At 35.5% G+C, this 72089-nt stretch overlaps 1 protein-coding gene and 1 non-coding gene across 2 annotated transcripts; both read left to right on the top strand.

Annotated features, from left to right (window-relative positions):
- Window positions 1-26223: 26223 nt before the first annotated feature.
- Window positions 26224-60082, top strand: LOC138698231 (uncharacterized). The gene is made up of 2 exons (XM_069824033.1): window positions 26224-26266; window positions 53455-60082. The coding sequence occupies exon 2, from the start codon at window positions 53746-53748 to the stop codon at window positions 58006-58008; it is 4263 nt and encodes a 1420-aa protein (XP_069680134.1). The 5' UTR covers window positions 26224-26266; window positions 53455-53745; the 3' UTR covers window positions 58009-60082.
- TRNAY-GUA (transfer RNA tyrosine (anticodon GUA)) lies at window positions 37571-37642 on the top strand. The gene has a single exon. It is a non-coding gene; the product is annotated as a tRNA-Tyr (tRNA).
- Window positions 60083-72089: the final 12007 nt, after the last annotated feature.

Here is a 72089-nt window from a genome sequence, read left to right as displayed (position 1 = left end):
AGAATGGAGAAAGTTACACAACACAGAACTGCACGCATTGTATTATTTACCTGACATAATTAGGAACATTAAATCCAGACGTTTGAGATGGGCAGGGCATGTAGCACGTATTGGGCGAATCCAGAAATGCATATAGAGTGTTAGTTGGGAGGCCGGAGGGAAAAAGACCTTTGTGGAGGCCGAGACGTAGATGGGAAGATGATATTAAAATGGATTTGAGGGAGGTGGGATATGATGGTAGAGACTGGATTAATCATGCTCAGGATAGGGCTTATGTGAGGGCGGCAATGAACCTTCGGGTTCCTTAAAAGCCAGTAAGTAAGTATAGGGCCTACGTATAGGAATTTATAGACAAGAAAAAGTGCAAACGTGGCATTATGAGTCTTTCCATGGTAAAGAAAATAGGAAAGATTAGAGAATGCTGGGTTTGCATGAAAGACCTGCCCATGGGCAGAACATGTATGTATGTATGTATGTATGTATGTATGTATGTATGTATGCATGCATGCATGCATGCATGCACAGTCCGCATTTCACGACAAGATCCGAGCAAGGAATGCGAGGTTTCCCCCCCACTCTTATAACCTATCCCCCATGCTGAACCGGCCGGCCATTGACTGAGTCTTGTTTGTCCCAGCCGGCCAATGACACCACTCCCATCCACCTGCTCCTTCAAGAACACTGAGTTACTGGTTTACCCTCTGGTCTTACCCCGCAAGGACCATACTCCCCTCGCAGGGATCCTCTCGTGAAAATTGAACAGTATGTATGTATGTATGTAATTATGTATGTATGTAATTTTATTGTAATGTTTAATAATGAAGGAGAAAGATTGACAATAAAGCATAGCTATAAATTCCCATCCTGTGACTGGTGGTAATTATTGAAAGAAAACCCCGCTTCATTTTTATCTGCCAATGTTATCAGTTAGAAAACTTGAATAATACAGTATTAAAAATTGCATACAGTAAGCAAAACCAGTTAGTGGAAATGAGAATCTGGCGACGTCTGTTGTTTCTTAGTGTACTTGGAGTGCGGTTTAATTCACAAAGCACCGGTAGATATCGGATTCTTAAAGTAAAAGCGTCATGTACAAATAATTTAATACCAGCAGGAAATTGTGTATAAAAGAATAACAGATTCTGAGTAGGGACTATAACGTGCTGGCTGAAGCGGCTCGACAAAGGAAAGCTTCCGCTGCGCGGCCGCCAGTCAAAGGGTGTCGAATGTTAACTTTTATAGAGCAATATAATCCTAAGAGAACTGAGTTGTGTTGCCATTTCTTTTAACACAATAACGAGTACCGCTACCGCTACAAAAACAAAATAAATCGATTTAGTTTTCATTATTTGTTATTCCCGTGACTTTTTTTCCCATAGTATAGAACAGTGTTTTACCAGTGTACCGACAGAGGGTAATTTTGCCGAGTGCTATACTACTCCAGACAAATGGCAGCCTGTCCAAGGTTGTCAGATTGGTCGAAAAGTCGTGGATTGAGCTACTCCAGAGCCATGTTTGCGACTAATAAAAGTTATACTCTAGGCAATTTGCGGATTTTTGGTTTGCTAGAAATTTTTGCGAGTGTAATTGGGACCGATGGTAACTCGTTATCATTTTTAAACATATTATCTGTATCACTCGTTTTAATTTGAGTTCATATTTGGCATGGCATTGGCTTTCGATTAATAAATAAATGATTTCCTGTAATAAATAACTTTCACGGTAATTGCAATCCCCGTGAATCACCTCCGATGTTAAAACCATTCTGCTACGCCTCCACTTGTATTCGAAAGAGCTTCCCCATCCCCAGTCGCACTGACCTTGAAACGAACGGTCCCGGGTTAAAGCTCTGGTTGGTGATTTTTTTCGTGGTTTTCCCTCAACCCAAATCGCACTCCTAGTAAAATAGTGTCGTAACTCGAATATTGTGATTTGTAAAGATACACTAAACCCTAGTAAAAATACCGCTGTAAAATATTTTAATAAATAGGTACCAAAACTTTGATAATTTAATATTTCGTTATTATAATTTCATACCTTCAAAGAGTAAAACAATATTGGAAAAAATTTACGGAAGTAATATGTGATTTTCTTCATACGAAAGTATTTTACGCGGGGAGTGCGAAATGCTGGGTAACTTTCGGCGCTGACCCTGGAATTTCGCTGGCTTTATCATCCTCATATTAAGGCCTATTCACAATGAAAATTAAACATAACCGTAACATGAACACAGAAGTTTGCGACCAGATTGTCAATTGGGATCATTCGCGCTAGATAACCATTGCAGTTGATAAAGCGTCGTAAAATAAACCAATATCCCAAGTTTCAGGCCTTAGGTTTAAGTCATTGGCACCTTGGCAAAGTGAATTTTGGCATCCCCTCCCTTACCCTACCTTCACCCGTTGATATTTAAAGTAGCAACGTGTTATCTCCCCAAACAAGAACCTTTGTTATAATGGCAATAATAATAATAATAATAATAATAATAATAATAATAATAAATTATTACTGTTATTATTATTACTATTATTATTATTATTATTATTATTATTATTTTATATTTTGTATGCAGCAGAAAGCCATAACATTTCTCTTGTTAACTGATATCATTATGCTAGGGAAGTGATAAAAATTGTGGAATAAGCAAAAATTTTCAGTTGATTATGCGAGAAACAAATGACGATCGCAAGTCATATTTTACAGTAGGCCTGCGGTAAAGAATCTGCATTTTTAAATATTGGCAAAAAAAGAAACAAATGTTAAGGAAGTGATAAAAACAAAAAAAATACTAGGGAAGTGATAAAATTGTAGCGACAAACAGTCATGATTGGTTGAAACACTTCCTTTTGTAATGTTTTATTGGCCAAAAGTAGTATGAGGTAGTAAAAGTGTAATATGAATATGAAATATTAGAATATTTACTAAAAAGTAACCATTTTGTGTAATTTTCCTTATTCCGAAGTGCGTTTAATAATAGTTTCATTGCAATTCTACATTATTACGAAAATATTTGTAACATGTCGCAGAATTGCAAATCATACTTGTCAAATGTCCTTATTTGATATATAGAGATTATTCCCACATGAAGAAATGATACAGCGATAAGGAAAATAAATATGAAATAAAAATGTCACAGGAAACTGAATTACTGAGTGGAAATAGCTCCCAAGCTGTCCTCTTCGTTACAAATCCACAAAATCTCTCCAGAATCGAACCCTAGACCCTTTTTGTTAGCAGCCTTCAGCTGTAAGCTAGGCTTAAGCGATACTGCAGCTGTATACGTTATTCGCGTTTCTTTTCGCATATTAATAAAGAGCCAGGGATGTACGCAAGTGTGGTTTACCGGGTTTGAATCCCCTCCCCTTTAACTAAAAAAATGACATACAGTATTTCAATATATTGGATTGTTTCCATGAATTTCCCTGTTATGTAAAGTGTCTTACATATTATATACAAATAATTATCGTTGATTTATATATAACTTATGTAACTTTTATATATACATACAACAGGTTGAACCGTAAGTAATGTCGTTAATTTCAGGGGGTTATTCTTTGAGGTATTTCAAACAAAAAAAGCTAAATACAATTACTTTGCTTGTTTGTTTGCTTCTTTTCAAGACAAAAATTGTTTTGTATGAAATATTTCATAGCGTGTTTTGGGAAAGCCATTGATTTAATTTCCAATAAGCTTAGTCAGTTAATATCTGAGGAGAAAAATTCGCTCTTGCGCCGGGGAACGAACCCGGGTCCTTGGTTCTATGTACCAAGCGCTCTAACCACTGAGCTACGCCGAATTCAATCCACAATACCGGACCGAATCCCTCTCCTTCGTTGTTTCACTTTGTGGCCTGACTCCAAGTTAGGCATACATGTTGACGCATATATCCAATGTCAACTGCCATTATACTAGGAGCGCACTCAGCTGAGTGACTTGTTTGGCCGGGATTCCGTAGTTACGTGGACAGTAATCTGTACAAATATATGCACTGCAGCTATGAGAATTCTCCTCAAATATTAATTGTCAATATCACAGATATTATTCTGTAGGACAAATTAATAAATCGATAATATGTTTAGTCAGTTTAAGAGAGCGGTGAATTGTGATAATAAATGATTGAAAGAATTTTAGTTTTGTCCTTCAACCTTTCAGTTCTCGCGTGGGGGACACCTGTCAACGAGTTGCTTCTTTTCATTGTTCTACTTTCTAGAAAGGTTTTATAACCGTGAGCCTTTAGATACTTTCAAAACCAGGCTCACATAATAACATTCTATAGTTCGAGTCCTGAATTGTTCGTATAACTTGTGTAGCTAAGGTTTTATTCTTTTGGGTGACTGCCACGTTAGGGTTCATACAATTTTCGGTAAGTATATATTATCACTTTTGTAAGTTATGTAGTATTATGTCGCATTATTCCGATTGTAACCTTAGTTGCATTGAAAGAATCAATTGCTCTCCTGAAGAATCACCTATATTCGAAATCAAACTAAGTTCAGTAGCATTCTTTCCTTTTTTGCAACACTTACCTTTCTAAAAATAGGTAAATTTCCACTAATCTCAAAAAAAAATTATTTGCAACTATGTACTTGTAAGAATTTCATTGTTAAAACAAAATTAATGGTTTTTCATGAACTTGTAAAAATTTCTATGGTTAAGTACTCTTTGTCCCTTGTGGCAGATCACGAATGGTGAGAAGATAATGTATAAATTTATATTTTAGGGATAATTTGTTCTATTGAATTTCGAATCGACTTCTCCACAATTAGGCCTACTCAATTTTTTCTAGCGATTCCTGATTGTAATAATCTGCCTTGGACACATTCCTTGTTTAAGTGTACGGAAACCAACATTTATTTTAGTTGTTAAGATATTGGCATCCTTGATATCAATGCTAGAAGCGGTTTCTGGGTAACACTTTTTTATATGTGTCAAAGGAATTGACAGAAGCAAACAGGCGAATAGATACGTTAAAAAAATATTGACTTTTATTAATGTAACGTAAGTAAATGACTGAAAGACGAACATGAAATTGTTTTGCAGACAGTTTAATGTCCGCGGAATATTGGTACAGTTACCAAACCATTATTATTATTGTTAATGTTCTGTAGTGATATTGGTCTTGTTGTGATTTGATTATGCCTACATCATTTGAGAAATCATGTTTTTCTTTTCCGAAACCGATAATACTTATTTCTTCTCGGAGAGAAAATTATGCAATGATCTCTTTTGTGAACTTTGGAAACTCAGATATCTTTACTTTTTATTTTCATTTCATTTATAGTATTTCATGGATTTTATACCGGCATTGTACCTTTAAGTTTGAAGTAATAGAAATATTATACGATACATACTAAGTACATTAATTCAATTCACAAGCATAAACAATTTATTATTTGAGCAGTAGGTATGGGCTTGGGAAAAATTAGTTAATTTTGTTCTGAACCTCTTCTGTTGGTATTCGAAGATTTAATTCGACAGTGCATTAAAGAAGAGACAGCAGAGAATGGATTGCTGCTCGTGTTTTAAACACTTACAACAACTATAACGACACACTTCTCATTCTTTTACTGTAGACGAAGCTAAGTAATATTAGAAAAAAACTGTGTGCTGTATATCTTGGTTTGTGTCTCATTTCTTACATTCCTTTTCCACACAGATGTTATCCCACATTGTAAAACAACTTGACGTAAATACCGTAGTAAAAACTGTGGCCCTTGGAGCCTACTTTAATTTAAAGAAGGAAAGAATTTTGGGCTCTGGGAGCATAGTCGTAAGTATTTCGATATCCATAAAGTAAGTACGTATGTTTCTTTTTTTGGGTGTAATTATTATTTACACATTAAGAGGACACTTATGTGAGTTTTAAATATTTTACAATTTTCGTCCAAAAATGTAGATCTATTAATTTTAAACTACATAAACATGCCTACAATACTATCATCTGTACAAAATTTGGTGCCATTAGGGTTAATGATTTTGAAATGATAGTTTTGAAATGTATTTTATATTGACGGCACTAAAAAGGCTCCTTGCGTCACAATTTTCACAATTTTTAGTTCATATTAGCTTAAAAGCTTGAAAATAGTCATGGGAACATAAATTAATTAGCTTTTTGAGCTCGGTCTAAATAGAGTCACAATAAATTTTTAAGTGGATTTTCTTAATTTTTCACCATTATTTCACCATAGTGTCCCCTTCTTGTACAATTTTTTAATTTGAAAGTTAACGTCGGGAAAGAAATTACAAGTAGTACTTCATTTAAACAATTATTGCTTTCAATTTATAGTTAACTGTACGAGAACTGAAATTCAGGTTAACTGCACGAAAAGAAGTCAGCAGGAATACAAGTATTGCTGAACCATGAAATTGATATATGTAAAAGATTAATATTTTCTCCATCTAAAAGTTTTTACATTTTTTAAGAATATTTAGATCTTTTAACATATCATAGTGTTGTAATGCATTGCTAGTATGAAGCACTACCTGACACAACAGATGAGAGCACACGAATGGGACGTTTGGGAGTTTAAACCGCCACGCCGACCAAAATTTGGGAAGAAATCAGCGAGTTAGAAAGCGAAATAGTGAAGTATTATACAAAATCAGGGAGAGTGTGTGAGTGTGTCTAGTGCCTACCCACTTCACTTGCGTGATTCGAATTCCGCATATTGCGGATAGATGGCAGGACTGTGATCCATTTCCAATTTGTACACCACTTCGGCGGTACACGCTGTACATGATGTACAGTGAAACCTCTCCTTACAGACATCCCCAAGATACGGACACTCCTCATATACGGACAGATTTTTATGCCCCAACTGAAATAATATATAAATAATGATAAATTAAACTCTCGTTTACGGACACTCTCAGACACGGACACGGACAGCTGTTTCACAGTCCTAAAGCTTGTTTTACCTCCTGACTGCGGAAAGAACTTGGATTTCAAGACCTAATGTGTTACAATAATGGAAAATTTAGTTTTGAGAACTCTACAGAAATTCCTTAACATGAAACATAACATAAGGGTCTCGTAGGTTACCACTAGCCCAGCCGACTACCTCTCGTTAGCTGGAAGCGAATTGATAAACAAAGTCATAAAATTTAACCTGTCTGATAGGTCAAAGGTTTCCGCGATCGTGAAATTGTATTCGACACATGATGGGGTTAGTAGGATTATTCTCTTCACTTCAATCAGTTGTTCTGTTTCGAGAGACATGGCACCTGAACGTAAAGGTTAAGTTGGAAACTGTAAATTACAGTAGCCTACTGCATAACTGTATACCTAGAATAAAAGTTGTACGGCACAGTACTGTATTTTTCTTTTCGGTCTTATCTATGTAGTTCAAAGTTGCAAAGAATTTAGTGTAGTACTGTAGACTTAGAATTAAACAACAGTAATACATTTCATTTAAAGCGTGAAGGGCTACATAATGCATATTATAAATTTACTGTTAGGTTGGGGAACCTCCCTCTCAATAAAGGACACCTCCCAGATGCGGACAGATTGTTCCGTCCCTTCGATGTCCGTAAATAAGAGGTTTCACTGTATATCTGTGAAGAATTATGTCGCGTACTAGGGTGAGTGGCTGTATAGGTATTCGTGTAAGTGTGGTGTAGGGAATGGGTGAGGATAATGAAAATTACATTATGGTTTATTTAACGACACTTGCAACTGCAGCGTCGCCGGTGTGTCGGAATTTTGTCCCGCAGGAGATCTTTTACATGCCAGTAAATCTACTGACATGAGCCTGTCAGCCACCAGCGTGGCTCAGTCAGTTAAGTCCCTAGTCTGAAGTTGCGCTCGGGCGCGGGTTCGATTCCCGCTTGGATTTTTTGCCTAGTTGGGTTTTTTCCGAGATTTTCCCCAACTGTACGGTGAATGCCAGGTAATATATGTCGAATCCTCGACCTCATCTCTCCCAATATCATCTCGCTATCACCAATCTCGGCGACTTAAATGTCATCGACCTGTGTAGGGATCGAACCTCAACCTCGAACACAGAAGGCCAGCGCTTACCGACTGCGCTACCGAGGCCGACGAGGATGATGATGGTGAGGAAGGAAGAAGGGGAAACCCGGTGCCGGCACGTAGCCTACTTCTGTTCAATAGCACCAAGGGGCCGCCAGGCTTAACGTCCCCATCCGACGGACGAATCACTATCGACAGTGACATATCTTTTCTCTTCATATGCAATGCGGAAAGATTTGGGATTTAACCCAGGCATATTGGTGCACAATTTAGTGATTAGAAGTTGTGCACCGCCACCTCTCCTAGTTTCGAAAATATCTGACCCCGCCGGAAATCGAGCTCAGGTCGGCTAGTCGCTGTCAGAGAGCTAACTCGGCGGACCTACAATACCAGGGATATACGGACCATTTTCTCATGCTCTCGTCAGAGTTATGGTACGTCATTCTCACAGATACAGTAAAAAAACGTTTTTCTCACCTCCAAGCCCTCTTCCCCATTTTAAAAGTTCTGCTCACGGCCATGGATGAGTGGGTAATGTGTAGTCTTAATAAGAGAAACATAATATTCACATAATATTTATAGCGCACTGTAGAGGCGTTATGTAGGAAACAAAATTGACAAAATCGGTCATATTCTGTGCAGTTTGGAACCTGATGTCGCTAAGTATAACTTGCCCACAAGAGGCTCAAATCTAAAATTATTTAATACAATAATTGTAAATGTTTGTTGTGAGAACAATAATCACGTATGCCAGACCAATGAAATAGTTTGCAGTCACTCAGAATCCAAGCCGTTTTAAAAGCCATGTTTGTATCTTGCTGTAGTAATGACTAATAGCAAACTGTAACATTAGCTGTTGAAGGAACTACAATTTGTTGTATGTAGCCTAACAGTGAGCACTTCTATTTCGCAGGGTAGGATCCCCAACACAAACTACTACGTGTACCTGCTAAACAGAGGACAAACTCCAGTGGCCAAAAACGTAGGTGGGACTAATGTCGATATTATTTATATTTTATTATTATTATTATTATTATTATTATTTATTGTTCTCTTTCACTGCAAACCTAGCATTCTCTAATCCTTTCTATTTTCTGCCTTTCTCTGTCTCCTATTATTGTTATTATTATTATTATTATTATTATTATTATTATTATTATTATTTATTGTTCCCTTTCACTGCAAACCTAGCATTCTCTAATCCTTCCTATTTTCATGCCTTTCTCTGTATCCTATTATTATTATTATTATTATTATTATTATTATTATTATTATTATTATTATTATTATTATTTATTGTTCCCTTTCACTGCAAACCTAGCATTCTCTAATCCTTCCTATTTTCTGCCTGTCTCTGTCTCCTATTATTATTATTATTATTATTATTATTATTATTATTATTATTATTATTATTATTATTATTATTATTATTTATTGTTCTCTTTCACTGCAAAACCTAGCATTCTCTAATCCTTCCTATTTTCTGCCTTTCTTTGTCTCCTGTTATTATTATTATTATTATTATTATTATTATTATTATTATTATTATTATTATTATTCTCTTTCACTGCAAACCTAGAATTCTCTAATCCTTCCTATTTTCTGCCTTTCTCTCTCCTATTATTGTTATTATTATTATTATTATTAATATTATTATTATTATTATTATTATTATTATTATTATTATTATTATTCTCTTTCACTGCAAACCTAGAATTCTCTAATCCTTCCTATTTTCTGCCTTTCTCTGTCTCCTATTATTATTATTATTATTATTATTATTATTATTATCATTATTATTATTATTATTATTTTGTTCTTGTTGTAGCTGTCTACTATACAAGATGATTCACGAGGATTTACCGTCCCTTACGGAGCTTATTTCCGTAGACATTCTGAGCAAAGAATGTCATATAAAGATTTGTCCTAATCTCAATATTTTCAGAGTTACACTAATTTGAAGTTGTTTGTAAAATATTATTCTTGAGTTTTAAGGATAAAAGAATATTAGAGATAAAGAATGAACTATTCAGGAGTATCATTTCTTTAATTAGCTAATATTTGAAGCTAAAAATATGTTGTGAATTCCATAGTTGCTTCGTACAGATTTCTTTTTCGATTTTTAACTACAGAATTACATTTTCTTACGTATTTATCACAACGATTGTTATAAATCACGCCGCTCTTGTAAATTCTTCAAGACTGTACATTTGGATGCATAATTGAACTGCAAAGAATCGAGTTCCTAAAGTGGTATGATTTGTGACAATTTTTGTGATAATTTCGTAAGAATTATGTCATTTTTAGTTAAAAATTGAAAAACAAAATTTGTACAAAACAACTGACAACACATTTTTATCTTCAGAACACTAGGGAATGATACTTCTGAATAGTTCATTCTCTATTCGTAATATTCTTTTACCCTTAAAACTGAAGGGAAAAGGTAGTTTACAAACAATTTCAAATTAGTATAACTTATAAAATATTGAGATTAGGACAAATGTTTATATGACATTTTTTGCTTAGAAAGTCTTCGGAAATAGGTTCCTAAGTGACGGTAAATCCTCGTGAACCACCCTGTATACTCGCATATCAAACATGGTCATTATATTTTTATTGACTGTACCAGTACAATTAAGCAGGCCTGATTCTAATTCATGTGAAGAATAAAACATTTTAAAAGTTATCTTCCTTATAAAGCAACTCGTCGATTATCTTTCAGTTGATTTTCGCAATCTCTACTAAGGCACCGTTATGAATCAGTAGATGTTTTGGAAAAATAACGCCTATTTCATTTATTAGGCCTATTCGGAGATCCGAACAATAGTAAAAGTAGTATGATTGACGTCATGACGTACTTCATGCAGTAGTGGACGTTTTCGCGATTTCTCGGCTTCTGAAGATTCCGAATAGCTCATTACAGAAACAAAAGTTTTAAAATGTATGGGAAAAGAAAACAAAGAACTTCAATTGAAGCACAAGAGTATTAAATTAGTAAAAATGAAACTTTTAAACTGAAAACATCTCTTACAATTCAACGAAATTCGACTGCGTGGAAATACACATTAGAGGCCCTTATATCAATTATCTGTGAACAGACACTTTGGAGATACATCTCGCATCATTTCTTGGGTTATCTAGAAACCACAATAGGCCTTTCAGGAACTTATACCAAATACTGTGCTGTTCGGTATGGGATATGTAGAGGAAAGTGCTCAAAACCGGACCCCAATTTTGTTTTTGATTAAAAAGAAATATAAAACAGTAAAAAAATGTGTTTTAAAAGCATGTAATATTTACTTTATAATGTTATGAACCATTTACATTTTAATTTTAGAATATATAATTAAAACTTAGTATGAAAACAATTATTTTCAATAACCTTACACTTTGGCGATTTGAAAAATCGGACCGCTTGTAAAAATAATCAAGATAACACTAAACAGACTTAGAAAAAGGTATTAAGTAAGAGAAAACATAATCTACTTTCAAAGTAGAAGTATAAGTATAATATTACAATTACAGGTTTTAGTTTTTAAAAAATGATATAGGATGTATGAAAAAAAAAAAACAAAACGTACAAAAGAATTAAATCGTTTAGCGACAAAAATCGCAGATGTGCATGTCCTTTTCAGTCCCAGCACATAACGCACATGACCCAAAGTTCCCCTTTAGAATCCTCCGAAAATGTTCTGTCACAAAACACACACACCAAGCATCATCTTTGGATGGGGAAACTTCCGAGAAAAGATCCAATTCAGATATTCCAGAGGTCAAGTTGTTTTCATCTTCAGTGCTTGATTCTTTCACATTTTTTTTCACAAAATTTAGACGCTTTTTCACGAGCCCTTTCCCTTTTCTTGAAGGCTGTACTTCTGAACCACGTCCCTGGCCGCAATTCCTTTTGCAGCCTTGAGCACAATTCCGTGCTTGTTGTTCAGCTTCCTTGGCTTCTTTAGCTTTTTTAGCTTCCACGAATTGGGCTTTATATGACGTAGATGTGATTACCATAGAACTGCAGGTCTTTCGCCCGTATTCGAGAACCTCTCTTTTTAATTTTGGAATGGGAGTGATGTCAAACGGGATGTGGAACCCTGAGGATTCTCAAGTGTAGCTGATTACAGAGGAACACCCTGACCTGCCGAATATGTCGATAGTTGATTTGGGTCAAACTCTACAATAACTTGTGGTTCGTTCACATCACATTCTTCTTTGTTCTCTGGAAAGCTCTGATTTTCTGCTGTTTGTTGCTTTAACACAGATTCATAGAAAGAGAAATCTCGTTTTTTGTTTGCCTCTTCAATGTATTCGGCATCTGAAAACAGCTTCTTGTGCAAGAGTTGCTTTAAATCCCTTGATTGCTAGTTGAGCTGTCTGGCATCTAATATAGGCTTTGCCAAACGGGTCCATTGCATCAAAAGCACTGACAGCACGTTCATTGCGCCTTAACCACCGCCTGATTTCCTTGCTGTAGTGAACTTTGAGGGGACCCACGAAAGTTTTGTTCAAAGGGCGTAGTTTGTGTGAAGAGTGGGGTGGCAGCGACACAATGGTAACATGATTTGTTTTTGCCAAGTTGATCAGATCAATATTCTGTGTGTGACTAAAGTGGCCATCCAAGAGCAACAGCACAGGTTTTTTCTTTGTAGGTTTGGCAAACTCGATAAAATGTCGAAACCACTGAGTGAAGTAGTTCATTTGGATCCACCCTGAATGGTACGCTGTAAAGATTGTTCCTTCCTTCCCCATTATCCTCTTGAAATTTGGAACAAAATTCCAAGTGAATAAGAGTGTGTACAAATACAGGTAGACTTTAAACATGAAAAAATAAGGGGTCCGGTTTACGCGACTATAGCCAACATTTTGGTAACTCCATAGATTTTTAACCAAACATCTAAATTAAGCGGTTTAATGACAAGCAATAACCTTAAACCTTACCATTTAAGAATATATATACGTCGAATGGCTTACCTGCCAATATCTAGGAGAAATAACGAAAAATGTAGTACAATGTAAAAACTTTTTCCACTGTCAAAACAAACACGTAATTGCAGACTGATAAGCAACAAGTGAAGCGGGCGACGTGTGTGCTCCGCTACAGAGTGGTAGAATCCTAAACTACTATTTACACTTAGTTCTGCTAGAGTTAAGGAGAATGCAGAGTCAGGAGACCGGGGGTCCGCTTTAGGGGGAGGAGTCCGGTTTAGGGCACTTTCCTCTACTAGTTTCCACGAAAAATATAAAAATTGTCATTCATCGAACGTGGCACTTATATCACTTACCATGATAACCCCGTTTAAAATGTGTCTGCTCTCAATTATAAGTTCGTTATGATGCTGAATAGAAACACGGTGCCTTCATTTAGCTGAGTCAAAATGCTTACATAACCAAAAATATTATATTTTACGTCATTTTGAATACATGCTTATGATGTCCGATTATTTTATGAAGAACTAGCTGAAAGTACCCGGCGTTGCCCGGGTTGTCCTTTCTGCTTCTTTCTTTAAATTAAACTGGTTGTTAGACTTTTCGGAAATCTCAGAAACTCAATTATAGACAACCAAAACGAATTGTCTTTACTAAGATTTCTTCGTCCATAAAGTTGAAACCTTTACATAGATCATTTACATGAATTAATGAACTTCTCAGCGAAATGCCTCTAAGGATTAACTCAATTTAAAACAACTGTAGGTCAGGCAAAGAAAGAAAACATTTCATCACGTGCCATACGTTCAAATGTTTTTAAATTTGTATGTGTGTGTGTGTATGTATATGTGTGTGTTTATCTATTTTGTTTGTTTGTTTGTTCATTTATTTTGGCGTAGTTAAGGCCGTCAGATCTTCTCTTTCACATCACCAGAAATACAAATAAAGTAATAGAAAAATTAAACCATAAATAAAATAAAACCAAATGAAAATATATACAGGCTACAGCCAGACAAACTCTAAATGAGTTAGCATAGCTTAGATTTTCATTCTCCATTCTCCATGAAATACCCTGGCCTCTCCTACAGCTCTCGTCGAATCTTTCTTGTCATTGCCTTGCAGTTCAGAAAAACAAAAACACACCCCCAGGTCCACTTAACGTTACCTCAGTGTCCTACAGATCTTATATTTTATCTCTGCCGGTCAGTGACTGTTCAATTTCAAATGGCTTATCTTAGTCGTGGGAGTCAACGTGTTAAAAATCATTAACATTTTGCCGTCTCCTTTCCTCCTCACCGCAAATGTGACGTTGCACAGAAGCAGAGATAAGATCTGTACATTGATCTGTGCTGTGCTGACATACATTTCACGTAACTTCATGTAGGCTATATGTATGCTTTCACTTAAATTTCAGAGACAGCTAACGATGAACAGGGAATTCCCTTGTTTCCAGTCTGAATCCGTTGGGTGTCATGGTGAGCCAAAATTTCTCTTGTATCGGTCGTATCAAAGAATCAGTATATACCTGTATAATTTAATTTATATTGTAAGATTTTTTTTACCTCTTGATCGCTGTACTTCCGCTTATATAATGCCCAGTTTTTTTTTTTTTAATTATGACTTGAGAAATTGTATCTCACAAATTCAGAACATATTAATTATATTATTTTTATACACATAATAAAGCCTACAGATACAATATAAAATCCCAATAAGTAATTTTTTAACATAAAGACTAATATTCTGAGAGACATATGCCAGTATTTTAGATTGCTCTTTCCACAACGCATAAAGTACTAGATTGGTAACGTGGTTATACTGATAGAATTTCGCAGTAATAAATTTTCGGACATGAATAACAATACGTATATCTTAGAATTAATATAACTTAGTGTTGTTTCAGTGGGCTTACGTACAGTCACATACTACATTAGCAACATGACGAAAGTATCATTGAAGTGCTTTTTGATATGTGTAAAATATTTCTTTTTTCACTCCTTTGCATAAAATATAGTTGAGAATGTGAAAATCGCGCAATTTTTAAAGTCAATGTCTGCAATTTTGAACGACTGTCCTTGAGCTTCATTTTAATAAATGGCCATTAAAAATGCTAGTCGCATTGAAATTACAGTTGCTTAAAATCGAAAGACATACATGGGATAAAAACATTTTCTCCTTTCGTTTTGACAGTTAATGTTGTCATTTCTATTACATCCTTCATGAGTTATTTCTCACCATTTGCCGTTCCATTACATAATTTTGATGGGTCAATATTTTTCGCAATAGTACTATTGATGATTCAATATTAAGTATTCAATTATGTAATAGCAATTCTTGTGGTTTCAAAAAATTTAGTTGCATAAACACAGCCTGCTCACTATGTACAACTGCATCGAGAAATTCATAATACAGGCCTGGACTGCGTAAATATACTTACTGTATTAATAAATTGTCTTCTAGAATTTAGTCTTCACGTTGTATCAACAATGTAATTTAATTTCGTCTTATAATTTCCAAGGCCTCGTGAAAGTCGTTGTTGAATACAACAAACAATAATAAAGAACAATTGACTGTAGAAGATTGCATTTTAGTATTACACAGGAATGTTTGATCGTATATGTATTTATTTTTTTAATTAATTTAATTTCCATTTGCACAATTTTAATGTAGCCTATGTTTTCTCCTGGTTATGAAGGTTAAATGTGCAAACTTTGGCACATATCGGTCAAAGCGTGTAGATTTTTATATAGGACATGCACACATACATACATACATACATACATACAGTGATGGAAAAGTATTCGGAAAAGTAATGATTAGTTCTTTAATTACTTGTAGGTGAAAATGTATGAAGAGAAAAGCGAATGCTTGTGAAAATGAATAATTGTATTGTCAGATGCTATAAATGTATACAGAAAATAATCAATACATCAACTCTTCAATAAAATTAAAAAAAAAAAAAAAAAAAAAACATTGTACGATTCGGCTACAAGAAGCTTGGACAAAAGTATTCGAAAATAGACACAAAATACAAACAAAACAACCTTTAGTACTTAATTGCCTACCCTCTCCTGCGAATAACTGCTTTCAATCGTGCAGGCATGGAAGAAACTAATTTTTCAGTGACAATCTGCCCTATTTGATGCCATTCCTCTAGACGTTTTTGTTTGAGATAATTCTTTTTGGATATTCGATGTTTCCGGACTCGTTTCTCCAGTTCAGACCATAAGAGTTCGATTGGATTCAAGTCAGGGGATCGGGGCGGAGTGTGCAAATTATACAATACACAAACGAACAATTTCTGCGGTATGTTTTGGGTCATTATCTTGTTGAAAATAATAATCTCCTGAATGACCAAGTTTATCTGCACTCTTCTTAAAATTGTCCTAAAATATCTGCTTATATTTGAACTTTTCCATGGTTAAATTGTCAATAGATACTAGTTCTTCTACACCGTTGGCCGACATGCACTGCAACTTCCATGCTTAACTGCTGATAAAATATTCTTCTGGTCCAATTCTGTGTTCGGTTTTCTCCAGACTAAAAGTCTCCCATCAGAATGAAATATATTAAATTTACTTTCTTCTGGAAATCTAACCTTGTTCCAGAACCCTAAATCTTTGTCGACAAATTCATTTGCGAACAGAAATCTTTTCTTTTTATTTACCTTGCTTATACACAGATTTCTCTTTGGCGCCCTGGCATTGTACCCGGCCCGTTGAAGAGTTCTGGTTACCGTTTTAGGATGAACAATTGTACTAAAATCGACCTGTAAATTAGCTGCTATTTCAGATGCACTTACCTTTTGTTTTTCTTTACTGTCTTAATAACCTCTCTTTCTTCCATGTTGGTTAGCTTTCGTGGACGACCTATACGCTCTCTATTTATTGTTTTCCGTTTTTCTAACATTTCTTATAATACTGCAGAACAGCTTCTGTTGACAGCCTTAGCAATTTCGACATTCGTCTTTTGTTGTTTGTGTAAATTTATAATAATTTCTTCTTTTTTCAATGGTTGTCCTATTATACTAGCACGTGTTACAGCTTTGCGTATCAGGAGAATACTGTGACTCATTCGACTATCGACTGCATCAAAACGATGCGGTTTGAAGCACTAGTGAGGGTATACACAGATGCTTACTGTGTAGTTTGTCTCCACGACTGCAATATTCGAAAACTTCTGTCCTAGCATACTATGCTTCAAACGGTTGCCAATCTCTTTATATGCAGTTTGACATCGATTCCTATGTGTAAACACTAACAATAAGAAATTATGTTATGATACAAAGAACAATTAATACAATTATAACATTTATTTCGTCAGAATGTTGAATTTAATATCGATTAAGGGTTCATACGAATACTTCTGTCCATCACTGTACATACCCACATTCACTTTTATATGTTAGAAGAAGATTTTATTTTCTTGTGTGTATAACACTTTGGGGGGGGGGGTGCCCGTATAAGAGGTAACAGCTACCGGTCTGTTACTGACGGACTTTGGACAAATAGAAGGGGAATCAATGCCTTCGCATCCTCTCAGCTTGTATGGAATGTCGTTTAGTAACACTGCACACATCAACCCTGTAATAAAGTTCGTCCCATACTCGAAGTATATATTTGTCAATTTCAGCAAATATATTAATGGTACCAGCCCGGAATTCGGGCAGATCAGTCGGAAATAGCAGCACAAACACCGAATCCTTCACATACCCCCAACACAAAAACGTCACAAGGGGTAAAGTCGGGAGAGCGTGGAGGCCATGATAGCAGATCGTGATCATCATTCCCGATAGATCAATCCATATGTTTCGCAGTCTAGTGTTGAAGAAGTCACGAACGCGAACCTAAACTTGATCCCTATGTGCTCAATTGCTTCTTCACGCACAGGAGAACGTTAATTTCCCTCTACCCATGCCTAAAGTATCTATACTCCTTTTTGTCAAGAAATTTCTCTTCACCCTATTCAAACATGTTATTTTATTGGAATAATATTAAAAAGGCTTATTCGTTCAAAGCAAGAACTGAAATTTAATATTTTCATTTGAACGTTTTTAGTTATGTATGTCTTTCATACGATAGTTAAAGAAAAATGAACTACAAACAAAAATATAATTAATAACGTAAGTAAAAGAAGTTGTCATATGCTTGTCAGTAATTCCCTCCTTTGTAATAATATTGATTTAAATCCAGATATATATATATATATATATATATATAATAAAATAAACACTAGATGTGAAATTCAACACAGAGAGAGTTAGTTGCTAACTGAAAAAACAGATTCTTCACGCTGTTCTTGTAGTTCTGCCTAGCACATTGAATAGTTAAAATCCTACTAAATTACATTACACACAATGCTTAAGAATGTACTGGAAATGTTTCTTAAAAAGCAAGTTAGGCTTTATAAAGGTTAGTAAGATATTCAGATTTTTAACAAATGTGCACCTAAATTTATTGTAGGCGTATCTTATAAATCCAACAACGCATTCTACTGAAATACACATTTGAACCAAAATTACTATTTCTTCATCTAGCAATAGCTGCGACATACCACCACAGTCTACTATATACAGTCGCGAAGCTCAATATGTAGTAAAAATGCAAACATGGGTAGTTGCCCACCACTAGGATCGCTACTACCGCCTCATCATCGCAGATCTCTCTCCTAGCAGACGTCAAATATGTTACACTTTCGTTGTCGTGTTCTTTTGGAAAAATTAACAACTTCTTTCCATTATTGAAATATTAAATGCATAAAGTTAATTTATTATTTTAATGAAGTATATTAAATTCCACCATAAACTCGAAGATACCTGCAAGAAATAAGTAATATAATTTTTGTTTGTGCAAAACGAACTGAAACTTACTATAATAGCTTCACTCATTCAAGATTATAGCGATAATTAACTTTGAAACCAATAAATATTAATTTGCATTTCCCTTTACAACAATAATAATGGAGATATGAATTAATGGAGTAACTTACGCGTACCGGTACTTGTAGTGTAGGCTTGTAGTTAACAAAGTGGGATGAGGTTAAGCAATAATAATCACACCAGAATTGGAAATAAAACGTGATCAATAACTATTATTGTAACAGACTTTTTCTACGCCTCTAGTAGAGCAACAAATAAAAATGACAACAAAATTAACAGCTATAATTAAAAACACATCCTTTGAAAAAAAAAAAAATAGGCCTAAGCAATAATAATCCCAAAGACGTTTTATAGAATAATCCCACCTGAATTGAAAATAAAACGTGATCAATAAATTTCATTAAAACAAACTTATTTTTTCTATGTCTTTAGTAAAATAACACATAAAAATAATAACAAAATTAATAGCTACAATTAAAAATATATCCTCTGAAAAAAAAAAAATTAGACCTAACCTTTATTTCTCTGGAAATTTAGCAGTGACAGAACTTTAACCGGTATCTAATGTCCTTTCGGTTAGACTGAAACATTTCATTGTGAAATTTAAGGATATAATGTATTCTAACAGTCACAAAGAACTTCAAAATTAAGAGTTTTGTTTCTGCACAGCATTCTTGTGGAAACCCAGAAACCTTTCTGAATCTTTCGGAAATCGGACAAAGGATAACTCTGGCCTCTTTCTCTTACTGTTGCTACAATTTATAGCACTACCAACGTCTCCTCCTTGTCCCATATTATTATTCCAATTATTATATTTTAGCTATTAACATTTTCATTACAACCAATAACGAACATTTCACAAGCATCAATGTGAAATACGCAACGAGCTAGCACTCGATAGAAATACGACACAGTCCAAAGTCGACCATGGACAGTCTATTGTTTCTAGTTGCTAACCGCTTGGAGCGCTTTATCACGAGATTTGCAAAAAAACACCTCAAGCTTCGCGACCGTATATAGTAGACTGTGATACCACCACAAGACAGCTCCCCACCACCAGAGCCGGGCATAACACCAGACGCCGGCTACCCGCCACCAGACGCCATCTACACGCCACCAGACGCAGGATACACGCCACCAGAAGCCGGCTACACGCCACCAGACGCCGGCTACACGCCACCAGACGCCGGCTACACGCCACCAGACGCCGGATACACGCCACCAGACGCCGGCTACACGCCACCAGAACCCGGCTACACGCCACCAGAACCCGGCTACACGCCACCAGACGCCGGCTACCCGCCACCAGAAGCCGGCTACACGCCACCATACGCCGGCTATCCGCCACCACAAGCCGGCTACCCGCCACCAGACGCCGGCTATCCGCCACCACAAGCCGGCTACCCGCCACCACAAGCCGGCTACCCGCCACCAGACGCCGGCTATCCGCCACCAGACGCCGGCTATCCGCCACAACATGCCGGCTATCCGCTACCACAAGCAGGCTACCCGCCACCACAAGCCGGCTATCCGCCACTAGACGCCGGCGATCCGCCACCACAAGCCGGCTACCCGCCACCAGACGCCGGCTATCCGCCACCACAAGTCGGCTACCCGCCACTAGACGCCGGCTATCCGCCACCACAAGCCGGCTACCCGCCACCACAAGCCGGCTACCCGCCACCAGACGCCGGCTATCCGCCACCACAATCCGGCTATCCACCACCAGACGCCGACTACACGCCACCAGAAGCCGGCTATATGCCACCAGACGCCGGCTACACGGCACCAGACGCCGGCTACACGCCATCAGAAGTCGGCTACACGCCACCAGACTCCGGCTACACGCCACCAGACGCCGGCTACGCGCCACCAGACGCCGGCTACACGCCACCAGACGCCAGCTACCCGCCACCAGAAGCCGGCTACACGCCACCATAAGCCGGCTATCCGCCACCACAAGCCGGCTACCCGCCACCAGTCGCCGGCTATCCGCCACCACATGCAGGCTACCCGCCACCAGACGCCGTCTATCCGCCACCACAAGCCGGCTACCCGCCACCAGACGCCGGCTATCCGCCACCACAAGCCGGCTATCCGCCAAGACAAGCCGGCTACCCGCCACCAGACGCCGGCTATCCGCCACCACAACCCGGCTATCCACCACCAGACGCCGGCTATCCGCCACCACAAGCCGGCTACCAGCCACCAGACGCCGGCTATCCGCCACCACATGCAGGCTACCCGCCACCAGACGCCGGCTATCCGCCACCACAAACCGGCTACCTGCCACCAGATGCCGGCTATCCGCCACCACAAACCGGCTACCCGCCACCAGATGCCGGCTATCCGCCTCCACAAGCCGGCTACCCGCCACCACAAGCCGGCTGATTGTAATCTAATATTTACGTATCTTATTTTATTAAATTGAATTTAATAAATTCGTGACCTTAGTTTCGTTTATAATGCAGTATTATAGATTGATCATCAGTATGTCATGCAGGATGTCCGAGTCCGGATCCTGGCTATATCTGAGGTTTGTCCATTGAAATCTATGACAAGGTAGACAAAGGTTTTAATCGTTAAGTGAACATAATCAGAAACAAACAGAGAAACAGGTTAAAATTAAAAACATTGCATTCTATTTTGATAATAAGATTTGGTCTTAGTAATGAAGGAAAATGTTGCCATAATTATGATTTGCCGAAGGATGTAATGGGGAAAATTAAAAGCATGAAAACCTACAGTTTCCAAGAAGCTCCACACTCTAAGGAGGACATATCGGATTCTGTGGCTGTTACGGACGAGACTGACTTCGAGGAAGACGATTTGTAAAAGTGACTATGCAACGGTTTATTACATTTGCTAACAATAATTACGATAGGACTATTTACCTAATTTCTGGTGCTTTTCTGGTGTTTTTTGAACAAGGATTAAGCGGTTCCTCATTTTTCGGGCTGGCAACACTGCGTTCGGTATATTTCTCCTTCGTTCCACCTCTCCTGCGTCTCTAGGCCTAACTTATGCTTTAACTGCATAAGAATGTCAGGCACATATGTTGCCAAGTTATGCGTAGTAATGAGCAGACTTAGAAACTTGATACCCGAAGGAGTAGATTCCCGCTGGTTCAGGTTAACTACGTCCAGAACATTAGTTTGCCTAGTGGCAGGGTTACCTTGGCGCTAGTTGGGCAGCCCTGCTGGTAAGATTTTCCGCATCACTCGTCAGTCAAATGGGCAAACCATCACATGTATACTATGTGATGCTGAGATATGAGGGGATAAACGTCCATTCATAAAAATCATTGCAACAGCAAAAGACAGGCGCCGCTCTCACATAAGCCCGCCATTGGTCCCTGTCCTGTGCAAGATTAATCCAGTCTCTATCATCATATCCCACCTCCCTCAAATCTATTTTAATATTATCCTCCCATCTACGTCTCGGCCTCCCCAACGGTCTTTTTCCCTCCGGCCTCCCAACTAACACTCTATAAGCATTTCTGGATTCGCCCATACGTTCCACATGCCCTGCCCATCTCAAACGACTGGATTTAATGTTCCTAAATATGTCAGGTGAAGAATACAAAGCGTGCAGTTCTGGGTTGTGTAACTTTCTCCATTCTCCTGTCACTTCATCTCTCTTAGCTCCAATTATTTTCCTAAGAACACAACAGAAGATTATTCTCACAAAAAGTAAAACGAATCTAGATACTAGATAGGCCTGCTTTTTTGTTTCAAAATATATTTTTCACCCAAAAAGTAAAAGCCAATGCTCATTATTTTTGGCCTATTTACAGAGTTTTGAATAGTTAAATTACACTTCTTAAAATTAATAAATACATTTTATTAAAGCGAAATAAGTTTAGGTAGAAATAACTACATAATATAGGCCTAATTTATTGAAAGAATTGAAATATAAATATTCGCAATTGAAAATGAGTTAATATATTATGTAATATATTTCGGCTCTGATGTTCGAACTTCTCTTCGTTTAGAAATGTTTTAGGTTCTTTTCGTCTCCATGTATTACCGTCTCTAATGTCAGATTACAGCGTAGTTTTCTCTATTCATTTTAACATACCTATTTACTTATTCTTTTATTACGGAGGAGGGTCCCAAGGCTTGCACTGCAGCATGGGGCTTATTGTTTTTATCTCGTTTGGATAAGGATTATTGTTGTTTAAAGTGCGTACGACCGCATTCCTGTATTACCCGACCAAGGCCAGTGGAGTCCTGCAGCCCGGAGCCGCGGCTCCACTCGCCTTGGTCGAGTAATATCACAGTCTACTATATACAGTCGCGAAGCTTGAGGTGATTTTTTGCAAATCTCGTGGTAAAGCGCTCCAAGCGGTTAGCAACTAGAAACAATAGACTGTCCACGGTCGACTTTGGACTGTGTCGTATTTCCATCGAGTGCTAGCTCGTTGCGTATTTCACATTGATGCTTGTGAAATGTTCGTTATTGGTTGTAATGAAAATGTTAATAGCTAAAATACAATGATTGGAATAATAATATTTTACTAGAGACGTAGAAAAATTAAGTTTGCTTTAATGAAATTTATTGATCACGTTTTATTTTCAATTCTGGTGGGATTATTATTGCTTAGGCCTACTTTTTTTTCAAATGATATGTTTTTAATTATAGCTGTTCATTTTTTTGTTATTTTTATATGTTACTTCACTAGAGACGTAGAAAAAGTCTGTTACAATAGAATTTATTGATCACGTTTTATTTCCAATTCTGGTGTGATTATTATTGCTTAACCTCATCCCACTTTGTTAACTACGTAAGCATACACTACAAGTACCGGTACACGTAAGTTACTCCATTAATTCATATTTCCATTACTATCGTTGTAAAGGGAAATGCAAATTAATATTTAATGGTTTCATAGTTAATTATCGCTATAATCTTGAATGAGTGAAGCGATTATAGTAAATTTCAGTTCGTTTTGCACAAACAAAAATAATATTAACCTATTTCTTGCAGGTATCTTCGAGTTTATGGTGGAATTTAATACACTTCATTACTTACTTACTTACAAATGGCTTTTAAGGAACCCGAAGGTTCATTGCCGCCCTCACATAAGCCCGCCATTGGTCCCTATCCTGTGCAAGATTAATCCAGTCTCTATCATCATACCCCACCTCCTTCAAATCCATTTTAACATTATCCTCCCATCTACGTCTCGGCCTCCCTAAAGGTCTTTTTCCCTCAGGTCTCCCAACTAACACTCTATATGTATTTCTGGATTCACCCATACGTGCTACATGCCCTGCCCATCTCAAACGTTTGGATTTTAAGTTGCTAATTATGTCAGGTGAAGAATACAATGCGTGCAGTTCTGTGTTGTGTAAGTTTCTCCATTCTCCTGTAACTTCATCCCTCTTAGCCTCAAATATTTTCCTAAGCACCTTATTCTCAAACACCCTTAACCTATGTTCCTCTCTCAGAGTGAGAGTCCAAGTTTCACAACCATACAGAACAACCGGTAATATAACTGTTTTATAAATTCTAACTTTCAGATTTTTGGACAGCAGACTGGATGATAAGAGCTTCTCAACCGAATAATAACACGCATTTCCCATATTTATTCTGCGTTTAATTTCCTCCCGAGTGTCATTTATATTCGTTACTGTTGCTCCAAGATACCTGAAACTTTCTACCTCCTCGAAGGATAAATCTCCAATTTTTATATTTCCATTTCGTACAATATTCTGGTCACGGGATATAATCATATACTTTGTCTTTTCGGGATTTACTTCCAAACCGATCGCTTTACTTGCTTCAAGTAAAAAATCCGTGTTTTCCCTAATCGTTTGTGTATTTTCTCCTAACATATTCAAGTCATCCGCATAGACAAGAAGCTGATGTAACCCGTTCAATTCCAAACCCTCTCTGTTATCCTGAACTTTCCTAATGGCATATTCTAGAGCGAAGTTAAAAAGTAAAGGTGATAGTGCATCTCCCTGCTTTAGCCCGCAGTGAATTGGAAAAGCATCAGATAGAAACTGACCTATACGGACTCTGCTGTATGTTTCACTGAGACACATTTTAATTAATCGAACTAGTTTGTTGGGAATACCAAATTCAATAAGGACATCATATAATACTTCTCTCTTAACCGAGTCGTATGCCTTTTTTAAATCTATGAATAACTGATGTACTGTACCCTTATACTCCCATTTTTTCTCCATTATCTGTCGAATACAAAAAATCTGATCAATAGTCGATCTATTACGCCGAAAACCGCACTGATGATCCCCAATAATTTCATCTACGTACAGAGTTAATCTTCTCAAAAAAATATTGGACAAAATTTTGTACGACGTCAACAAAAGTGATATTCCTCAAAAGTTACCACAGTTGGTTTTGTCCCCATTTTTAAAAATAGGTACAATTCTGGACTCCTTCCATTGTTCTGGCACAATTTCCTTTTCCCAAATACCAAGTACAAGTTTATAATATACTTCATTAAAATAATAAATTAACTTTATGCATTTAATATTTCAGTAATGGAAGGAAGGTGTTAATTTTTCCAAAAGAACACAACGAAAGTGTAACATATTTTGTCATCTACTAGGAGAGAGATCTGCGATGATGAGGCGATAGTAGCGATCCTAGTGATGGGCAACTACCCATTTTTGCATTTTTACTACATATTGAGCTTCGCGACTGTATATAGTATGGGTAGACTGCGGTAATATCGTGATTCACTGCTTGGTGCCATCTACCGCTTCAGCTACGCATCACCATGTTCTTACAAGGTCTGCTACGAAAGCTCATTCGTACTCCTGGAACTTCTTCAATTTTCTCAGATCGAGGCTTTCTGTATGCAAATAACGATACTATATCTTACTGCATCCTCTGTTGACCTGAAACTATTGAAAGATGATAGATGAATTTGAAATTAATGAAGACGAAAGGAGTTCGAGGTTTAACGCCGAACTTTACTCAGCAATTCTGTTTTATTTGGTTAAGGGGAAAACCTCGGAAAAAAACGCAACCAAGTAATTTCTCCAACCAGAATTTGAACCGGGCCCTCTCATTCCATAATCAGACATGCTAACAATTGCTTCAATGAGGTCATTTATTGATTTATTTATTTATTTATTTATTTATTTATTTATTTATTTATTTATTTAATTTATTTATTACTTAATTAACTTTATTAATATACTTTTTACTATATTTATTTGTGTAACAAATATAAAAACAAGTTCTTTATATTTTTAAGAATGTAAAAAATTCAAATCCGATGTAAATTTTAGCGATCTAAGAAAATGTAGTAAAATAACCTACTAAAATAAATCTAAGCAAATGTATTACATTTCTGAAAGTACTTGTTGGAGTACGAATAGAATGGTTAACTTTGAAAAAAAGAACAGTTTCTTTCTGAACTCACTAAACGAGTAGGAACCAGCGTATAGGTTGTCAGAATTAAGTCTACGGAGTAGACGTTGGCAGATAGGAGTCGCTCTGAGTTCAGCGTAAGTAAATTTATTTAAACATTCGGACTTCTAATGAAAATTAGAAGTATGTTATTCGTAACAATTAAGATATATATGTTTTTAATGAAACTTTGTTCGTAACACAATGGCGTATATTTAATAATTCATATCAAATGTCTTAACAAATTATGTTAAGCCGTATACTTCTACAATTGTAATAGAATCTTCCTGTTAGTTCCGTTGAATATCTGCAGTTTATTGTGATATTGAATCTTTCAGTTCTTTGGTAGTCGTAGAATCAGTCCATAAAATATCTTTCTTTGAGACACCTCAATTACGTACAAACCTCTGCGTGATTACTATCAGATGAATGCATTAGTTGGAAAAATGTTCGTTAATGATACGGTGGTCAAAATTTTCGGTTAAGAGTTTTTCTAGACTTAAATATGGTTATTGCTTCAAAACTGGTATAAAATACCAGCAACATTATTTAGTGACTCGCTGTTTCAACATCAATAATAATCGTCATATTCTACATGGCTTTGGTCTGATGATTCGTTCCGGCATCACAATTGGGAGGTTGGCTGTAGTGACTGAGGAGGTAAGATTGTGATAAAGCAGCTCTGTGTTTTCATACTCATATTTAATACAATTCTCATATATATATTCATAGCATCATATTTAAAGATACTTAAAATACTCCCCAATCATTTGATATATAAATCATAAATTCATAACATCCATTTCCCACGCAATTTTGCAATTATATACTTCGCATTTCATACGCAACATAAATCGCCATATTGTAAACAGTTAACCTCAAATATCACTCAACACTTTGGTCACTACTCCCGACCTTTTCTTTTAACTTGAGTAATTCTTAACTCATAATTGACTAAATTTAAGGCTTTTTGTTATTTGTAAAGTTGAAATATTTAATTGATACACAAGTAGGCTTAATTGTAACACCTAATATAGAACGTGTTTACATAGTTTAAGAAGGACTAGGCTAAATCATTAATAGCACATTTCAATATAAATACTATTGTTGGTTAAGAAACTGCGTGTGTTAAATAATATAAATAGTGAAGTTGCATCAAGACTGAAATATAAGTACAGTGAAGTGACGTATCGTGTAGATTAACATCGACAAGTGTGGTACCGATATAGTGAAATGATAAAGTGTAGTGTTGGCCCATTGAAATATTGTAGTGTGGTGATACTTCAAAGTATAAATAATTTAAAACATAAATAGTGAAGTTTCTTCTAGACTGAAATATAAGTGCAGTGACGTGTCGTGTAGTTTAACGGCAATTGTGGTATAGTGAAGTGATAGTGTAGTGTTGGCCTATTGTTTGTATGACTTTTCGTTGAATTGTATATACTTTGTATATATTTTAATAGAGTAATTTTTATTATTTCTGCGTTTTCATAAGTATTTTACATTTTAGCTTAATTGCTTATATTATATTTTTAATTTAATCGCTGTGATTTTGGATTAAGCCTAGGTAATATATTTTGGTAATTTGATAGAAGACGGGCACTTGGTTGACTATAGTACCTAAGTATTAGCAACTTCTTTATTTCAGAGTTAAATGTTAGTGATCTTCTAGTGACTTTTACATATTAGTTCTAGGTTTTTTATACTAGGTGTCGTGATTTTTTTTAAAATTTGATTGGTTATAGTTGTCATTTGTTCTAGAATTTTCGTTAATTTTGAATGGATAATGACGTTATCAGTTATTCTTGGTTGTTTGACGTGAGTGGTGTTATGTTGTGTCTGATGGCTAAAGCTATTGAAAGTTTGTCATTTTATGATTGTTGTGATTTTCTTTCGATTTGATTGGTTATAGTTGTCATTTATTCTAGAATTTTCGTTAATTTTGAATGGATAATGACGTTGTCCTGTTGTTCTTGGTTGTTTGACGTGAGTGGTGTTACATTGTAGATTTGTCTGCATTTGTCGAACGCGCATCATCATGCTTACGAAAAGAGATTTGTCTGCATTTGTCGAACGCGCATCATCATGCTTACGAAAAGGCACTTTTCAGTGTCAATAATTTATTTTGTGTGCACAAGGTTGGAATTTTGAAGTAAGAGGGAAAGGAAGGAATCCGTGTTCTGAAATTTATTAAATTTTGTGTCGATTTTGGTTTACTTCTTTCACTGGTGAATAAGGATTGTGTTGAATGTTGAGAAAACTGTTTCTCTGTGGTTTAAAGGAATTATTTACTGAATTTTGTGTAGATGTTAAGGTGTAATACTAGGAAGTGTAAAGTGTAGGCCTAATTGTTTTCGTGATTTATTGTGCCAGTGACATGAGAGCTAAGGCGTGTGATTTGAGTGGCAACTGTGGTGCGTGTCGTAGGAAAGTTAGACAGGGAGTATTTTGTGACAGTTGTAGAATGTGGTTTCGTTACGGATGTAGTAACACTAGTAGTGATGAGGTTAGTCTATGCGATAACTGGTCATGTGAACTCTGTCACTATAAAACATTAGTTGTAAAACAGGAGGAAACCATCGCCAACCTACGATATGAGCTGGAACTTTTCAAAATTCAATTGGGAAGTAGAAATGTTGCTTCAACTTTCAATCCAGATTTGCATGATTTTAAGGTTGTATCCAGACGAAATCGTAGGAAGAGAAGGTTCTCTGCTGAGGATGTTAGTGAAGTAAAGTTGACCAACAGATTCAATGTTTTAGAAACAATGGAAGTTGATCAACCATCCCTAAATCCTCCACAACAGGCTTCTGCTGAAGATGATGGTAGAAAAAGTAAAGTATTGCTACTGGGGAGCAGTCACGGGAGGGGAATAGCAAACCTGTCGAAAGAGGAATTAGGGACTGACTATGAGACTTGTAGCATAGTAAAACCTGGTGCTGGACTTACTCATGTTACAGAAGATCTGGTAAAACTATCTTCTGGTTTTACCGAGAGGGATCATATTGTAATAGTGGGTGGGCCAGGGAACAGCCTGGATAGAGATGTTAGTTACTCTATTGAGAAAGATCTAGAGAACATGAGTAAGGGCAGCAGCCACACAAATGTGGAGGTAGTGGAGCTTTTTGACAGGTATGACAAGCCGTGGCTTCATAGCAGGGTGAGGAGTATGAATGCACGACTCGGACGTGCCTTGATCAGACCCAATGCCTCTCATATTGGTGTGATAGAGGTATGTAGCATTAAGAGAGATGATTATACATCTCATGGCCTACACTTGAATTCTAGAGGCAAGAAGAAGCTTTCGCATCTGATCGCTAATAGAATAAAGGGTAGGATTCCAGTGATTACCAATATAATTCCTGCTGTTCATCATAGAGCATCTCCTTTTTTAGGGTAAAATATAAATTAGAAAAAGAAAGTAAGCCTACAGGTAATCAGAACAGTGAAGTAAATACAAATCATAAATTTTGTAGGGTTAATTCAAATTCAAAAACAAAAGATACCGAAAGTCAGTTTAGTTTATTTCAGCAAAACATACAAAGCCTTAGAAACAAGTCACCAGAGTTATTAACATTCTTAGAAATAGAACAAATAAACCCATATATAATATGCGTCACTGAACATCATATGAAACAACAGGAATTATCGGCACTTTCACTGGAAGGATACAAACTAGGAGATAGCTATTGTAGACAGAATCTACAGAAGGGAGGTGTGTGTATATTTATTCGAAACGATATAAATTTAAAAAATATCAGCCTTTCAAAATTTAGCAGAGAAAAAGATTTAGAGCTGTGTGCGGTAGAATTAGAACTAAAATCTGGTAATCTTATAGTTATAGGTATATACAGGTCGCCCTCTGGAGATTTCAAACATTTTCTTCATCTACTAGAAAATACATTACAACACATAGGCCTACATGAAAAAAAAAAAACACTAATACATGTTTTGCGGAGACTTAAATATTGACTATCTCACTGAGAACACTAAAAAAGAAGAATTTAACACATTATTAGCAACCTTCAATTTAATACATAGTCAATTTTCCAACTACAATAAAAAAGAATCAATTTCTGCAATTGATAATATAATTATAAGGAAAGATAAATTAGATAGTTACCGCACAGTTCCCATTGTAAATGGTCTTTCAGACCATGATGCTCAACTAATAAGAATAAACGATAGCATTCCTGCATCAAAACACCCGAATAAATTTAGGTTAAGGGTCATAAATGAAGAATCTTTAAAGGACTTCGAAGCTAAACTAAAAAATGAAACATGGGAATCAGTATATGATAATGATGATATGAATAGTAAATTCAATGTGTTTCATAATACATTCTTAAATATCTTTGAATCCAGTTTTCCTGTAAAGTACAAAAATTCTCAAGCATCTAAAAACAATTGGATTACACAAGACATAAAAATCTCTTGTAAAACTAAGAGGTCTCTCTATATTCAAAGTAGAAATAGTAATGACCCCAAATTAATAGCTCACTTTAAAAAGTACTCTAAAATATTACACAAAGTAATTTTAAAAGCCAAAGAACTTTACTACAACGGAATTATTCTAAACTCAAATAATAAAATCAAAACAACTTGGAACATAATAAAAAAAGAAACTGGAAAGTTTAGAACAAGGTTACACTCTTGTAACAGATAATAGAAAAACATCAGATGCAACAGAAGTTGCGAACATATTCAACAATCATTTTCTCTCAATAACTGATAACCTAAACATCCCACAGAATAATAATAATAATGCCATCCATTGTTTGAAAATATCTATTCCTGTAACTTTCCCAAATATTAAAAAATTTCCAACAAATTCACGAGAAATAATTACAATTCTAAAGCAATTAAAGTCTAAAAATTCCTCGGGATATGATGAAATTACTAGCAAAATATTAAAAGCCAGTTCACAAATAATTGCCAAGCCCCTGTCTTATTTATGTAACTTTTCAATGTTTAATTAATGGTGTATTTCCAGAGCGACTAAAATATTCAGTTGTTATTCCCTTATTCCCTCGCCCGAAAACTATAGGCCCATATCCCTTCTACCAGTCTTCTCAAAGGTTATATATAAGAGAGTATATCATCATCTTGATAGATACAACATTCTCATTCCGAAACAATTTGGATTCAGAAAGAATAAATCAACTGAGCAAGCGACGTTGAATTTAACTGATAAAATTCTGGAAGCTATTAATAAAAAATTACTAGTAGGAGGGATATTCTGTGATCTCTCCAAAGCTTTTGATTGTATTAACCATAAAATTCTACTACAAAAATTAGAATACTATGGTATTAAAGGCATAGCATATCAGTGGTTTGAGTCATATCTCCTAAACAGAAAACAAAAAGTTGAAATCAACGCATTTAATAACTCCTTTAAATCTACTTCAACATGGGGAAATGTTCATACAGTGGTCCCACAAGGATCTATATTAGGGCCTCTTCTTTTTCTAATTTTTATAAATGACCTTGGCCCCATAATAAAAGGAATAGGTTATCCCACTTTATTTGCAGATGACACAAGTATTATAATTACAGAAGAACTTTGCCACGTTCAAATATAAAACAGAAATAATTCTCCTTAAAATTTATGACTGGTTTACAACCAATAAACTAGCATTAAACATTAATAAAACTAACATAATTCAATTTAAAACCACTTCAAATTTCATCTCTGAAACATTGGACACAACTATCAACGATATACCTCTACTAGAAACATCAACAACCAAATTCCTTGGTTTGCATATTAATAATACAATACATTGGAAAAATCATATCAAAGAAATAACCCCCAAACTTAGCTCAGCATGCTTCGCAATTAGGTCGTTACAACAATTTCTAAATGACAGTATCTTAAAGACAATATATTTTGCCTATTTTCATTCCATTATGTCCTACGGAATAATATTTTGGGGAAATTCTGCAGATAGTAAAAATATATTCTTATTACAAAAAAGAGCCATTAGAATAATAGTTGGAGCAAAGGCTAGAGAATCATGTAGATTATTTTTAAAAAAATTAGAGATTCTAACCTTAACAAATCAATAAATATACTCTACAATAAATTTCCTCTTATGTAATAAAGAAAATTTTCCAACTAACTCAGCCATACATAGTATAAATACCCGCAGAAGGAATGATTTTCTTACGCCATCATCAAATTTATCATACTTTCAAAGGGGAGTACGTTACATGGCGATAAAAATGTTCAATAGTCTTCCTGAAGACATTAAGAATCATAGCCAAAACCCTGCATTATTTAAGGTAAAACTAAAAAATTACTTAATATCTCACACTTTCTATTCTGTAGATGAATTTTTTTTCGTCTGGCCGCTAAACCAGGTGGCCCGGGTTCGAATCCCGGTCGGGGCAAGTTACCTGGTAGAGGTTTTTTCCGGGGTTTTCCCTCAACCCAATACGAGCAAATGCTGGGTAACTTTCGGTGCCGGACCCCGGGCTCATTTTACCGGCATTATCACCTTCATTTCATTCAGACGCTAAATAACCTGAGATGTTGATACAGCGTCGTAAAATAACCCAATAAAATAAAAAATAAAAAATAGATGAATTTTTGACATTTCACAGTACTGTGTAAATATTATAATACTATTAAATGGTAAACATACTACATTGTATAAAATATTACTGTTATTAAGGTATTAATTCTGTACACATTTCATATTTGCATTTTATGTGTATTGCATTTTATTGTTAAACGTATGAATTGGACATGTTCTTTATTCTATGCTATAAAGCAAATGTAAGAATATTATAGAACGAATAAATCTGTCTGTCTGTCTATATATCTATCGTCTCTTCGGGCGACCAAACTTCGTTTTCCTGTTGGTGTGTAGCTGAAAAGCTGTACCGGGAGACGACTTGGTTCCATCCTTAGTAAATGATTATATCGGTTCGATGTGTACTGTTGAAGTCTGTCAATTATATTATTTATATTTAATTTGGGAGTTTCTATAGCACACGACACTCAATGTTTCTTGACGAAGAAAATTGTAAAATTGTATAATTTTTAGAGAGAATGTACAGAATTCGTATAGAACGTGAGTCGATTTGAAAACATATTAGAAACCGGGTAAAAATTGGAAAGAATTGATCGGTGTAGGCAGCCTAAAAATGATTATTGGTGAATATTACTTATGTCCCAGCCACTATAGGAACCTGATAAAATACCTTGAAAATGCCTTGGCTTTATAGTATTAATTAGTAGAAATTGACGTGATCACTGGGAGAGCCGTATATCCACCCAACCCGTCCTAAATACGTATCTTATTGATATACGAAAATCGTCGTGCGCGAATGAAGAATACCGCCATATTTAGTTAATGTAACAGTGGGTTTCAGTGTCGCCAACATAGTAATACACACCTAACCTAACCTCTGTCATAATACTACACACCTAATCAAATCAAACCTAACTTAATCTGTCGCATAATACTAGACACCTGTAGTAACATTCCTCACATTTAGTATAATTTCGTTTGAAGTATTGCTGGCCCTGCCTTTGATGTTGAGAGCCATCTATTGGAAGTGGATCGTACTTCCAGGAAGAAAATATAGCGACTTTCATAATAATTACATATACATAGTTCTTTCAGTGTATTTTTTTAAATGAGTACTGGCTGTGACAAAAGTATTGAAAATTGGTTTATAGCGTCACATTGGTAATGATAAAAGTGTGCAATATTTGTTCAGTGGCCGGTGGACACACTAAATTGACCTGATTATTTAATACTGAAATAAAGGAGTAGAACATTTCAAAATATAACTCGAAATGCATATTTCACTTCACTTAGTATATGCAAAGCATACAAAATAGTACATTATGCAACGAGTCTATAATGGTAGTAATTAAGACGCGAGTATGTTTATGAGACGAGCGCAAGCAATATCTCGTAAACTGTGAGATGTGCGCAGACGCGAAAGTATTGATTTTTTCCTAGGAACAAATGTCATTGACCTTGATATAATCTAGAGAGTAAAATGAACATTAATCTTGATATAACCTTGAAATTGATTTAGACATTGAAAAACGAGATGACAAATTGAATTTATTTGAATATTATTTACAATTAACGCTAATTATTATAGTAACAGAACATAACCTTCTGCGACAGCATTGGATTTCCAGCCTCCGTGACGTTTCGCTAGTTGTCTTTCGATTGCATATCCGAGAATAATCGATACTTGCGCTTTCATATTGCTACAATGGTGTTTTCTGATTGGTGGAAGACCTGAACTTTAATGAATAAGTGTACTTTAATGAGATCCATTAAAGGGCTGCTACCAGGTGTAAAATTACTACATTTCGGCATGGTCGAGCATAAAAAGTCTAACCTAACCTAAGTTGTCACAGATACATAGTCTATATGGATGGCATACCAAACACCTAAACTAATCTAAACTGTCGATTCCCGCACCAGACAACTTAGAAAAATTCAAGTTTGAAGTACCAGTCTCGCGTGCTATAGAAAAGTATTAATTTATTTCGATTTCTTTCCTTTGTTTGATGATCTAATTCTAATACATAGGCGGAGAGAGAACAGTTTCACTGGGGGGAGCAAAGCAAAATTATAGAATCGAGATATAACAAGATTATGGGGGACATCATTTACCTCCTCCTCCCGTTATAGCTTGACCGTGGTACAGTATATCGGAATATGATCATTTAATAAAGGTATTTTCGGGGAGCATGTTTCTTACAGTGTTACATCCATATCCGCGATGTTTCGGACCGAGTTGTATAAGGCTTGAACTGTATGTCTACTACAAATTATAATAGGGCATAACTTAAAACAATCTCTCTATCTCTCTCTCTCACACACACACACACACACACACATACATAAAACTACGTAAGAGTGCTAACAAACTTTTTATATAAAGCTTACTTTCCTGAAGATATCATACGAAATGTAAATTCTAATTAATTTATTTAATCTCGTCTTTATGTTTACATATACCGGGATCACTTTTCTTTCTTCTGCATTGTTGTGCAGTATGTTATTGATATCGTCTTAGAAAAATTACCGGCTGCCATACGATAAGTCCCCTTTGGCAAACGTTGTTTGATTTCGTGAGAACTTGGGTTTTCACGTGCTGAGTGTCCTGGGTTTGATTCCAGGTGCCGGAACGAATTTTTCTCCATTAATAAATAATAAGACATGCTTTTGTCAGAGTCTACGGTGTATATTTCTTCGGTTATACTTCTCTTTGCACAGGGACATCATTTTATTTTTACTAACATTTTTAATATTAACCTGGCTGTATCCTTGGATTAAGGTCTACAACCGGAAACACCGCTTGCTCCTCCTTCCAAGACTGGAGTTGTCCACACCTGTGGAGTAACTGTTAGCACGTCTAGCCGCGAAACCAGGTGGCCCGGGTTCGATTCCCGGCCGGGGCAAGTTACCTGGTTGAGGTTTTTTCCGGGGTTTTCCCTCAACCCAATATGAGCAAATGCTGGGTAACTTTCGGTGGTGGACTCCGGAATAATTTCACCGGCATTATCACCTTCATCTCATTCAGACGCTAAATAACCTAAGCTGTTGATAAAGCGTCGTAAAATAACCTACTAAAAAAAAAGACTGGAGTTCGATGACACTGGCGTAAAATACAAATCACTCTACTAGGTATAGGAGGGAAGAAAAGAAGTTCATCCATTTACGTAAACTAGGAAGTATCGCGATTTTGAGTTTGATAATTTTCATTAGGTTTTTGTTTAATCAAAATACAGTACTGTATTAACACTTAGTGTTTTTACTCACGAATAGAGCAATCCATTCGGACGTATTCATTATGCGGTGTATATTGTACTGTTACAGCACATTAGCGTACAATGTAGAGAATGAAGTTAAATTGAAAACTAATCGTAATATGGATAGTTAAACACATTTTTGAAAATGGTGGCCGTTAATTTCGATACAGGCTTCAGTTCTTTTGTGCATATTATCGCACTATAGACTATTGTACCTAATTCCAATTGCCAGTTTCATCCTTCGTACTAGTAACTCATGTTGAAATAATTCTGTGCCTACTCTATAAAAGAGTACCTTATGTACTGTAAATTCAATCTTTACTTCTGCCCGATCCGAAAAGATAAAATTACTCAGACATCCTATCTACTGTCCGTCCAACTGGTTTTGTCGCAGGGTCGTAGAAAGGAGGGGGAATCAAGTGACAGTTAATTACTTAACGAGGCCCTTTTATTTAAGTTATTTTAAACAGTTGTATAATATTACGTAGACGTCCAATTCCTAACAGAAATTAATGTTTTCAGAAAAGAGCTAAGACAGCCCAGCTACTAGACTTTACAGAGGGGCGAACAGAAGCAGGTGGGGGAAACCGGGATGCGACGTAGGCAAACGGACGACAGTACCTGTGCAAAAATATGATTCAATATTGAAAACTCTTTCGTCACTGGAAAACGCGAACATATTTCTGGAACTTACTATACTCAGTAACGCAGTACTGCACACGGGTCCTCTGTTGTGTGGAGAACCATTGGAAGTTTACTAGTAGAGGGGGTGGGAGTGAAGTACATTCAAAAATTCAGATACAATAAAAATTGAAGTAAAAATAAAATGATGTCCCTATATATCTATCGACTAAAAGCATATATGCAAGGCGTACCAAAAGTCTGAACAAACCAACCCTAACCGTCACTAATTCTCGAGCTTGCGAAAATTCTTTCAATCTACTGTATCAACGTATCTACCAAATAACGTACAGTCTTAGAAAAAAATTACAAGTCTCCTGTAGCGTCAATTCGTCCAAGTCCCCCTTCTGGCAGATCCTGGTACACAATTATAGTGCGCATTCCCAACCCACACCAACTGACTAGACAGATGGACTTATTGAGTAATATTATACATACAGATGTTATGTTATGTCCACCATTCTAATGTGCTGAGGTGCACTCATTACGAGTGACTAAATGGCCGGAATCCGACGGAATGAGTGACGTCTTAAATCACTAAGTGATTATACATATTATATCATTTTTTATTTTACTTTATTAGGTTAGGGCCTATTTTACGACGCTTTATCAACATCTTAGGTTATTTAGCGTCTGAATGAGATGAAGGTGATAATGCCGGTGAAATGAGTCCAGGGTCCAACATCGAAAGTTACCCAGCCTTTGCTCATATTGGGTTGAGGGGAAACCCCCGGAAAAAACCTCAACCAGGTAACTTGCCCCGACACGGAATCGAACCCGAGCCACCTGGTTTCGCGGCTAGACGCGCTAACCGTTACTCCACAGGTGTGGACTATTATATTATTGCGATATATCGAAGTACGTAACTTATATTTCCGTGCAGGCGAAAGATCGGTGGGGAGGATTCAAGCCGGCAATGGAATTGGAATCCGGTGTGGCTTAGTGGATAGAGCGTCAGCATGTAGAGCTGAAAACCCGGGTTCGAATCCCGGTGCCGGAGAGAATTTTTCTCCACTCCACCGATCCTTCATCATATGATAACGCAGAATTCCTGCACGGAAATATCATATGTACTTCGGTACATCGCAATAATTTATCAACGATGCCTAACGAAAAATGCTCTAGAAGTGTACTGCTTAAGCAGTAGGTTGAAGGACACGCAACTTTAGCAACTGACAACTGATGGTGTCTCAATGTTCTTATATATATATATATATATATATATATATATATATATATATATATATATATATATATATATATATATATAAAACACAAAAATCATCAATAATAATTTTTTTTTTTTCAATTTCAAGAATGCATATTTTGTTATTTTTAATGTATATAACGTGGTTTTTAAGTGCATACATGCATGTATATTTTGTCGTTTATAGTGCATACGAATCCACCCCTATTTATAACAAACAAGCTGCCTTATTCGGCTAGCTACATTCTATAAAAACAGACTTTATTTCTCCCTTCACTCATATTTAACTCAGTATTGAATTTTAATTTGCCTTCACATTTCTGTCTCTCATGAAGTGTTCCATTGTGTTTGTGTAATTGTTATACATTCTTCCAGACGTCAAGGTCTTTATACCGTCTCGCTTACTCCCTCCCGCCCCGCATGTTTCCTTCTATGTATGTGTTGTAGCCAGAAACAATGGTCGCCCATTACAAATTTATAGCTGGTACTCAATTTGACTTTGACATGTCTGGCTTATGCAATTGCACCTTAGTCAGAAGCTTGTTAGAATAAGAAACTCTGCACTGTTCATGATGAAAATGTAGATCTGTTATGTAGTGTACTAATTTATGTTACAATATAATCAAAGTATTATTATTATTATTATTATTATTATTATATTACAATATACTTTACGAAATGCACACAATTCTTTGCACTTGGTCTTTCTGTTACCACGATGACCATTAGATCAGAAAAGATCATTCATACCAATTGTGCTCCCCCCCCCCCCAAAGAAACATTTGTCAGGGCCCACCATTTCGCAAATATTTTAATGAACTTTTAAATTTAGCACTTATATGCAGTACTGAGATAAAAAGCTAAGCAAGCTGTATTACAATGTCTGGCAATCATGTTTCTTATGGAAATTGAAACAATAATGGGCGCAATGCATTTCGGCTAGAATTTTGTTTACGCGAGATAAGCTATATGATAATGAAAACTATGAGGATAGATTTGAGTCACTTCTATTTGACTTCGCGATTAGTTATTTTTGTTGGGGAGAATGTTTAAGTTGGTAGTGCCTCTAGTAATAATGCCACATGATTGCATATCTTATTCTAGTGTTCCTTTGCCCAATCCTTATATTTTTTTGGCCCATTGCAGTCGTTTCTTCAGTCAACTTTGCTTTCTTTAGAGGTATAAAACATTGTATTCCCATTTCCTTGAATCATCTCTGTAGAATCCGGATAGAAACTACTTCTTTCTTCTCTAGGATCTTATTGATTATCTTTGGTTTTCTTCGGTTTTACGAAGTGATTCGTCGAATTTCCCTATCTGTTCTTAGAGTTATTTGTTTTCGACCACATTTCCTTTCCCTATCTGATTCTAACTCGTTATGTTCTTTGGTTTTATTATTTATTGTATTTCTTATTGAAGATTAGAACATTCCTTCCATCGCAGTAATTTCTCGTTCGGCGTATTCGTAGTGCTGAAGGATTGTGTTAAATTTTAATTTTTCCCTTGGAGTGAGGTCAAGACATTGTACAAAATCAAGAAATGTCCTCTTTTTCGTAACTTGTATGTCTGATATTTTGAAATTATCTGATTTGATGCTTTTTTCAAATAATTTTCCTGTAGGTGGCAGCAGAATCGACAGAATGTACTCTTTGCCAACGATTATAACTCTCTTTGCATACAAAGTAATATTAAATTCACATTTTTTGCGGTCTTTATACGTATTTTGATAATAGCTATAATTTCTTTGGCTTTCATAGGCCTATGTAGTTAATTGTAAAATAATTTCATATTATTAAGTTTTATTATAAGTATACTGTAAAAAAATAGATAGCCTATTGACATAATTTTAAGTATAATATAGGCCTAACCCTAAATATAAATAGGGTAGATATTTTCTTTCCTCTTTAATAATAATAATAATAATAATAATAATAATAATAATACTAATAGTTCCCTTGACTTTCCGTATGTACGTAGCTAACTGTATAAGCATTATTATTAAGTTTTATCATAATTATTTTTGTAATATTAACATACTTTAAGTATGATACAAGCCTAAATCTGTACTATAAATATTTTGTAAGAAAATAGATATTGACGTATTTATAGTATAATATTGGCCTAAGCCTAAATCTAAGTACATATTTTGTCTTCTTGTTCTTTTTTTTAACAATATCCTCCTTTTCGAAGTTTTGTGTCTTCTTTCCTATCGATATGAATCTGATCACCCTAGTTCCGCACAAATTGAAATAGCTAGCCTCTAAATGGTATACCAAGAACGCACCATGACATTTGAATGTTGCAAATCAAAAAATAACACTCCATATTATTGATAGATTACAGCAATATACTCAAACATTTTTCATTGAATGTGATCGTAACATCAAATAGAAAAGAGAAATCATGTAAGTTATCTTAAATGCTGAATAGGCTATATTAATTTGGCACCTCAATATAATACGATTTGCTACTACGCAGTCTGAATTTAATAAGTGGGTCGGGAAGTTACGTTACCTCATTTTACTGCCAACATAACAAAATAAAATTTTTCTAGATATGTCTTCCCTACCTGTTATACAGTGGCTCACATTCAAAACTGAATTGAAGGTATGTGGCTCAAATCTGTTGCTCCGGAAATAATACTTGGGCAAGAGGAATAAAAAAACCTTCTGTTTATAAATATATTTATCTAATAAAACTGAACAACAAATTTTTATTTTTTGTCTTGCTCCGAAATAAAAAATAGGTGAATATTACTAATAAGTGTGCCCTATAAATCTGAATTTAAAATCCATTTACCCTATCACGTACCATTTTCCGGGGAAAATGAATTGAATTTTTTATGACAAAACTTATTTGTATTTAATTTTTTGCTGCTACTGATAAAATTACAACACACTAGGGATTCAAAATTCCTCACAATACTTGAAAAATGTGTACTGGATAGAAAAATTATGTAACATAGCTTAAAACACAATAACAATAAAAATATTTCATGCATATGAGAAATACCTCGGAATTTTAACTTACATTGAAATAATTTTCTGGATGACTTATCTTTATAACTATACCCGGGACTGTATTTCACAAGGAGCCAACAATAGTCTGCAAGCATGCTGGATGATGATCTTCCTTTATATCGCCTTTCCATTTCAGATATTTCTTGATGAAATCTTTTCCCATGCTCGTCGCTTACCGCTCCAAGGTTAAGAGGAAAGAAATGTAAATTAGAATATAAAAAGTGTATTTTGAGAGACATTTATTACACCCCATTTTCTCATATGCACTTTACATGGTTTCCACAACAAGTTCTATGTAGTCTGCGCTAGAATTTTCAAGAAAATTTGACCTAACATCTTCGAATGCGCTCCATGCTATTTTTTCTGTAACGGAAAGTTTTTCCTCAAACAAGGAGTCAGCCATAACTTCGTGAATTTGTGGACCGATGAAAATGCCCTCTTTTAATTTGCCTTCACTCAAAAGGTAAAATTTTCTTTCAAATACTGAAAACCACACCCTTGTTTGTTCATTGCGTAGACCTCACTTTGAACTGTCATGAAATTTACTGAATAGAAGGTACTAATACCTGTTTATTTATTAGAAGTACAAAATAACATGTCAACAACAATAAGAAACCGGAAATAAGTTATAAACTCATAAACAGGAAGTAGGTCATAAACTCATAAAATGCATTAACTTTCGTTTTGGTTTACAACCCCCAACCCGCGACAGATATTTCCTGGGAGAGCTCTTATCGAAAAGTGAAATCATACTAGGCCTATATCTTTAAAACCATAAGTGATTCAAAGAAAAGGGATACATTTTCGGATTCAGCGCACATCAAATCATAAGGGACACATTATTTTAAGTCGGAACAAAATTATTCTTGTTGTTCTGTGTTATAGGCTATTAACAACAATGAAATGCTCAAACTGAACAGCAAGGCTGGATGAAGGTTCCGCGCAAATTGAAATAGCCTTTAAATGGTAGCTATACCAAGAACGCACCATTACTTTTCAGTGTTGCAAAATCAAGAAATAACATTCCGTATTATTGGGAGATCACAGTAATATACTCAAACATTTTTCATTGAATGTGATCGTAACGTCAAATAAGAAAGAGAAATCATGTAAGTTATCTTAAATGCTGAGTAGGCTATATTAATTTGGCATCTCAATATAACACGATTTGCTAGTCCGCAGTCTGAATTTAATACGTGGGACGGGAAGTTACGTTACCTAACTTTACTACCAACGTAACAAAATAAAAAATTTTCTAGAAATGTCTTCCCTACGTGTTATACAGTGGCTCACATTCAAAACTTAATTGAAGGTATGTGGCTGAAAAGCGTTGTCGGAAATAATACTTCAGAAAAAAAACTTTCGGTTTATAAATATATTTACCTAATAATTAGTCACAAAATCAGCAAAAAATAAGTTGTAATTTTAAAAGTAAATGCATGAAAACTTGGTGAAAATATTAAATATGCTATATTTAAGGAAAATTGCAGATGTCAATGTATTGTAGCCTAATTGTACATTAATATATCCTGACAGAAAGACCACACTTATAAAAGCCATTTTACACTACCTTAGTCCGGAACTAATTTCGAAGCGACATTTTTATTGGTTTATTTTACGACGCTTTATCAACTACTACGGTTATTAATTTAGCATCTGATTGAAATTAAGGTAATAAATGTCAGCAAAATGAGTCCAGGGTTCAACACAGAAAGTTACCTAGCATTTGCTCTTAATGGGTTGAGGGAAAACCTCGGGAAGACCGCATCCAGGTAACTTGTTCCAGCTAGGATTTGAAACTGGACCCGCTCGTTTCACGGTCTACGGCGGTGGACGATGGCATCTTGAATTGTCTGACTTCAGCACATACAAATTTTTCTATGACCTCACTGAAGTTAACCTTTGATTACAGTTCATATTCAACGATAGCTTTATTAGAATGTTGAGTTTTCCCTGATCTAAACGTGTTCCTAAGTTGTTCTTGATTAACTTCAGTTTAGTGAACCCGCGTTCACCAGACGTTACAGTAACAGGGAGAATGATGAAACGTTTTAAACTTGTTGAAATCATAATGACTATTTTAATAGGCTAATATGATTTAACGGAATTCTTCTCATGTAATAGCAAGTTTTGTAAAGATTTGTCTAAAACTACCTAAAATTCGGGCCAGACCCCCCCCCCACGCACTCGAGTGGTGTCCGTACTTTCCTATGGATGGACTTGGGTTAGAGGTACACGGATTCAAACCCGGTCCGAGGATCTTGTGTTGTAAAAGACGATAAACTTCTCTGGAATGGCTTCCTGTGGGACAGAAGTGAAGTCAGATGTGTCTTAGATTATGGCAGGTAAAAGAAACCCGTCTCTGATTGAGGGTCCCGGACAACCCCATTTATAACCTGAATGAGTGTGATTTTACATGTTATGTTTTACGGTTTATCGAGAATCCATCTTAAGTGGATTTAATTGTTTTTACATAAAGGCTATACTCTCTCTGGCGTACTTCAGCTGTTGTCATATGTAAGCCAACTTAAGGCTGGTTCACAATAAACCGGGAACGAAAACGACACCGAGAACGAGAACTGAAATAATGTTAAAATAATGCATTTAAATGGGAGCATTCACAATTAACTATTGTGAATTCTTACATTTAAATGTATTTATTTTAACATTATTTCCGTTCTCGTTCTTTCCGTTCCCGGTTCATTGTGAATCAGTCTTCAGTCCAAATTCCTGACGAATTTACGTCCTAGTGACAAATGGCTTAAAGATTTTAGAGTTTCATAAATAGGGTTATATTTTCATGAAGTTAAGTCAGCAGATTTGATTAAAATGGTTGTTCGCCAGATTTTCCAGATCTAAATCAAAATGAATTCCTACATATTTTTAAGACAAAATGAAAGAGCTAGTGTGCGCTACTCGGTCACTGGGCTAATTAGTCTACTCGGGATGACGTCATTTACATAATATCACTGCCACAGAAATCATTCGAGCTGACTTTGAGTGTTTGATCGAGTCTTCACAACTTGGATTCGCCGCTCTCATGAAGGCCTACAATATGTGCCAAAACAAAGAGTAATGAAAATGGATATCGCTCTTTTATGTAATTAATAATCCATAAATTGCAGATAAATAAAACGCTTTAATGAACTAAGACATGAACATTTATTTCTAAAACAAAATTCTGTATTTCCTGGCATCTTTTATTTTATAAAACATGTTTAAAATGCTTTTCATTATTTTCTATATAACATTTATAACATTGACATACAGTATGTAACAGTGTTGTTTGTGCAGTTCTATTATCAAAATAAAACGCTACGTTATATTATGAAAATATATAATTTAATTCCTCCACGGAAACACCCTGTGTACTTCGGTACATCACAATAATATATGCGTAAATAATTGTGCCACTGTCACACAACTGTGACACAGTGCATGAGGGTTGGCCACTGAAGGGAAACTAAAAGATGGAACTTAAACTGAGAGCATTCAATTTGGCATCAGAACCGGAATTCGGTGTGGCTTAGTGGATAAAGGTTCAGCACGTAGAGCTGAAAACCCGGGTTCGAGTCCCGGTGCCGGAGTGGATTTTTCTCCGTTCCACCCATTCTTCATCGTATAGTAATATAAAATTCCTGCACGGAAATATTGTATGTACTTCGGTATAATACAATAATATAATGAATTTAGTTTTATTGATATATTTTGAATTTTATGGTAATTTCAAAGGTTAGTTTAATAATATATGAGGTGTACAAACAACACTGTTATAATACTGTATATTCTCAAACATTTTTACAAATAAAGAAGTTGTTGCAGTTGGTGAAAGAAAGCCTCTATCTTCTCCCAAAAATTCGCAACTGTTGTCAATGGATTCTCCATAAAACATACACTATACGCAGGTATCGGATGTTATAAGGTCAGATGAAAGTGATGGATAAGTAAAATGTGTTGCACGGGAAATTATGCGTTCTCCACAGTATTTCTGGAGCAAAGCGACTGTGTTTGTCCTTGTGGCTGGTGGTTCCATGTTGCTGAAACTAATGACTGTCGTGCGTTGTTTCTTGCGCGATAAAAAATACAGATCCCTAAAAATACGTTGTGCTAATGAGGTCTCTATATCGATATTGATTACGACTGGAGATGAGCATAATCACACACTTCGGAATGAAGAGGTTTCTGTGTAATAATGTCTGGCTGTTCAAAACCAAGAAAACGACTAGTCGGTCTATTGACGTAACCATTGAGCTGAATGTGACATTCGTCACTAAGTCATATCTTACACAAGAACATTGGAACCTCGTATGCCATAGCCCGGGGCGGACGCAGGATTTTTTTCGGGGAGGGTTTTGAGGAGATAGTAAAAATGGAGTAATGAGAAATAAGTTTATATACTCACAATTTGTTTCCGAGTCACAAACATTTCCAAATTGGCCTCAGTAGCGTAGTCGGTATAGTGTTCTGTGCTCGAAGTTCTACCCCAACCCAGCTCGATGGCATTTAAGTGTGTTTAAATGCGACAGGCCTCATATCAATCGATTTACTGGCATGTAAAAGAAGTCCTGAGGGGAAAAAATTCCGGCACACCGGCGACGCTGATATAACCTCGGCAATTGCGAGCATTGTTAAATAAACCATAATTTTTTAATTTTAACATTTACAATGACTGCAATACAAAAACAATGAAAGAATGACATTTACAGAAGAAGGTGACGAGGCTTCTTAGACATTTCATCCAGTACTTCATGAGCTTTTACTTCTACATTTTTATGTATGTACATCAAGGGCAGTCTATTTAATCTGTCTGCACTCATCGTGCTCCTCAAGTAAGTCTTCAAACATCGCAATGTTGAGAACGACCGTTCTGGTGTTGCTGTAGTTACAGGCAACGTGCAGAAAAGTTTCAGCGCCTTGCGAGTGCAGGGAAAAATAATTTCATTGCACCTGTTCAAAGATGATATAAAATCAGTAGGTATTGGGTGAAGATTTTTCTGATCACGGAAATTTCTTCTCCACATCTTCAATTCATTGAAGAAAGACTCTAGTGCTGCATCAACATCATTGGGCCACTGATTTACTATAGCCTCAACAGCAGTTTCTAAATCTTCATCTGATGCTCGCACTATGTTCTTAGGCAGAAAAGTTTGTATGGACTTTAGGATTCCCTTATGATTTAAAAACCTGTCCTTCAGCTGACTAATGAAATAGTCTAAGAAGAGGAGGAAAATTAAAAGCCTAAAATACTCTTCATGACTCTCTGTCTTGAAGTAAGAACGCTGTGTTTGTCTTCCTGCAGTTCTTGGAATTTAACATTTTAGCAAAGAGAATTTACGTGGAAAACTCTAATTCCTATGTACATTCACGAATTAAAATTAATAAATATTTTTGTTTCTTGTTTGGTGTTTTTCTCATAATTTCGGGAGGGGATATATCCCCTTAATCCCCCTCCTTGCATCCGCCCCTGGCCATAGCTAACACTGAAGTACAGTGCACAACTGTAGCATTCAAGTCAATGTGAATAAAATGACGCTCAAACTGTATTCGATACAAAAATCCGCGAATTCACTTGAAAATTCGACTTATGAACGTTATACTGATACCAGTACCTTTTAAAAATATCGGAGTTGGTGTGTTTCGCACGTTTTATTCATGAATACGTCCATAATAAGGTTGCTGTTAAGGTAAACGAGAATCAACATCTCTTCTTTTCGGAGACCCTGAAAACCCTTTACATTTCGCTGTGCTGGAAGAAGCAATCTTGTATGCCTTGAGAGTAAATATGTCGGTTGCTATAGTAAACATCCTGCTCTATCGTTTGCTAGCTGTTGCTTATAAGCCCGCTCCCATTTGCTCTGTATATGCATCGAGATTGCAAATTTTCTGTCTTTATTCAGATTCATTCGCGAATTTTTCCAATTTAACATGTCGAATGATGATTGGTGCTCAATTGAGATTTTAGTCTGGTTAGTAACGAATCATTTGACAGCACTGCGAACGTTCAATCGCTTCGAATTCTCGAATTACACTTCCTCGGCTGCAGTGCGATCCATCAATTCGTGTCTCAAATTCCCCCTCCCGTGTACCACTTGATGACGTCGCCCGCTCCAACTCAACGTCACTATGAATACATTGATCCTTCGTCTGTCGATTGCCGTTTACCTCATTGGAATATGTATTGTAATTCAGAAATTATAGGCATGGCAAAATTCATCTGAAAATGTGTCTGTCGACTTTCTGGAATGGCAACCTAGTACTGGACAGAACTTGTGTATTCACGTCAAAACGTTCGCCGGAGACTTTTTTTCAGGGACTATCTAACACTTGAGTCAGGAGGTCGTTGTTTGTCACTAGTACTGGCCTAACTGTGCAACCCTTCCGTTGAAAGAGACGGGCTTCCCGTACGGCGAAACTTGTCAACAACTTGTAACATCCGGTGTCACTCTGTGACGCCTTATGAAATATTCTACGAAAGCCAAGTGAAACATGTTTCAAATGTCGGCCATTTGCATGTCCAAGTACGTATGAACGGAAGTAATACTCCAAGATTAAAACGTATTCTTCTGTTATGAAAACCATAGTTGCAGCACTACGCCAAGCACTGAATCTACAGTTTGTCTCAATATTCTGGCAAATACATACTTGGTTGCCAGGGAAATGTGCGCAATAACAGAGCGATAATTTCAGTACTGTTTGTTTTCACACACACTATATGTGTTAGAGCAAAAACAGATTTTTAATAGGCCTAAATGTTTTATACATATGGTTATTACACTTCTCGATTATCTACTGTCAGAGCAATACTATGGTACTTTCTAATAGGCTTACTGATTTTTACATTGACAGTTGCTACAGTTTCCTAAATCATGCAAAGAAAATTTGAAAACACTCTTTGGTTTCTGAAATCAATTATGGAAATATAGCCTACATTATATCTAGTATATTAAGTTTTTTTTCATTTCAAATACCATCCCCTCCAAACCATTATAATAGAGAAAGTCTTAGTTTTGTGTGTGTGTGTGTGTTTTTATGTATGTGTGAGAGGATGTGAAAAAAAAATTGGTGGATACACATTCTAGCATGCAATTCTCTGACAAATTCAAAATCTCTCCTCTTATGCAAATACTTCAAACTTTGCACATTTCCTTAAACATGGGTTTAAATGGAAGTGTTCAAACCAGATGAGAGTAATTCACATGAAGTAGTTTTGTGAGATATTCCAATTGCGAAAGATTAAATTCATATAAGTACTGCCAATCTTAACTCATAGTTGCAGCCTTCAACAGTTAAGGAAACAATCATATTTACCACAAGATATATTAAGATAAAAAGGTGTGATAAATATAAGAAACTTAATCTTAATGATATTGTGGGATAGTCACGTCTACTTTGAAAACCTTCAATTAAGAGTATGGTAACATTTTGTAATCTTTACTGATTTTCTCATCGGATTTTCACAGATCGTGTTCGTTTTCCTTTCGTAAAATGTTGTGAATGCAACATAGTGTAGCAAGCATAATTGTATTTTGTTATTAAACCAAAAAAAAAAAAAAAAAAAAAAGAAGTATTGTCACAATTTGAACGAAAAATAACGGAATGAGATGGATTTAACCCTTGAATTGTTCTTATAAAAACTAACCAGTCACCCAAACGACGTCCCTAGGAAATTATACTACAAGGAGGAGTATTTGTAGTGTTGGCATAGGTAGTTTTAATTTCAATTTCTTTTTTAGTCCAATGGCAAGGTCCTTAATTTACAGCTACTCGCCCTTAATCTATGAGCGTGGCTCATAGATGTGGCTATAGTCTGCATAAATTGAATATTCTCTTTAAGATCAATGCATAGTTATCACTTTGGTTCAGTCATAAGATGTTTAGGGAGAAAGAATTTCCAGCGAACTTCATGCGCTGCGTGCTATACCACTGAATGAAAAAATATACTACATAAAATAGATTAATCCGCAGTACAATATAACCGTCCTTGAAGAATATATCCATTATGAAAACATGGACCCCTAATATTTAATACTGTATAATATATCTGCATATAATAGTTTAGCCCTTTGTGTAATGCAAACGTTCTTTAAAATATGATAAATATGCACATTATGCAAACGTTGCTTCATAAATTTTTAATATACGCTTCCACAAAATAGATTAATCCTCAGTACAATATAGTTATTCTTTAAAATCAGATGTAAAGGGACATCACTTTATTTTTACTAACATTTCTAATATTAACCTGGCTATACCTTTGGGTTAACGATTGAGAACCGGAAACACTGTTTGCTACCTCCTTCCACTACTGGAGTTCGATGATACTGACGTAATATACAAACAAATCACTTTACTAGGTATAGGAGGGAAGAAAAGTAGTTTATCCATTTACGTAAACTAGGAAATATCACGCTTTTGAGTTTGATACTTTTCATTGGGTTTTTGTTTAATCAAAATACAGTACAGTATTAACAATGAGTGTTTTTACTCACGAACTGAGCTGTCCACGCCGACGTATTCATTATGCATTGTATATTATACTGTCTACAGCACATTAGTGTACACTATAGAGAATGAAGTTAAATTGAAAAATAATCATAATATGAATATTTAAACACATTTTTGAAAATGGTGGCCGTTTATTTCGATACAGGCTTCAGTTCTAATGTGCACATTATCGCACTATACTATTGTACGTAATTCCAATTACCAGATTCGTACTTCGTATCAGTAACTCATGTTCAAATAATTCTGTACATACCCTATAAAAGAGTACCTTACGTACTGTAAATTCAATCTTCACTTCTGCCCGATCCGAAAAGATAAAATTACTCAGACATGCTATCTACTGTCCGTCCAAGTGGTTATGTCGCAGCGTCGTAAAAAGGGAGGAAATCACGTGACAGTTAATTACTTAACGAGGCCCTTTTATTGAAGTTATTTAAAACAGTTGTATAATATTACGTAGACGTCCAATTCCTAACAGAAATTAATGTTCTCAGAAAAGAGCTAAGACAGCCCAGCCACTAGTCTTTACAGAGAGGCGAATAGAAGCAGGTGAGGGAAACCAGGATGCGACGTAGGCAAACTGACGACAGTATTTGTGCGAAAATGATTCAATATTGAAAGCTCTTTTGTCACTGGAAAACGCGAACATATTTTTATAACGTACTGTTTACTATGATCGTAAGGCAACTATGACTGTATATGCGGTCTTGGATCTGTGTGGAGGATGATTGAACTTCATTAGTAGAAGGAGTGGGAGTGAAGTACATTCAAAAACTCAGGTACAATAAAAATTGAAGTAAAAATAAAATGATGTCCCTGTATATGTCCATACATGTTAAATACATATATAGTGCATACATTTTATCTTTCCATGCTCGCGGACGTAGAACAGAAGCCACAGAACACAGCGCAGCTGTCCACATGCGAGTGTGAAAAAGATCAAATGTATTCACTGTAATATGCTTGCACGAAATATATTCATTTCCAATGCAATACAACGGTGCAACACGTTCTTATCGAGGTCATTGAAATCTGTCACTTGATAATGTCGCTTGACTGCTTTCCTAAGAGAAGAAAATTTCACGAGATGTTCCGTAGATTTTAGCGCTTCCTCGAAACCTTATTCAGAGTTCATTTGGAAATTTCACACATTTTTGCAGTTAGATCTTGAGACTTTCTAAAATATATTTTGTCGGGATGTTCCGCAAGATCTTTAAGAAAATTATATACATTGTAAACGGCTTTTTGCAGTGACTTCGCAAATCAGATTGTCCCATTCGTTTGCCTTTTTTAACTGTAGATAGCAGATGATTCAGCCTCGCCCTCCAGAATGCCAAAATGAGAATAAATGAAACTAGCTAAATAAAAATGAATAATGAAACAATGCAATATACACGAATTTAAAAAGCAATGACACTGCACAATTAACACGCTGCTTTCAATACAGCTATCGGTAAATGACCGATGTTTTCCTTATACACATAAGCACCACCACTTGACACCGCGTGACCTATGTTGATTCAAGACGTGTGGGCTGAGGTAGAGATAACACATACACTCGCAACATCGCACTAAGTATTAATGTTCGCGGGACGGAGGGGGGAACCTTTGGATTTGACCTTCAGATGCATTTTCTACTGACGCGGAGTATAGTGTCGAAAAGTTTAGACCTTTAGTTCTTAGAGACTATCAAGTCCACGCCTGTGGAATAACGGTCAGCGCGTCTGGCCGCGAAACCAGTTGGCCCGGGTTCGAATCCAGGTCGGGGCAAGTTACCTGGTTGAGGTTTTTTCCGGGGTTTTCCCTCAACCCAATACGAGCAAATGCTGGGTAACTTTCGGTGGATCCCGGACTCATTTCACCGGCATTATCACCATCTCATTCAGACGCTAAATAATCTAGATGTTGATACAGCGTCGTAAAATAACCCAATAAAATAAATAGAGACTATCCAGTGTTCATTTGCACCTGCTCCGAACAAAGAAATTTTCCACAATAATATTATTCCACAGAAAACGTAATTCCAAGAATAGAAGACACGCAGTTGGTTGCCTGTTTAAAGCTATATTGTGTAGTGAATCTTATACCCTTTAGCAACTTTATTGAAAACAAAATTTTCAGTCTTTGGTGTATTGTTAAAAATTACTTAACCAGGTTCTTTAATCGAAACTTCTACACAACAAAATTAATAAAGGAATGGTTTTATTCGAATATTATTTCTCTTAACACTGCTAAAACTACAGTTATTCAGTTTTAAGTAAATCTTATAAATTGTCTAATTTCCCCCCCCCCCTAAACCTTAAACTACACAATTTTGGTTGTTCCACAATTTGCTGTAATTGTTTAATTAATTACAGGCCTAAATTAATCTTCAGAGGTTACATATTTAGGAATCGTTATCGAGAAACATTTGAAATGGGACAAATAAATCAACTACCTTTTGTAACAAATTACGTAGAATTATATATTACTTTGCTCAGTTACGAAATTACTTGCCAATGGTTGTACTACATACAGTTTTCCTTGCCTTATTTCAGTCTATATCCCAATATGGAGTATTACATTGGGGTAGTACTTATAAAACTAACCTTAATTCACTAGATTTATTACAGAGAAGAATAATTAAAATATGTATAAAAACCTATTGATTATTATTATTATTATCCTACCGAAAAACTGTTTTTAGAATTTAAAGTCTTGAAAACACATCAAATTTATATCAATGCATTTTTAAATTTTATACATAAAAACCACATATATTTCAGACCATATAGGTCTACTCACAAACATAAAACCAAAGGCATGGATACAATACATTTGTTTGAACCCAAGTGTTAACGAGTACTGCTTCCAACAACCACAGTACTAATATCGGCCATAAAATTTATCATCATTATCCTCGTCATCATAATCATCATGGGTTGGGTCCTTATGATACGTTCCGGTTCCAAACTAGGGAAAAAGTTATGTTGCTCCCGTCATCGTTTTTTCAGATGTCCTCTACTTCGCCGTCCATCTGTTGAGTTGTAGTGAAGAATTTATGGGATCTATTTGTGTCCATTCTTAAATCATTATTTAAATATTTTTCTGGAGTATTTTGAATCGATTCATTTAAATTAAATGTAGCCTACTAAGTTCTGATCTAATTACTTCATTTGAAATTTTGTCTAAGAGTCTTCTGCCTGCTACTGGACTCAAAAATTTAATCTCGGCTCTTTGAATTCTTTGTTGTTGTTTTGTCAAGACCAAACATTCAGAGCCATAGAGTAGCATTGGGACCGTCATTACTTTGTAGAATTTCATCAATGTTTCTTTTCTTGCCTTGTTCAGGAAGATTCGTTTTAATGTGTCGCACACTCTTTGGAATAATGTTAGTTTTATATCAACATCTTGTTTATTTATTGCTACATTAAAACCTAGGTAATTAAAATGTCCCAGTTGTTCTAAAGGAGAATTATCCAACACAATTTTGGTTGTTATCTGATTCTTTCCTACAAAATTCAAATAACTTTTGTTTTTCTTTTGAGATTTGGTGATTATAATTCATTATTTTAGACAAGATAATATACAGCCTCATGGAGGTTATCTTTGTTAAAGAATTTATAAGAAATTAATAGAGATATATTCACATCTATTTACCTCCAACTGTTTGAAATTTAAAAAAGTATGTAAGCAGTTTGTTATGAGTAATTATTAGTTTTTAGATATTATTTTATCGTATCGAATCCTCCCCTGAGCACGATAACACGTTCTTTCAGGGGAATGCTAGAATTTTGTAAATTTAAAATTTATTTGTATTGTATTTTTTGGCAATAATTATTATATAATTATTATTATTATTATTATTATTATTATTATTATTATTATTATTATTATTACCATTATTATATATATATATATGATATACTACGATGTATTGTATTGTAATACTTCATTGATAAAACGTTGAATAATGTAATCAGTAACTTACTCTTGAAACTAAAAACTAAATATTGCAGTTTATTACGCTCTGCATTTGCGTATTCACAATGAACGTATTATTGCACTCTGTTCTAATACTTCCGACAAATTCTGTTACAGAAAAACTTATCAGCAGAACATCATCTCAGCAAGATATACTGTTTTGACCGGCATCACTTGAAGTAGCACTCATTGTAAATGTCTACCAATAATCGATAAACATCTCAGCATGGTAAACTTCATACGAAATTTGATCTTTTGTATTGTTTAAAATATTCACGGAGAAGTGTTACTACTGATGTCTGTAATTTTAGAACATCTTCACTGTAATACTATGTATTCTAAAAGTTTATCAACTTCAGTATCACATTAAGTTATGTGTAATTTGTAAGATGTTCCAGATATTCATGAATGAATCTAAATACTCCAACAATGTCGCATAATTCTGAAACATCACAATCACAATTCATCCAGCCGCCTAAAACATCAGACACTACGAATGCAATAACATCTCAGGAGTTGAAAAAATCAGCTTCAGACTTCTCAAGACAATCTACAGAACTAGATGATCCAAATGTGTCAAATAACTCAATGATATCTCAAGAATCGAAAATATTGTTCGGCTTACTGTCCAAGAGACTATCTCCATCAAATGATTCAAATGTAATCTCTTCAGGATTACAGCACTCACACGAAACTTCACATTTAGGACATAAGAGAAAATTCACTATGAAGAATGTTGCAACAGAGTCACCAACAAGAATAGATGAATTTTCAATTACACATACGGTGTTAAAGCAAAGCTCAAGTTCAGCAGAAATAATACATAAAAATGAATTTGAAAGAAAATCTGTTTTCAAAGAAATATCTGAAACTTGTGTTCAAGAATTAACAATACCAGAAAATAAAGGAGCTTTTCCCAAAACACAATATCTTTCACAAAGCGATTCTGTAAAAATAAAAATGAATCGAGCAGATACAGAGGTCGGCGGTAATGAAAGTGTTTCAGCTGAAATGACAGCGTGTCTAACTCAACAAAAAGAGCAAGAAACATTAAGGTTACTACAGGAGTTTAAGGATGTCCTATCACAATGGAAAATATCTATTGAAATAAAGGAAAATTCAAAACAAACGTCACAAACGGTGCCAGTAGCGACAGGTATCGAAAGTGTAACAAACAATCATACAGTTCTTGATATCTCTCCAGAATCAGAGGATACATTGTGCTTGGTGCAAGAGTTGTTGGATGAACTTAATGAATCGGAAAATGCTTTTCAATCAAAGACATGTTTTCAAATGGATAGTGCACCTAATGAAGCAACAGTCATGGTCCCACAAAGAACAGATACATCATCTGCAGTGAAAGAATTCTTTAGCGACCGGTTGAACACACAATATACCGAGACAACTAAAGACAATTCAGAAGAAACTGATAAAGAAGCAGATATGAGAAGACCTCCATATCCTCTAAGACCAACAGATGACGAAGTTCAGCCTGAGTATCGTAATATGCATGGTTCATATGTAAGAAAAACTGAAGAAGCAGCATTAGATGTCGGAAACATGGGTGATGGTAGGTTTCGATCTCCTCGAAGACTAAAAGATTACGACAAAGTTCTGCGTGGTTGTCATAATATGAATGGTTCACCTGCAAAGACAAATGATGCAGCAACAGAGGTTGGAAGAATGGGATATTATGAACGTCGATCTCATCTACGACGAAGAAATGACGATGGAGGAAAGTATGATTATTGTAATATATATGATTCACCCGTAAGAAGAAACGAAGCAGCATTAGCAACAGATGTCGGAGTCGTGAGAAGTTGCAGATTTCAATCTCCACTCGGATCAGGAAATTACGAAGAAATTCTACCTGATTATCGTAATATATATGATTCATCCATAAAAGGAAATGAAACAGCAGCGGCAGCATCAGAGATTGAAATCGTAAGAGATTACGAAGAAGTTTTGTCTGATTATCGTCATATGTTTGTTTCATCCGTAAGAAAAAATAAAGTAGCAGCAACAACCGTCGAAAGCATGAGAGACCGTCTTCTAAGACCAAAAGTTTGTGATGAAATTCTGTCTCAGTATCTTAATATGTACGGTTCATCTGTAAAAGGAAACGAAAAAGCAACAGCTGAGGTTGGGAGCATGAAAGACTGTAGAGCTCGATCTGCTCTAAGATTTAGTTACGATGATGGACTAAATGATTATTACATGTGTGTTTCACCATTAAGAAGAAACGAAGTAGCAGCAGAGGCGAGAGGTATGAGAGATGGCAGACCACGATCTCCTCTGAGACCAAGAGATTACGGCGAAGTCCTACCTGGTTATTTTAATATAAATGGTCAGGTCACAAGTAGAAACGAAACTGCAGCAGCATCAGAGGTCGAAAACGTAAGAGGTTTTAGGCCTCGACGTCCTTTAAGACCAAACAATTACGATGAGACCCTGTCTGATTACAGTAATATGTACGATTCTTCAGTAGTAGGAAGAAATGAAAAAGCAGAAGCTACCGTAAGTACTAGAGATTTTAGTCATCGAATTCCTCTAAGACCAGAAGATTACTACGAAGTTCAGTATGATTATCAGAAAATGCCTGCGTCTCTAAGAAGAAATGAAGAAACTGCACACGTCGAAAGAATGAGAGATTGTAGATCTCTAACTTCTTTAGGAACAAGGAATGACGATGGAGGAATGCATCCTTATCGTACTCTAGCAACATGTGGAGGAGCAGCAGACTTCGGAAGAGTGAGAGATTTTAGAGCTCAACCTCTTCTAAGACCAAGAGATTACTCCGAAGTATTGTGTGATTGTCATAATACGTGTGATTCTTCCATAAGACGAAATGAAGCAACAGCAGAAGTTGGAAACATGAGAGATAGTGGACCTCGAGCTCCGTTAGGACCAAGTGATGACAATGGAGGATTATATGATTATCTGAAAAAAATATATGGTCCACCCGTAAGAAGTTATGAAGAAGCAGCAATAGACATCGGAGACATAAGAGATTATAGATTTCGATTTGCACTAAGACCACGAGATTACGACGCTCTTCAGCCTGATTACCGTAACATATATGGTCCATTCATAAGGGAAAGTGAAGCTATGACGGCAGCAACAACAGCAGCGAAACGGGACGAAAGCGTGAGAGATTCTAGATCTCAATCTTCTTCAAGACCAAAAGGTGAAGATAGAGGACTCCCTGATTATCGTGATAAATATAGAACATCCGTAAGAGGAAAGAAAGAAAAACTAGCAGAGATTGAAAGAGAGAGAGATTATAGACTTGAATCTCCCTTGAAACCAAGAGATGATGGTAGAGAACTGCACGACTATCAGAGGCATCCTTTACAAATAGCAGCGGTAGCAACACCTGATGAATTACATTCTTTTCGAGAGAGGATAGATAAACATCAAAATTTAAAAGCACCATGGCAATTCCTTGATAAGTCAATGATGGGAATGTATCCTAAGCTTTTAAGTAGAGACATAGCCTTTAAAAATGCATTTACAAACTCTATACCTCCTATATTTGTGCATCTCTTTCGATCTAATATTTTCACTGGAAATTTGGTGGCACCTAATATTCACATTCCTGACCAGGAAGAAGATATGCCGTGGCCAAATGAACCATTCTCGTCACCTGTTGCACTATTATCACCATTATCTATTTCGCCAAATCAACAATTAGATGAAATTTCACAAGAGGAATTGTTCGAACCAACTAATTTAACGGAGACGGTGTTACCTGCAGAGTTCCAACAATCAAATGAGGTGACACTTCCATCTACGTCAATACAAATTTTCGAATCGACGCAATCACCAACACCAATACTATCTACGGAGCCTCAACAGTCGGGTAAAATTGTACATCTACTTGCATTAGCACAAACTGAAACGGAACAGACGCCTAAAAAACTGTTATCTCATTCTCAAGAGTCGGCTGAAATGACACATTCATCTGCACAAACACAGGTGTTTGAACATACTGAGTCATATACAACAATGATATCTACCAAGTTTCAACAGTCAAGTGAAGTTGTAGATTCACATGCACTAACACAAGATGAAGCAGAACAAACACGTAAAATATTGCTGTCGCCTGTATGCCAAGAGTCGATTAAAGTGACGCATTCACCTGCATCAACACAGGTTTTTGAATCAACTCGGTCACCTATAACATTACTATCTATCGAGTCTCAACAGTCTCATGAAGTTGTACATTCACCTTTATTAGCAAAGTATGAAGCGGGACAGATGCCTGAAAAAATGCTGTCTCCTACATCTCAAGTGCCTGCTGAAGTGACGAATTCATCTGTACTAGCACAGGATAAAGTGGAACAGACTCCTGAAACAATGCTATCATCTGCATCCCAAGATTCGGCTGAATTAACGCATTTATCTGTACCAACACAGATTCTTGAATCAACTCAACTACCTACAACAATGTTATCTAACGAGTGTCAACAATCGGGTGAAGTTGTACATTCACCTGCATTAGCAAAATATGAAGCGGAACAGATACCTGAAAAAATGCCATCTCCCGAATCTCAAGAATTCACTAAAGTGACAGATTTATCTGTACCAACACAGGTCTTTGAATCACTGCAGTCATCTACAACAGTTTTATGTACCAAATCTGAACCGGAACAGAAAACTAATCAATGATGTCTTTTGAATCTTAAGAGTGACAAAGTAGCATATTCACCAACACCGACACTGGTCCTTGAACCAACGCAGCCACCTGAAACAACGCTATCTATCGAGTTTCAACAGTTAAAGTTGTATATTGATCTGTACTAGAACATAATAAAGCATCTGAAATAATTCCAAGAATTGCCTCAAGTGATACATTCACACCAATCTTCTTGAACGAGCTAAGTATCTTGTAATAATATTTTCTACAGAGTTTCAATAGTTACAGGAAGTTTAATATTCACCTGTAATACCACAGCATGAAGCAAATAGGACATCTTAAACAATGTTATCTTCTAAATCTTGGTAGTGTATTGAATTGGCACATCCACCTTCACAAATATAGATGCTTCAATCAACGTATTTACATGAAACAGTATCATCTTCTGAACATGACAGCTGAACTGGTACATTCATTTGCATCAGTACATGTAAGTGAAACAACACGTGCATCAGAAGCAATACTATATTATGAATCCAAACATTCGCCTGAAATAGTGCATTAACCCCAACCAGTGTACCGCTTGAACAAATACTAATCTGATTAAAAAGTCATCTGAACTCGGAAGTACAGTTAAACTGTCAGCTAAACCAGATACCTCTCATCGAATAAAAGAATCGGAGACAGGGATGTCTCTTGCTAAATATAATTTTGTGTAAGGAAAGTCAAGTAATCGAAGAGTTCTGTGATTATGAACTGAGAAACAATAGTATCTGTACTCTATTTTTTATTATGTAAGTAGTTAGTGTTCATTTAATGCTTGTTTCTTTGAGTTAATTTCCAAATTTTTACATTTTTATAACTTTTGAAAAGTAATATATTATAGTGGAGCCCAACTAATTCAGACTTCACTAATTCGGAAAGCTCTAATTTCTTTTATTAGACATTTGAAGATTAATATTTTACAGAGTGAAAGTAGAAATAAGTGGAAAGAGTGAAAAATTTAGTAATAAATTACATAATCCAACATAACACTAATTTAGATACATCAACGAACTATCACAAATTTGATTTTGCCTTGAAATAAATGCGTCATGCTGTACCTAAAGAAACGCAATACAAACAGACGCAGACAACACTTATCTCTCTCTTTAAATCAGTATGAAAATTCGAAAGCCAATACTGGATTTGTGCAGTAATTGAATTGTTCTGAAGTACTTCAAGCTCATTCTTTTGTAAATTAATGTTTTGTGTTCAATATGTTCATAAAAGCAAGACACAATATACAATTCCTGTACAGTAATCGACTTGGACTGAAGAACTACAAGCTCATTCTCTTTTTTAATTGTTTTTGTTCAATTTATTGTAAAAGCTAACAGTTGTAATTTCTGTGCAATAATTGACTTCGACTAAAGAACTTCAACCTCATTCTTTTTTAATTAATATTTTGTATTGCATATGTTTGTAATAGTATATTATGATACACGGTTGGAAAGTGCTTTTTAAAAATCGAGGAAAATTTTGAAAAAGGAGCAGAGAAAATTGTTCAACTTCCGAGATTTTGTAATTCACTTCACAAACTTGTATTCTACAGCATTTTTAAAAATCTTAATATACAGTACGTACATTACACTATGAATACCTGACTGAAGGTTAGCAATCTGGCGTACGTACAAACTTCACCATCAAGTTCAATGTCAGGGAGTAAAAATGATTCAGATACTTGTAATATTTCATGTTCAATTGGAATAATTTTTATTTATCTTTGTTGAGTGAAGTTTGAATTTGTTTAACTAAAGTTCAGTACATTTCAAATGCAGTGATTTGTTTCGTATTAGTTTAATCAACTGTCCGAAGACAGGTCTGAACATCACAAGTGATACCAACAAGGCACCATTTACAAGGCAACTAGGCAAGGAGATAATGGGGTAGGGTGGCCAGTTCCTTTATCCCTCCATTTCATACATCGCCGATTAGCTACATATTACACTAATCAGATTTCAGATGCATACAAACAATTGTTATTCTTCTGACAAATATCGTCAAGTGAGTTTACTGCCTGACAATAGATGTACAAATCAGCCAGAACATCAATCAGAGTATTGTTTTGTATAATGTATATTAATTAATATTGCCTTTTGCGTATGAATTTTACATACTTTGTACGATTGTAGCATATATAGAAGGCAGTGGTTTCCATTACAACTCTACAGCAGTTATTTGTAATATTTCAACATACTTTTCTAGTTAATATTTAGTATTTGACGAGAAATAAATCTATAATATACTTTTCTAGGTTGGCAACTCTGAATTAAGTAAAATCAACTTTCAATCATGGTGGCCATTTGCTGTAACGACACGAAAACACTTTATCGTGCAAAAAAGTTAGTTACAGTATGTACTTCTTTGTAGTAATTGACTTGGATTAAAGAGCTTCAAGCTCATTCTTTCTTTAATTAATGTTTTCTGTTCAATATGTTTACAAAAGCAAGTTATAGTATGTGTTTCATGTGCAGTACTTCACTTGACTAAAGAGCTTCAAGCTCATTCTTCTTTTAATTAATATTTTGTGTTCAATATGTTTCTAAAAGCAAATTATATTATGTGTTTCATGTGTAGTAATTCACTCTGACTAAAGAACTTCAAGATCATTCTTCTTTTAATTAATATTTTGTGTTCAATATGTTTCTAAAAGCAAGTTATATTATGTGTTTCATGTGCAGTAATTCACTTGGACTAAAGAGCTTAAAGTTCATTATTTTTTTATTATTGTTTTGTGTTCAATATATTTGTAAAACCTAGTTACAATATGTACTTCCTGTGCAGTAATTGACTTGGACTAAAGAACTTGAAACTCTTCTCTTTTAATTAATCATTTGTGTTCAATATGTTTGTAAAAGCAAGTTATAGTATGTACTTCATGTGCTTGGACTAAAGAGCTTGAAGCTCATTCTTCTTTTAATTAATATTTTGTATTCAATATGTTTCTGAAAGCAAGTTATAGCATGTGTTTCATGTGTAGTAATTCACTTGGACTAAAGAGCTTGAAGCTCATTCTTCTTTTAATTAATATTTTGTGTTCAATATGTTTCTAAAAGCAAGTTATATTGTGTGTTTCATGTGCAATAATTCACTTGGACTAAAGAGCTTGAAGCTCATTCTTCTTTTAATTAATATTTTGTGTTCAATATGTTTCTAAAAGCAAGTTACAGTATGTACTTCATGTGCTTGGACTAAAGCGCTTGAAGCTCATTCTCCTTTTAATTAATATTTTGTGTTCAATATGTTTCTAAAAGCAAGTTATAGTATGTGTTTCATGTGCAGTAATTCACTTGGACTAAAGAACTTGAAGCTGATTTTTTTTTTTTAACTTATGTTTGTGTGCAATATGTTTGTAAAAGATAGTCACAGTATGTAGCCTAGGTACTTTCTGTGCAGCAATTAACTTGGACAAAAGAACTTCAAGATTAGTCTTTTGACATTTATGTTTTATATTGCATATGTTTGTAATAGGTAATTGAACTAGTGTATGTAATTCCTTTGCAGTTATTGATTTGCACTAACGAACTTGAAACTATTTTCTTAAATTAACATATTACATCCCATATGTTTATAAAATAGAACGATTAAACAATAAGTTTGTAATTAAACAACTGTTTCCATACAATGTTTTTTTTTTAATTGTGAAAATAATACTGTTCCAATAAATTCTCTAGAATTTGGACTTTCAGTAATTCAGATTACATTTTCTCCGATTAATTTCGGATTAGGTTGGTTCAGTTGGTTATACTGTATATACAATGTATAGGCCTAAGTGTCAATTCATATGATTATTTTTGTTTTACTTACATTCTGTCGTAATTACCTTAAGGGATTGATATGCTAAAGTAATTCATAGAGAAGACACATTTCAGTAATATAATAAATGTATTTTTAAATTTAAAGAATTCTAATACATAAATAATATCCTAGCCTTATCATAACAAAAATATAAGATTCATAACATGCATATTGGGATAGATCAGTCAGCTGATGCTTTCAACTGTAATTTAAAAGGAACATTAAATAAAGGGTTATAGGTGTAATTTGTATGCTGTAAAATGAAGTTTGCGGGCCTTTCGTCCACTAGGCTACCTTCTGTCCACAATTTCTGTCCATTACCTTTCGTCCATGTTCTCTTGTCCACAACCGATTGGTCCATACAATTTACGTCCATCCATACATTCTGTCCACATATTTTATGTCCATAACCTTTTGGTCCATCTTAGAATACATACGTATTTGTCTTTCCCACCTACAATTACAACACCGTAAACATGGTTATGGAATGTGTACGAAGCAGTTTTGAGTGAGGAACAGAGGCTTAACAATGCCGTCGAGATTGGCATAGTAAATTAAAAAAAAACTCATGGTTCATCATTCCAGATTTGGAAGTTTTTGGAAGTCTTGTTGGATGAACATGAATCAAATCAGCAGGTGATTACTCAACCTTTAGGGAGGCCGAGACGTAGATGGGAAGATAATATTAAAATGGATTTGAGGGAGGTGGGATATGATTATAGAGAATGGAATCTAGCTCAGGATAGGGACCGATGGCGGGCTTATGTGAGGGCGGCAATGAACCTCCGGGTTCCTTAAAAGCCAGTAAGTAAGGTGATTACTCAATTGTTGGAAGGACACACGCGAGTCCGTGCACCATTAAGTCAGACATATGTCAATAATCATGAACACACCAGGGAAATGGTTACACGGTGTGAAGACAACAAGAACGACGGCCGGCTAGAAACATATGAGAGGAATTTCATATATGCCTAGTTTAAAAATTCACCCTGCTGAAGTTCTACAGGAAGAAGAAAATGATAATGAATCATGTTTATAGCACAAACAGTATGTACATTCAACAACATATTTAAATTTAAATACATTATTTTTACCAAAATTATTAAAAAATTAAATTATGGTTTATTTAACGACGCTCGCAACTCCCGAAGTAATATAGCGTCGCCGGTATGCAGGTATTTTGTCCTGCAGGAGTTCTTTTACATGCCAGTAAATCTACTGACATGAGCCTGTCACATTTAAGCACACTTAAATGTCATCGAACTGGGCCGGGATCGAATCCGCAACATCGAGCACAGAAGTCAGCACTATATTACCTGCGCTACCCAGGTTGATTTTTTACCAAATTAATTATTTTTAGTGTCATCTATATTTTTTCTATAGTGGACAAAGCATGAAAATGGACTAAATGGTCAGTGGACAAAACTTAATGAACGAATCATAAAATGGACAAATGTGTCGGTGGACAAAAAAAAAAAGTGAACGAAACGTAGTGGATCAAAGGTCCTTTAACGGTGAAAAGTTCGTGATGGAAACTTAGAACGGGTAAAGACGCTAGGAATTGTCACTGTTTTGCTACATGTCTACTTTTCTGTAGGTCTATTTACGACATGCAACAAACCTACATGAATATTTCTGTCCTGTATTAAGTATCGATACTAACCCCTTGTGTTGTGCTAGTATATTGTAAAACTCTTCTGTATATATTTCAACTAGATTGTGACTATAATTAAGACTTTGTAGTAGCCTACTATTAAGATTTTTTTTTACATGTTCCATATTCTAGCTGTGAAGCGATGTACGTACTTCATAGAATATAAATAAATACAATACAAGACTGTAATCTGTCTAGTCTTCGCTCATATGTGATAACAAATTTTTCATTTAGTTATATTATATCGTCGATACTGTCTTAAAAATATTATACAATAAATTTACATGTTTTCGTTCTGCAATGCTGTCGATTAATATTCTGGGGTAACTCATTTGAAGCTAACCATATTTATTGTTTTGCAAAAGAAAGATGAGGCCCAATTTATTGATTGTATTATTTTATTTCTATTTCTTTTGTTTGTAATTATATCCTTTATTCTGTATATTTAAATTTAAATAAATAAATTAATTAATTAAAGATCTTTATGTAACCTCGATCCCTGAATCTAAACCCTTGTAATTTCTACTTCTGGGAGAAAGTTAAAAATAATTGTACAGTCCACAATTCCATCTCCTGGAACAGGTACAGGATAACATACAGCGACAATTTCATTTCATAAGAAGAGTGGTATTGGATCGCATAATAAGGAATTTTCTTGGTAGGCCTAGTTGTTAAAAGTAGTGTGATATTCAGTGGATAACAGTTGTTACTTTTTACGCTGATGGATTTAAGTAAATAACTGTGTAATTTATCTCAATTTTAACGCAACTACAATTCGTGGTAATTATAAGTGACTGTTCAAGAGATTCTTTTGCATCTATCTTACGGAACACATGACGAAAGCCGGTAGCGTAGTTGCGAACAGTTTAGAAATTAGGTTTTAAATCAGGCATACTATTACTACAAGCACAGAAATGCTATAATCGCTACTTGGTCTATTCTGACACTACAACAACCATCACAATTAATAATTTATTACCACTTCAACCAGAAGAAAGAATCTGAACAAGACTAGGAGACAGGCGTGCCATAATACTATGCTACTACTCACTAAGTAAGAAAGCAACATTCAGGTAGAGCCCGATCGGAAACTCGTGGCACCTGCGCGAAAGACGAATTAGCATTCACTTACATGGACTCGCCCAAGAGTCTTGCAGGGGAGGGTGCTTGCCTGTTGTGAGAAAAGGAAGTTGTTTGCTGCCGCACACACAACCCCCCCCCCTTCCCCACTCCGCTCGCAGCAGAAGTCTCAGAAAGAAGCTCGCGCAGTTTGGTGCCGCGAATTTTCGATCGAGCTCCACTAAATAGTACTGCAATGTTCTATTAATTAATACAAGGGCAAAACAAGCAATACAGGGCCGCGAGATATTTTCCTGGAATTTGTCATTTTACTTTTCTAAGCATTTTTCGCGAATAAAAATGTTATGGTGGAAATATTATTAGTAGAATAATTTTCGTGATTGTGTTGGAAAGTGCTTTTCTAAGCATTTTTCGCGAATAAAAATGTTCTGGTGGAAATATTATTAGGAGAATAATTTTCGTGATTGTGTTGAAAAGTGCAGATCCAGATCGTCACTAAACTCTAAATTCTGAAATCGAACTAAATTACATATGTGTAGCAAATGTCAATGACCAAGCCACTTATTTTCCTTTTTAATGATTGGGAATTCTTCAGTCTTATAGGTCTGTCAATATTCGGGAAAGAGAATACTCCTGTTTATGATCGGCCATAAAAATTACCTGAAAGCCTACTGCAACAAAACATGTGAATTGTGAATGCTTTTGCCGGACACAGAGTCAGCCCTTTCCACGAAGAAATCCTTCAACTTCTTGAATTAATTATCATCAGATAAAGGAGTGGAAAGTACTTTTAAATCTAAGAGTAATTCGAAATTTTGGGTAAGAATGAAAAATGAATATCCAAATTTACGTGAAAGAGCAATTTAAGACATTATTACAAAAACAGTCCTAGTCATTTTAATGACATTGAGTTAAGGACACATTTGCTACTACTCCAAAAACGGCCCATGTCGAGTGCAATAGACACAAGGATAAAACACCAGTTTAACGGAAATACGAGTAGCTGACGTGTTATTCTTTTATTTTTCGTCTTCTTGAAAAATAGCAATTTTGACAAGGGTTGTTTTTGTAATAATGTCTTCAATTGGATTTCTTCTTTGGTTTTTCACCACACATCTTTGTTAAACTGCATTTTCTGTCATGGCCGTGCTTAAAACGAAGTACAGGAACCGCCTGCAACTTTCTGACAGTCTCCGTTTCGCTATAACTTCAATTAATCTTAGAATTAACAAGCTAACAGACAGAAAACGGCAACAAAAGTTCCACTAGCGTTGCTAAAATTTTAAAAATTTTCAGGTGTATTAAAAACTAAAATAAACTAAGCACTAAGGTTAATTTTTTCAATAACTTAAATTCATCATATTAATTAGTGTTGAAACTAGTGTTTAAAATTTAGAGATTCATACATTTTATACATAAAATGATATGCATTGCATATAAAAACATTTAACTGTGTGTGTATCTGATGTTTCGCCAACATGTTGACATCCGTACGATGATCCCCTGCTCAACTGACTTCTGCAGTAAGTTAGTGTATAATCATTCTTCCTATTATCTTTTCTTCTCCAAACCAACATAATTAAAATCAATTTAATTATACAATGATCAATGTTATAAATTTTATGTTTTTGGTGGTCAGGAAGAGATACCTACACGTCAATGAATATTAGCGTAAGTTAATTAGTTGAGGGGTTAGCTGAAAGAAGGCCGTAATTTGAATTACGGTGTTTATCTGTAAAATGGCCCTATGCGTTCTTTGGCGGTGTTTCTACCAACCACCACAATGTTATGCCTCTACTCCCAATAGATTGCAATAGAGAGTTATCATTGAATTGCGTCCGTCTTCCATCTCACTACTGTGGTTCGAGGACCGGCGAAGGTAACTGCAAGGGTGTTCGCGTTGTCTGACGAATGTTCTGATCTATTCTTTCACCCAATGTAAGCGAATATAACATTTCTGATGTTGAAAGTATCAGTGAAAATGAATTACATATGGAAAGGTAGAAAACGGAAACAGTTTAAGAAATTATGAAAGAAAAATCTAGCAAGAAGAAACGAAGCTGTGTTGGAAAGGGTGAACGAGGAAAGAATGATGATATACTAATCAGGAAGAGGAAGAGGAATTGGCTGGGTCACTGGTTGAGAACAAACTGCCTTCTGAAGGATGCACTGGAAGGAATGGTGAACGGGAGAAGAGTTCGGGGCAGAAGAAAATATCAGATGATAGAAGACATTAAGATGGATCATAATAATAATAATAACAATAATAATGATAATGATACTAATAATAACAATGATAACAATAACAATAATAATAATTTATTTATTTAATCTGGCAGAGCTAAGACCAGTAGGCCTTCTCTTCCGCCCAGCCAGATTCTAATTCTAATTGAATACAATTGCTTACATAGTTATTACATTAATATCTAGACCATAAAACAACATGAAAGTAAATAATGAAAGTTGGATAAGTAATGTTAGTGTGACAATAATAAACATTGGTAAGAAATAGTTATAATAATAATAATAATAATAATAATAATAATAATAATAATAATAATAATAATAATAATAATGAGATAATTTAGATATTTATCTGTGATATATATATATATATATATATATATATATATATATATATATATATATATAGCCATTAAACATTGAGAAACCTGAAACAGCTATTATTGTAAACAAGAACTGTTAGAAAAATATTTCGTTAGCCTATTCTTAAATTGGTTTGATGTCTGACAGTCCATGACATTACTCGGTAGGAAATTCCAAAGCCGAGGAACAGCCGCAGTGAAAGAAGATGAATATGAGGATGTTCGGTGGGAGGGAATGGATAATATTGAGGAGTGTTGTGATCGTGTTTCTAGGTTATGATGGGTGGATAAATTTTGAAAACGAGACGCAAGATAGACAGGAGTGGAGAAATGCAATATGTGAAAGAGAAGGGAAACACAGTGGATTTTCCTACGATCTTCTAGACCAGGGATGGGCGTTGAGAGCGGATCCAGACTCTAAACGGGGAAGCTTAAAATTCATCCGTCACTGAATCAACGCTGCGCGGTGTTCGGCGGGGAAGGAAGGGGATGAAGAGAAATCATATGGCTCCCCGTGAGATAGTAGAATCTGCTCTTACTGCCCAGCTCTGTTCTAGACGGAGCCAGGATAACATTTCGAGGGATGATGTTGCGTGATCAGACCGGCGAATATTGCAGACGAAACGGACGTACATATTATTAACACGTTGTAGTCTCTACGCCGAAGTAACGCTTGATCATATGAGGAGACAAAGAGGAAGACAGAAAATAAGAAAGAACTGGAGAATGCTGGGTTTGAAATGAAAGACTTCCCCATGGGCAGAACACTATGAATGAATGAATCTAGAAAGCGACGACGAAATTACGGCAAAGCTTACATAAATAGGTTAGGAAAAATGGTGAAAAAATGCAGTATTACTACTTATGTTTGTCAATGGAGAATGAATATAAGGTACTAATAATACAGGCGTAAGTAGTATTATTAAATGTTAGATCCAGGCTAGCAGTCAGTCTTCCAGCCAACCCCTCAATTATGTTGGCGTGAGGAACGACAACATGTTACAAAATTTCATTAATCGAGTGATAGATAATAATTAATTAAATTATTTGTTAACACGTCACACAGTTTTCATAGTGTACTAATAATACTCTTAAGTCTTAAAACTACGTCATATTTAATTATTATTAATACTTATATTAGTTAAATGTATGAACTTTAAACGAGCTGGAAAGGTAGGCCTATTTACGAGTAAATTTGTTTGGCCCGGGCCCTCGACTTACAGAAAAATAATTTACGGGGCCGAGGTTTCTCAAAGGTTGAGAACTACTGTATTAGAGCAGCGTTTCTGAAACTATGGTCCGCGGACCACCTGTGGTCCTTGAGGTCTGCCCTTGTGGTCCTTCAAGAAAGAAGAAAAAATAAAATTCAAACGAATTGCGTATCACTCCGTAGCTGAAAATCTCAGAGGTTAGAAATGACACATGGCAATCGCCTTTCACTTTTCTCTCAGTACTGACATTTTATGACATTTATTACCCTATTCGTCTACTGACTTCCCATTCTACTCTCAAGAACAACAGGGAATTTAAAGCACTATGAACGTGGTGTTTCTCGCTATATTTTCCCTGCACATCTGGCGCCGCCCCTGTAACCCAGCCAGGGACCAGCCAAATTCATAACAGAGGACCGAACCTTTACATCTATTTATGACTTTCTTAATAGTTTTGTAGACATCCAGTCTGCACATTGAAATGGTCATGTACTGTACGTCGTACACCAATAATACAACTCTGAGGTCACAATTTGAAACTTATTTTCCAAGTAAATATGACGAATTTTCATGGGTTCGTGATCACTTTCATTGCGATATTGAAACTAATAAACTTTCATTGAGTGAAAGAGAACAGTTAATTGAACACTCGAATGACACCGGACTTAAAATGAAATTCCAAGCGGAAAGTATGGTTAATTTCTGGACCTCATTACAAGTGAAAAGAGAATACAGTGAACTGTACAATGGTGCTTTACAGATTACACCGTTCTGCATGGATTTTGTTGTTTTGAAATAAATGAGCGTTTCTGATTCACAATTTCACACTGACTGCAAAAATGAAATCCGTTTTCGCGTACCACGTCAGAATTTTTTACAATTCAAAATTGTATGTTTTCAATATTTTTCGTAATATAGTAATATTACAGTGTGCTTGTCGTTTGTTAAAAAGGCACGACAGCTTATAATTTAAACTTTATTACTTAAAATGTATCATAATATATTTTATTATGTTTGTATTTGATATTTATTAAAATCTACTCACTATATCCGCCCTTAGGTGATGTACAAAATTGTACCCTTCCCCTTAAAATGAACCGAGATTAAGACATCCGTTTTTTATTCTTGTAGATTTTTATCTGTCTGCACCCAAAGTTATCTATAAACAGGAACTTGAAATATTTAGTATCTGGGTCATAAAAAATTATGAAGGAAATATTTACTCTTAGAGATTGCTATTAAAACTAACAATGGATTAGAGAAATGACATGGGGTCCCTGTATATATATTTATTTATGGAAGTGCAATCCAGCTTATGAGGCTACAGATTTCCTTACTGAGATAATAAACCTATCCCCTTTTAAAAGGTGCTTTAAAAATTAGAGGATCAGTTTTGTGTTGTTGGTTGTCGTGTAAAAGTGAAGTGAGTAAGTTCTCATTTTTCTGCGAGAGTACAACATAATAGTGTTGTTTCATAGAAATGTCGAAACGTGGTTGTGTAAATTATCCAAATTTGTTTTGCTATATATGTGGGTCATATACGTTAGTAAAACAGAGACAGAATATAACAACTTTTGTAAAGAATATTTACTTTCAATATTTTGGCATTAAGTTACGAGACCAGGACAAATCCTGGTGCCCCCCATAAAATATGTCGTAGTTGTGTTGAAGAGTTGAGGAGTTGGAAAAATGGAAAAAGGAAGTCATTGCCCTTTGGTATCCCTATGATTTGGAGGGAACCTACAAATCATGGAGACAATTGTTATTTTTGTACAGTTAAGGTAGCTGGATATACTGCTAAAAACAAGAAAGATATTTTATATCCTAACATTCCCTCTGCCATTCGGTTCATACCTCATGGTCCTGATATTCCCGTTCTGCTACCCCTGAATCAGATACACTGCCATCTGGATCCAGAAGCACTGAAACTGAATCTCCAATGGAACCAGGCAATACTGGTGATGATAGATGTTTTAATCAAAGTGAGCTTAATGATTTAGTGAAGGGTTTAAATTTGCCTAAAGAATCAGCAGAACTATTAGGTTCTAGGTTAAAAGAAAAGAAAGTATTGGCTGAAGGTACATATTTTTTCATGGTACTGGCATCGTCAGAAGGAACTTGTCCCATTTCTTGCTGAAGAAGAAAATTAGTGTATTTCCAAGACATTCTTGCCGTCTTAAAATTTTATAACATAAACTATAATTCCAAAGAGTGGCGGTTCTTCATAGATTCTTCTCAGAAAAGTCTTAAACGTGTTTTGCTTCATAATGGAAACATTGCGGACTATTGCTGGATGTTAAAAAGGGACTGCTCTGCACAACATGCAAGGAGGTCAAGGAGGAAAAAGTTTGAAGTGCAATATTGAGATAAGGCTATGAAAGTGCTTATAATTATTAATTAATATTAATTAATGATTAATTATTGACAAATAGCAAATTGTGGCCTAGTTTTTCTCACAAAATTCTTGTTGAAAATAATTTTTATGACGTTTCACAAAGCTATAATTTCATTTCTAGTTATTCATGAATTGTCTGAAAATCTGATGTGATGGGGAAAAATGGAGATTATTTTCGAATTCAGCACAAAAAATCCGTTTAGAATCGCCTTTCAGATTGAAAACAACAGAAAATAAGTTCTCAAATGCAGAACGGTGTTATAATTCAGTTTGCTTGTACGTATCTGTGTGAGAAAGGGTTTTTATCACTAACTCTAATAAAAACAAAGTAGGCTACCAAAATCGACCCGATGTATGTGATGATCTCCGACTTACGGTTGCCAGCATACATCCAAATATAAACAGCTGTGCAAGAATCGGCAGGCTCCTGCATCTCATTAATGTGAGTACCAGCATTTATTTATTTTCTTTTTTAGTTAATAAGTTAAATATTATCGAAACTCTAATAGCCTTGAATTATTAAACAAAACAAAAATGAATTTTCTTCTGTTAACATTAGCTTAATTAGTTAAAACTAATATAAAATTAATTTAATTAATTTTAATTAATTCTACTTTAAAATATAATAGGCTATATTAATATTAAAATATGCTATAAAAATGATAAATTTCCTTTCGAAGGGAACAAGAGTAAGGTGGTCCGCGGAACTTTTCTGACTTAAAAAAGTGGTCCCCACATCAAAAAAGTTTGAGAACCACTGTAATAGAGAAACTGAAGGACAAGCGGCCGATACATGTGGAGACATGTTTGCTGTCACGTACGCATTGCATAGCAAGCAGACAGCAGCCCGAAGGCCGAGTTCCCCGGCAATCCACAGTCACAGTGCAGTCATCCAAATCGCAAATCCAGCTGAACAATATTAATAATTTTTCTCCTCTCTAACAGATTTTCATAAAACTTTGTAGAGTAGTTATAGGAAATATATTTGTTTTGTATACAAACTCTGATTACGATTATATAAAGGAAACTACCCTTATACGAAGGAATTTAGAAAACATTAATAACTTTTCTCCTATTTAACAGAGTTTCATGACTTTTGTACAGTAGTTATAGGCAGCATATTTGTTTTGCATAGGCCTACAAACTCTGATTATGTTTGTATAAAGGATCGGAAAAAATGTCATCGTGATCACCAGCAATAGTGACGTCTCAGGGGCAGCGCAGTAAGCTTCACCCCCTCCTTTCCGTCCAACTTCCCTACAACTCAAGTACACAGGATCTATCAGTGGCGGATTACCTGATAAGATTTAGATTGCTTCTTTCTCAA

Source organism: Periplaneta americana, chromosome 4, assembly GCF_040183065.1.
Source record: "Periplaneta americana isolate PAMFEO1 chromosome 4, P.americana_PAMFEO1_priV1, whole genome shotgun sequence".
NCBI lineage: Eukaryota > Metazoa > Arthropoda > Insecta > Blattodea > Blattidae > Periplaneta > Periplaneta americana.
This window is presented reverse-complemented; position numbering and strand designations above follow the sequence as displayed.

Excerpts from the sequence above, each read along its gene's own strand:
- LOC138698231 (XM_069824033.1), top strand. The coding sequence starts at position 53,746 with ATGAATCTAAATACTCCAACAATGTCGCATAATTCTGAAACATCACAA.